Source organism: Oryza sativa, chromosome 11 (assembly GCF_034140825.1).
Source record: "Oryza sativa Japonica Group chromosome 11, ASM3414082v1".
Lineage (NCBI taxonomy): Eukaryota > Viridiplantae > Streptophyta > Magnoliopsida > Poales > Poaceae > Oryza > Oryza sativa.
This window is the reverse complement of record NC_089045.1, coordinates 8607766-8679854: the sequence shown is the minus strand read 5'-3', so window position 1 is coordinate 8679854 and position 72089 is coordinate 8607766. Positions and strand designations below refer to the sequence as shown.

General features: G+C 43.7%; 4 protein-coding genes, 1 long non-coding RNA gene and 1 pseudogene across 8 annotated transcripts in view; 3 read left to right on the top strand and 3 right to left on the bottom strand.

Moving 5' to 3' along the window:
• Positions 1-2953, top strand: part of LOC107275428 (ankyrin repeat-containing protein NPR4) — a 4561-nt gene extending 1608 nt beyond the window's left edge. The window contains exon 3 of the mRNA XM_015760709.3: positions 2357-2953. Coding sequence (XP_015616195.1) covers positions 2357-2953 — 597 coding nt within the window. The remainder of the gene's footprint in view (positions 1-2356) is intronic.
• Positions 2954-8098: 5145 nt separating this feature from the next.
• On the bottom strand, positions 8099-9065 carry LOC107279471 (uncharacterized). The gene is made up of 2 exons (XM_015761254.3): positions 8730-9065; positions 8099-8650 (listed from the first exon to the last, which is right to left on the bottom strand). Exons 1-2 carry the CDS (start codon positions 9063-9065, stop codon positions 8141-8143), a joined length of 846 nt encoding a protein of 281 aa, XP_015616740.1. The 3' UTR covers positions 8099-8140.
• Positions 9066-21580: 12515 nt separating this feature from the next.
• On the bottom strand, positions 21581-22585 carry LOC9272646 (uncharacterized; annotated as a pseudogene).
• Positions 22586-37912: 15327 nt separating this feature from the next.
• On the bottom strand, positions 37913-41529 carry LOC136354137 (uncharacterized). The gene is made up of 3 exons (XM_066305818.1): positions 40030-41529; positions 38707-38805; positions 37913-37945 (listed from the first exon to the last, which is right to left on the bottom strand). The coding sequence occupies exons 1-3, from the start codon at positions 41527-41529 to the stop codon at positions 37913-37915; spliced, it is 1632 nt and encodes a 543-aa protein (XP_066161915.1).
• A 3202-nt stretch (positions 41530-44731) lies between these two features.
• Positions 44732-48355, top strand: LOC4350215 (ankyrin repeat-containing protein NPR4-like). 4 transcript variants are annotated; one of them, XM_015762537.3, is made up of 5 exons: positions 44732-45084; positions 45170-45395; positions 45549-46147; positions 46334-46878; positions 47630-48355. In XM_015762537.3, the coding sequence occupies exons 3-5, from the start codon at positions 45586-45588 to the stop codon at positions 48221-48223; spliced, it is 1701 nt and encodes a 566-aa protein (XP_015618023.1). In that variant the 5' UTR covers positions 44732-45084; positions 45170-45395; positions 45549-45585; the 3' UTR covers positions 48224-48355. The 4 variants fall into 4 exon arrangements, with proteins under 4 accessions (XP_015618023.1, XP_015618025.1, XP_015618024.1 ...); XM_015762539.3 differs by having other exon boundaries at positions 44777-45084; positions 45566-46147; XM_015762538.3 differs by having other exon boundaries at positions 44777-45084; positions 45553-46147.
• Positions 48356-59074: 10719 nt separating this feature from the next.
• On the top strand, positions 59075-61407 carry LOC136354087 (uncharacterized). The gene is made up of 3 exons (XR_010737831.1): positions 59075-59642; positions 59757-60917; positions 61033-61407. It is a non-coding gene; the product is annotated as an uncharacterized lncRNA (long non-coding RNA).
• Positions 61408-72089: the final 10682 nt, after the last annotated feature.

The following is a 72089-nucleotide window of genomic DNA, read 5'->3' as shown; positions in this document are numbered from 1 at the left end:
TGCTATACAAGATAACGATAGACTATCAACTATAAAACATCATACTAAATGATGGCTAAGTATATGATAAAGATGTGATTAGAAATTCCTACTTTAAAATGTAAAGTGGGGCACAATAAAAAAGATGCTCAAGATTGTAAGGCACATTGAACCAATGTATTTGAGAGGATACGAAACAAAAGATTGAAAAGATATGTAAAACGAGGTGAGTTATTAACATATGATTAACTGAATATTAATTATTTCAAAATGAAAATAGATTAATATGAATTTTAAAGCAGTTACATACATACATACATACATACATACATACATACATACATACATACATACATACATACATACATACATACATACATACATACATACATATATATATATATATATATATATATATATATATATATATATATATATATAAACACACCGTTTATCATTTGGAGAGCATGCGTATGAAAAACAAAGGACTTTTGTCTCCCCTACGCTTCAACTAACGCACCTAGACTAGTTAAGTGGGAGTAATATATATTGGTGTGTGATAAAATTTAAAAGTCAAGGAGCTAGTGCCATAACTCTTCAAATTAAAATATTAATACTTAGCTGTGTTTAGTTCACGCTAAAATTGAAAGTTTAGTTGAAATTGGAACGGTGTGACGAAAAAGTTGGAAGTTTATGTGTGTAAGAAAGTTTTGATGTGATGGAAAAGTTAGAAGTTTGAAGAAATATTTTGGAACTGAACACGGGTTAGGATCGATCTGGAATACTACTCCACTTTCCTAAATCCCAGCGCAACAGTATAATTATTTAAATCCTAGAAGACTATCTAGAAACATTAAAATAATAAATAAATTGAATTCTATATTTAAACTTTAAGGTTTGATGTGAATAAATCAAACAAATTAAAAAAATAAGATCAGGAAGTTATATGCCCTTGCCTATATCCAATCAACATAAGCATATACTGGCGATAGACATGATCAGTAAAACGAAAAAACAAAATAACAAAGCAGTAGGCTCGTACGACAAGTGGCCTTGTGGCCGTGCGCTTGTTGTGCCACGCTCTGGCCAGTCGTTGGGGGTGCACGAAACTGAGCTAAGGGGGGTGCACATGTAGCAAAAACAGGGCATCAGCACTAAAAACAGAAATACAGAGGGTTCCTTTGCACCCCGCGAGGCTGTGTAGCTTTGCCCCTATACAATACCAAATTAGTTTAACTTAATTTATAATTGAATATATTTTTATAGTATATTTGTCATATGTTAAATATATTACTACTTTTTACTATAAACTCAAACTTAAAAACAGTTTGACTTTGACTAAAGTCAAAACGTCTAATAATCTGAAACGAAGGGAGTACATGCTTAATTTGAATCATTAAAAACTTTGATCACATATAAAAGCTAAATTATGAGGATTTGACATAAAAGAATCGTTGTACTCGTTCAACATGAAGAATAGTAACATGTCATCGCCACATTGTAAGAAATTTATGTTACCAACCACTTCACTGTTTCAAGAGTTACCAGATAATATAATGTTCGTTTGTGGCACCTTGATGTTATATTTAGAAATTAAGGCATAGCAAATGAACACTCTCAAGTGTGGCATAGATTCTCAAGGACCATAAATTTCACAAAACTACTAATATGTGGCTGGAACTTTCATTTTGCTACAAATTTAACTAGGTATGTTTCACAACATTGAAAAATAGCAAATAATTTCATAAAAAAAAGGTGGCAACTTAACCCCACCCCCCACAGCTACCCACTCATCTCCTTGATGAAGGTGTCATCTCAGGTTTTAAATGAAAATCTAGTCATGTTTTTGCGTGACTGTGACATAAGAGGATCAGACATTTCTTAAGGCGTTTTATGGAATTGGTGCATAATGCTCTATGTGTTTTGTCGTGGTTATGTATGGGTGAGTTGATGCTAGGCAACATGATATGCTCATGTTTGCCTTAGTTTATCTGCATGCGGACAATCTTCGTAAGATCACATGCAGATTCTTGCTTAGCCTCTTCACGCTGTATTTTTCAAGCGTATGCTTGCATTTATCCGTGAGGGTACTGTACCTGCATGCAAAGATTAGCGGATCTGTATGTCTTTTGCTTTTTAGGGGAAACTGTATGTCTAATTGATGCATCGACTAACATCAATATATCAAACTTGGCACCCTATTCTCTCCATATCGATTACTTTATTCTAGAACTGCATGCTCATAATAGAATTGGTTTAGTTGTTGTCATATCTATAACTAATAACAAATTTAGCATTATTATGCATATCAATTTTTGGTTCAATAATTATTGATAAATTGATCTTAGTTGCTTTTATTATTTGAATTTCTTTGCAGAATGAAGTGGCCATGCTTATGATGGAAGCTGATCCCCGAAATGCAACCTCTCTGCATTACCTTGCTATGGACGCAAAGATAAAAGTAACTAATGATTCGAGGACGAAAGCAATGTTTCCAACTCTGACAAACACAAGGAGCACTTCATTAGTGGCTATCATCATAGCGGCAATTACATTCGTCGCTGCTTTCACCTTACCTGGAGGATACAATACTGATGTTGGAAGCAGACACCCCATTATGGCAAAAAAGTTTTCACTTCAGGCTTTCTTGATCTCAGATACCTTAGCAATGTGTTCCTCATTTGTTGTCGCATTCATATGCATCATAGCAAAGTGGGAGGATCTTCGGTTCTTGCTTTATTACAGGTCTATTACTATGAAGCTAATGTGGTTTTCATACATGGCAACCATTATAGCATTTGCAACTGGTTTGTACACAGTTTTACCTTCTCATCTTCAATGGTTGGCTATAGCGATTTGTTTTGTGCCAGCTTTACTGCCCATCCTTACCAAGCTGCTAGGTGATTGGCCTATCTTGAAGCTCAAATTTCGGCTAGGTAAAATCTATAAGTCAGGCTTCATTGACATGGTGTGACTTCAATGATTATCCTTGTTTCCATTGTACCTTGCAAAATTAATATATTAAATTTAGATACTAATATTTATTTTGGCCTGCTACATTGTTAATGTTAGTTGTGGAATATGTCAAAATTCTAGCATGTACCCTCATGCTCCGGATATGGCATTTGTAAAATCGTGAGCAAACTACGCTTATGAATTAATGAATAAAATATTATTCTTGTTGTTTGAATTACCTATTAGTTATATTGCGTCCAACGAGTGTCTAACTATTTGTCAATTTTTTTGGTATCGGATAATACATATGGGCTAATATGATCAAATGATGATAAGCACATGTATTGTTTTATGATTATGTTTCATAGATCATATATAGAGTTTCAAATCAACAACGGTGTCCACAATATATGCCATGAGGGGGTCTTAAGTCTCTAGAGTGGATATTATACACTATAGAAGTAGTCCTTATAAGTAACCTTATTATGAGCTAGCATTATGTATAAAGACCGTACGAAATAAAAAATTATCTCTGTTCTCTCCCCTGCTATTGCCTCCTCCCTCCTGCTCCTCTCCCCTTGGTGAGACCCACCTTATTTCCTACTATCATATTCATATACATTGTGTAGGGTTTGCTACAACTAATACCACATGTTGTGGGACCCATCTATATAGATCACTTGGTGTTTGTATATTGTTGGTGCCCTAAGAGCATTTCCAACAGATGTACAAAATTAGAACCCCAAAAATTCTCTATTGGGAACAGCCAAAAAGGAATTTGGCGTAAAATGCACCCCCTTCTTCAAGAGGTGCCTAAAATGTTGGTTCCCAAAATTTTAAAATTTGCCACATCATCATTAGTGGGTCCTTCTCAACTAATTTTATAACAACCAGTGATTGATTGAGTCGTCTCCATACTGTTGCTGCATGCATGCACTTCGCCAGTCCCGTCGTTGGCCGTCCATGCCTTGTGGCATGAGGTGCCATGCAAATCTTTTCCAAGATCGCAACACGCGAGGGGACTAGGCCTGGTCAATCGCGAGATTGCGACTAATCCTAGTCGTGCACGAAATCACGACTGATACGGTTCGCAAGGCTATATGAGACGCATCGATATGATAACGAACGAAGGATACAGTGCTGCAGACGCACACAGAGCTGTTCCTCTGTCAGAGCCGGCGGCGTTAGCTTTTCGGTAAGCCAGGCAACGGCTGCAAGCAGCAACGAGCGAGCAGCAACTATAGGTGACAAGCACAAGCACTTGTACGGTGCGTATAAACCATACTAGTACGGTGCGTATAAAGTTTAACATTGATAAACTTAGTGCTTTGTAGTCTTCCCCAATATATGATGCCTTTCTTAGCAATACCAAGGGGTTTACTTAAGAAACTTGATTATTCCGCTCTAAATTCTATTGGCAGTGTGATGATGAAAAGAAAAAGAACCGTTTGACGAAGTGGAGTATTATGTGCCAACCCAAAGAATGAGTTTAGGAATTAATGATATAGATATGAAAAACACCACCCTTCTTAGCAAATGGTTATTTAAGCTACTCACGACTGATGGTGTGTATGGCAACAATTGATTCGTAATTAACAAGTACTTGGGCTCAAAACCTGTGTCACAAGTCGAGTAGAAAGCTAGGGACTCACTTTTTGGCAAATTCATTATGAGAAATGGTGCGCAAATCAGGTTTTGGGAAGAAGTGGTTGGGAGAAGCACCATTGTGAGAACAATATTGTTGTCGAAATGACAATAGCTTCACGTCAAAAGACGTGGTTCTCTCGGTGGAATTATTGAATAGTAAAACAATGTATTAATTGTTGAAATTTTTTGGGATCCCCCATTACATGCCCCTAGGGGCCATTTATAGTCTTAGTACAGACTCATACCCCTCTAGGGTTTAGTATGTACTGGGGAATTTACATTGATACCCTTATGATAGGGATATTAGTGAGGGCATATAGTGTCCATCCTAGCTACGTGCCCTTAGTCGGGCTTCACAGCCCGGCCTATCAATGGTGAATGACCTTCTTCGGCCGTGCCGCCCTTTAGGCATCTTTGGCGAAGACCACCCTTATTCAGGCGAACCTCACCTTCTTCACCTCGTGGATTCGCACGAAGTGAAGATCCGACGATGAGTCACGTAGGATTGGTGGTGAACTCTCTAGACTTCGCCCTCCGGCTTCGCCTGTGTGCTTCGCCCAAGGCAAACCCCTCGAATTCCAGCTATCGCCCCGCGTATGCAATTGCCTTGATGGTTTCAGCAGGTTTGGTCGAAGGCCCTCATAACATGCCTCCAACAAATATCCTTACATATACAATATAGTTAGGAATAAACATGATACTGTAGGAAAAGTGCTACAAAACTACCTTCCGAATGTATCTTGGCGAAGGGATCTTATTGAGCCAAAATTAGTGACATGGAATAACCTTCTTTCACGAATCGCTAACCTAATGCTTACTCAGAATTCACATTATCTTGCCTTGGTACATTCGGATGTGCCCCAGCATAAACAATGTAATTTGGAAATTAAAAAATACCACTTAAAGTCAAGATTTTCCTATGGTATTTGCGTCGTGGAGTAGTTTTGACAAAGGATAACCTGACCAAGCACAATTGGCAATGAAGTAAGAATTGTTGCTTTTACCACAAAGATGAGATAATATTACATTTGTTTTATGAGTGCAGATTTGCCCCTTCTGTGTGGTGCACTATTCAAGTGGGTATGGGGCTTTTCCCGCCTCGTGGTGTATCCAATATGGTTGGTAATTGGCTACGGGAAATTAGGAAAGACTTGAAGTCGCTTATCCTGTTAGGGGTAGCCACTATTTGTTGGTCATTATGGTTTTGCAGGAATTATATTGTGTTTGACAAAAGAAAATTCTCTTCTCTTTTATTGGTTATTTTTTAACTATCCACTTCCTTTGTACCTGGGCTATCCTTCAGAAGTCTGGTTCATGGGGATTTGGTTGCAGCGGTGTGTCAACACTTGGAGCAGATTAGGGAGTTCTTTTTACCAGGAACATGGGTAGCGGTCTAGCTTGAAGATTGGTGCTCTCTAGATTTTCTTTTTTTTTCTTTACTTGTTTCAAACTATTTTATGGGTGTGTGTGTTTTGGTTGTGTGTATCCTAGTTATGCAGAGACCGGGAGTTTTCTTAGTATGGTTTTATCAACTTGATTTACCAATCTGAGATTAATAAAAGCTTTCTTTATCATTAAAAAAAAGTAGTAGCACTAAGTAATCTTGGCTTTTTTTTCATTCATCTAAGGCCTTGTTTAGTTCCTAATTTTTTTTCCCAAAAACATCACATCAAATCTTTGGACACAAGTATGGAGCATTAAATATAGATTAAAAGAAAAACTAATTGCACAGTTTGCATGAAAATCGCGAGATAAATCTTTTGAGCCTAATTAGTCCATGATTAGCCATAAGTGCTACAGTAACTCACATGTTCTAATGGCGGATTAATTAGGCTTAATAAATTCGTCTCCCGGTTTCCAGGCGAGTTATGAAATTAGTTTTTTCATTCGTGTTTGAAAACCCCTTCCGACATCAGGTAAAACATATGATGTGACATCCAAAAATTTTCTTTTCGCGAACTAAACACAGCCTAAGGATGTAACAACAAAGAGTGCTGAGCCGCTGACAAAGAAAACCTTGACAAGTTGACTTTAGCACGCTGATCGAAACATGCTTCCATGCATGTTGATTGCTCAAAACAAAAGTGTGACCAACTTAAAAATGTGGGCCTCATTTGTCAATGAGAGCAATGGCTGTTAGAGTTATAGATAATCCTGCTGTTTTTACCTCAATTTGTCAGTACTGTAGCGCATCTAGCGTTTTTTCAGTTTTTCAGTTTTTCTGTTAGAGTTCCTCTTTTCCCATTTTAGTGGAGCCGATGCCTCCCTGCTTATATGCATTATGGAGCTAAGACTCTGTCAGAAGCTCAAATATACGTGATGGCCCATATGCAAGAAATCAAATGAATAAGAAAAGAAGAGGAAATTAGATTGGGAACTTGGATATAAAACCAAAGAATAGAATTTAGCAACTACTACTATGGTCAACCGGCTTGTGTAGATGCATGCATGCGTTGAGAATTGAGCCTATATAGGACTTGGGTTTAGCCTTGTGGACCCTTGTGCAGACCTTTTTCAACGCAGGAGGCAACGGAGTAGTATTAATTATAGAGTCAACGTGTAATCAAGCGCACCAGAGGACGCACAATCGCACACGGGGGCGAAGGTAAAAGATATGTGGGGCATACTAACATATACTCCTCAGGTTTCATTTTAATTGATGTTTTGGATATTGACATGGACTACAAAATATATCTTTGACCTTATTTTTCTATTATAATATACATAATAAATAAATGTATGTTTACTTTTATTATAATGCTTTGAAAGACAAATCTATATATGTTGTTCTAGTTTCTTTAGACTAAATATTTTTAAAGTTATTAATGATCAAAGTTATAAAAGTTTGTCCACAAACTTGTTCAAAACGTCAATTATTATAGAACCGGAGAGAGTATGTATTATTAACTATCTCCTCACTTGTAGTGTTTGGTTTGGAGACGAGGTGGGATGGGTTAGGTCCATCCCTGTTTTTTGGAATGGGATGATCCTGTTTTTTTTGTTTGGTTACGAGGATAAAACAAACCATGTTTTTTGAGAGACATAATGGGATGGAATGATCCTGTACATTGTTTGGATGGAGGGATGAAGGTGGGATGCTTGATAGGGTTACCTATTGATATTAGTTGGTGAGGTTACCCTCAACTAGTCATGAACACCACACAGTGCAAAATAATACTTAGTCATGAACACCACACTATTTGAAAATGACCATTGTGAATTCCGTTTGTTCACAAACGATATAGCTCCATAAGTTATTAAAAAATATTAAAACTCCATCTATGCCCATCCTGATTGCTACAGCAGCAGAAGGTTCACAGTGCACATAATACAAGTCAAACATAATAATAGCAAATTTTAGTCTTACATATAATAGCAACTTAAGGGCTTACACATGATAGCATATTTAATTCTTGCGCATGATAGAAATTTTAAGTCTTACTCGTACTAGTAAGTTCGATGCCTCAAACATATTGGCAATTTAAGTCTTACATAATAGGTAAATAAGCCAACCAACAACACATAACACCAAAAGAACTATCCAACTCATCCAAGAAACCTATGTTGATCCAGGGAACTTTTCACTAATGAACATAGCAAACCAATGCATCTTGTTTTCAAATGGAAGTCCATTGAAAGCTCTAGCAATGTGATGGTTGGCAACCAAATGAGCATAATAAAATAATCTGTGGACCTCCTCAAAACCAGGAAGGGTTTTCAATGTGTCAAATAAACCTTCTGGAAGCTTATTGTCCGGCTCGGTGACCTTTAGTATAGCAAAGGCAAGCTTGTCACCAACACTAGTGAATGCACTAATCAGCCCGTCATCTTCATTCTCTTGCGTTTTGGATTTTTTTGGCTTACTTGCAGATGACGCCTCCGCACGATCATCAGTAGTTGCAGGACCATCATTTTCTTCATCATTGTCAACTTGGACATCCTCTATTCCTAGGACTGAACTTGAGTCCTTTGCATACATTCCTGTAGCCATGGTGCTACCAAATATTGTAAGCATCTCACCATAGTGTGCAAGAGGTTTGTTAAAATAATCCGCATCGGCCTTGTGATCCTTCATGAAACAAAAGTTATTGTATAAGCAAATGGAATAAAAGTTATAAAAATAAAACAAAGATCCCACAAGGTAAGACATATACCTCAATATAACCATTATAGTGCTCATCATCAAGAGTAATAATAAATTTTTTCTCATCCCAACTAGCAGAACTCACTTTCCTGAGCCTATTTTTCTTCGTAAACTTTCTTTGCCATGTCTTCAAATGGTTCTTAATTTGCTCACCTGTGAGAGTACTATTGAACCTTTCATTGATTGCCCTAGCACATGCGTTGAGATGGACTGCCTTGAAGCCAGATGAGGTCCTTGTGCCACCAGCAACAACATTAGCTAGGTGAGAAAGCATGAAAGAGGATATAGCTGAGGTCCATGAAGCATGGGTGCTTACTCCCTTGCTACTGTTGCTGTCCATTTCCTACCTATCATAAAATGAAACAAAAATGTTCATTCAGTAATATAAATATATATATATATATATATATATATATATATATATATATATATATATATAAACTATGCATGCAACAATATATCAACCCAAAAAATTACCATTCAGCAATATATCTGATCCAAAATTCAGAATTCAGCAACATATCAACCCAGAAATTCAGAATTCAGCAACATATCAACCCAGAAATTCAGTATTCAGCAACACATCAACCCAGAAATTCAGTATTCAACATGTCAACCCAAAAAATGACCATTCATGTCACGCCCGGAATTTCTATCCAAAATTCCAAACGCTTATATGTGTGTGAACCCTCATCCAGGAATCAGCCGAGGCACACAATAACAAATTGATAATAGAGTACAATTATTACTCTAATTAATAAGCGAATAAAATGTCATTACAGAGGTAGATAGTTCCTCCCAATCAATAAAGATCTAAGCAGCGGAAAATAAGATAAATGGCGCAGACGACTCCACTCCACAGGCAGCTTGACCAGGGCTACACCTAATCCTCCACACCATCAGCATCACTGTAGAACTCTTCCTCTGATGAATGATTGCAAGGTGAGTATATGACATACTCAGCAAGCCACGCAGCAAATATGCAAGTGCACAGGATAACAAAGGATGGCATAGTAGGGTTTCATTTGCATAAACAGCATTTAATAAACATTTCAGAATTTAATAAAACAGTTAAGTAATAATTAAACAATATTAATCCAACACTATACAACATACCCTGTTGCATAGGCCCAACCATTCTGAATAACCATCCCGGCTGCACAGTTCTATCTCCAAACCAGGAATATACTATTCCAAACCAGGAGCTAAACAAATTATTACCAGTTAAAGCATCTTTTATTATGATGAGAAGTGTGAGACTAATCACGAAAGACATTGTTAGACCCGCCCATAACCGCGGGCACGGCTATTCGAATAGTTTTACTCTGGCCAGAGGTGTACCACTGTACCCACAAGACACAGCCCCACATCATGTCACCATGTGCCTCAATACCACCACGGTACCTCGGAAAGGAGCTGTGACAGTACCCCTCGCACAACACAATCCACCACAGCGCACCTGTCCTGGATCATAATCACCCCCTTATAAACAAGGCATGGACTCCCCAGCGACCCCCGTGGGCTTATCTCCGCCACTTCTCAGTCTAGTGCTCCGCAATGAACCATGCTATACAAAAGGTAAAGCCGTTGCCCACGCTGGCTTGTGGTTGGCACAGTTAATGTTTCACAACCGAAACTCGTGAACCGGTCCTTAATTGTCATGAGCACGACCATCAAAACCATGTGCTCACAACCCACCATTATCAAGTTTTAGTTGGCAAGTAATTAATTAACCAATCACGATTGACCATCGTGAACTATCATTAAGCCATCCTTAAATAATAGTGAGTCATAAGTTATCCCAATAGTGCGCTAATGTTTCTAAGCATGGCTAAGCAATCATATCTAATATCTAGCTGAACCAATATATACAGCTCAACTAGTCAGGTTTTAATAACCCCAGGGTATCAAGGAATAAAGTAATCAAGAACAAAAATGGCTATAACAAACAATAGGTTAATTCCACCCAATGACATTCGAAAATAAATGCAATAGTTGAATAGAAACAGTAGCTTTAAACGGGATCAACATGCTCAAAGGGTTGTTTGGGATCTGTGTGACTTGCCTTGCTGGCCTTGGAACTCTTCAAATTCTTCTCCTGCGAAAACGGACTCTCCGGAAACGTCGGAATCTAAGCAGAAAAGAGCAAAAACACCAAAATAGCACATAAACAATCATGAACAGTACATGTGGATATTTTTAACATGTAGATCTCAATTTTAGAAAAAATTAGAGACTTGAACCAACTAAATCTGAGCTAAGATAAATTAGTTATGAATTTTTGAAGTTTAAATCGGATTAAAACACTTATATGGATTTTAATTGAATTATGACGCAATAATGAATTATTTTTGAAAAGGAAAAAGGGTTTATTGCGTCATCGGCTAGGGTTTGCGGTGGACCGGGTGCACGGCGACGGCTCACGGAAACGAACGGCCTAGATCGATCCTATCCAACACGGACGGCCGAGATCGAACGGTCCATGACCGGGCCACGGCGGACGGTCTCGATGACGTCAGCGGTGACGTCACCTCCGGCGGCGGCTCGGGAGCACAAGCTCGCCGGCGAACGACGGCGCTACGGCACAAACGGAGGGCACCAGGACGATGCGGGCATTGCGGCGAACTCACCGGTGACCAAAGCAACGGCGGAGGAGCAACGGACGACGTCGGCGACGAGGTCGAAGCGGCGGAGACCTTCGGCTTGACGACGACGGCGGTGCTCCGGCGGTCTACAGCGACGGCGAAGGGGCGGACGAGGACGGCGGCGACTTGGCGACCACGATGGTGACCTCCCCGAGCGACGACGACGACCGGAACAGCGGCGACGCACGGCTGGAGCGGCGGCGACGACTGCGGCACGAGATCCACGGCGCTAGGGCTCTTCCGACGGTGAGAGACGAAGGCGAGGGTGGCGGCGGGTAGAGGAGACACCGGGGATCCTTTTAAAGGGGCAAGAAGGCAGCGGCGAAGGCCCACGGCGACCGGCGACACGAAGAAAAGGTTAGGGTTCGGAGAGAGGGAGACCGATCCGAATCGACCTCGAATCCACGGATTTCCAAAGCGATTTAGACGATGATTCCAAAAGAGAAAAGGTAGAGGAGATCCCGAAGATCATTTCCCCTCTATTGATTTCACCGGAGAAGGAAAGGGGCGGCCGAATTTGGAAAGCGGCGGCGGCGGCTCGGCGCTAGGGTTTCGGCCGGAGGAAGACGATGACTCCGACAGGCAGGACCCACCTGTCAGCGGCAGCGAGCTCGCGCGGGCGGCTGCGGCTGCGGACTGGGCCGACTTGGGCCGGGGAGAGAGAGAGAAAAGGTTTTGGGCCGACTTTCGGCCCAAAGCCAAAAGAGACTTTTAAAAACCTTTTTCAATTTAAATTATTCATGAAATGCAATTCCATTTATTAAAAATACTTTCTTAGCTCAAATAAATCCCCCATTTTATATTGGAATTTATTAATTAAAATTAGATCTTCTCTTCTAGGCTTTTAAAATAAATTCTAATAATTCCATTTAAACAACAATTTATATATTTAGGATTTTTAGGGTGTGACAAACCTACCCCCTTAAACAGAATCTCGTCCTCGAGATTCGGAAGAACTGGCAAACAGATGCGGATGGGCTGACTTCAATTCATCTTCTCGTTCCCAAGTTGATTCTTCTTCCGAGTGATTACTCCATTGGACTTTGCAAAAACGGATAACTCGATTTCTGGTTCTTCTCTCATCTATTTCCAAGATACGGATTGGTTTCTCAACATAGGTCAGATCCTCTTGGACTTCTATCTGTTCAAGATTAGCTTCTTCGGTAGGTATCCTTAAACACTTCTTCAATTGCGACACATGGAACACATTATGGACTCCTGCCAAAGATTGAGGTAACTCCAACTGATAAGCAACCTCTCCTCTTCTACTGACAATCTTATAAGGTCCCACAAAACGCGGTGCCAATTTTCCTTTGGTGTGAAAACGATGAACTCCTCGAAGAGGCGTGACACGAAGGTACACATAATCTCCTTCGTCAAAACTTAGATCCCTACGACAATTGTCGGCATAACTCTTATGACGAGACTGGGCCACACGCAATCTTTCTTGAATGATTTTCACCTTTTCTTCTGCTGCCCTCAGGATATCCGTCCCGAAAACCTAACGTTCTCCCGTTTGATCCCACAAAAGCGGAGTGCGACACTTACGACCATACAGTGCTTCGTAAGGAGCCATCTGAAGACTAGCTTGATAACTGTTGTTGTACGAAAATTCTGCATAAGGTAGATTCTTATCCCAACTTCCACCGAAGTCTAAAGCACAAGCTCTCAACATGTCTTCCAAAATCTAATTTACCCTTTCGGTTTGTCCGTCTGTCTGTGGATGATAAGCAGTACTAAAGTTCAGCTTAGAACCCATCTCTTCCTGAAGCTTCTTCCAAAAATTTGAAGTAAACTGACTGCCTCGATCAGACACTATTTTCTTAGGGACGCCATGCAAACACACAATCCTTGCCATATACAATTCCGCCAACCGACTTCCAGAATATGTAGTCTTTATTGGGATGAAATGAGCCACTTTGGTAAGTCTATCGACTATCACCCAAATAGAGTCATGGCCAGATGACGTTCTGGGTAGACCAGTGATGAAATCCATTCCGAGTTCCTCCCATTTCCATTCAGGAATCTTCAAAGGCTGTAGCAAACCTACGGGTTTCTGATGTTCTGCCTTGACTCGCTGACAAACAACACATACTGCTACGTATTCTGCGATTTCACGCTTCATACTTGCCCACCAAAATCTTTCCTTGAGATCCTGGTACATCTTGGTACTACCAGGGTGAATGGAGTATAAAGTATCATGGGCTTCCTTTAGAATTGCGTCTTTTAAGTCTTTGTTGTCTGGGACGCAGATTCTCTCACCCAACCATACAGTTCCTTGCTCATCTTCCAAGAAACCGATAGCTTTTCCTCTTCTCATATTCTTCTTGATTTCTTGAATATCAGGATCATTAATTTGGGCTTCTCTAACTTGATCAATTAGAGTGGGCTTTGCTTCTAAGGCTGCAACGAAACCTCTACTGACAATTCCCAAATTTAATCTTTCAAATTCCTTACATAACTCCAATGGCAACTGTCGTCCTTCCGTAGCATTGCAATAGCCTTTCCTGCTAAGAGCATCTGCTACAACATTAGCCTTTCCCGGGTGATAATGAATTCCCATGTCATAATCCTTAATTAATTCCAACCATCTCCGTTGTCTCATGTTCAGATCTGGCTGAGTAAAGATATACTTTAAACTCTTGTGATCGGTATACACCTCTGTACGAGTACCGAAAAGATAATGACGCCAAATCTTCAACGCATGAACCATTGCAGCTAACTCAAGATCATGAGTAGGATAGTTCTTCTCATGTGGACGTAACTGACGAGATGCATAGGCAACCACCTTCCCATCTTGCATCAGAACACAACCTAACCCAAGCTTGGATGCATCACAATACACTTGAAAACCCTTCTTTGGGTCAGGCAAAATTAAAATAGGAGCTGATATTAAGCGATTCTTCAACTCTTGAAAACTCTGCTCACATTCTTCTGACCACTTGTACTTCACATCCTTTTGAAGTAATCGTGTCATGGGCTTAGCAATCTTGGAAAAATTCTCTATAAATCTCCGATAATATCCTGCGAGGCCTAGGAAACTGCGAATCTCTGAAACTGTCTTTGGTTGTTTCCAGTTGGTTACAGATTCCACATTACTAGGATCAACGGCAACTCCTCCAGCTAAGATGACATGACCAAGGAACTTCACTTCAGACAACCAAAATTCACACTTGCTAAACTTGGCATACAATTGATGCTCTCGTAGCTTCTCCAATGCAAGGCGAAGGTGTTCTTCATGTTCTTCTTTGGTTCGAGAGTAGATAAGAATGTCATCAATAAAGACTACCACAAACTTGTCTAGGTATTCCATAAACGCCTTATTCATCAAGTTCATGAAGAAAGCGGGGGCATTGGTAAGTCCGAAAGACATAACAGTACATTCAAACAACCCATACCTAGTGGTGAAAGCCGTCTTAGGTATGTCTTCCTCTTTAATCCTCAACTGGTGATACCCTGATCGAAGATCGATCTTGGAGAAAACAGTGGCACCTTTAAGCTGATCAAACAAATCATCAATTCTGGGTAGCGGGTACTTATTCTTGATAGTCACGTCATTTAGTGCACGATAGTCCACACACATCCTCTGGGTATGATCTTTCTTTTCCACAAAAATAACTGGAGCTCCCCATGGAGATGAACTCGGTCTGATGTATCCTTTCTGAAGCAAATCGTCTACTTGCCTCTTGACTTCTGCCAACTCATTGGCTGCCATTCTATAAGGTCTCTTATGGATCGGAGTTGTTCCTGGTACCAAATCTATTCTGAACTCTATGTCCCTTTTAGGCGGCATACCAGGTAAATCATCCGGGAACACATCGGGATACTCCCGGACTATAGGAATCTCTTCCAAAGTTATTTGGTTCAGACTTGGCCTTAAAGACTCAGAAGACAATGCATGAACAGTTACAACTCGACCATCATTGCTGGTGAGAGTTACGTTTCTGTTGGCACAGTCTATCACACCCTTATATCTGGCTAACCAGTCCATCCCTAGGATGACATCAAGGTCTTTGGATTCTAACAGGATAAGATTGGCCAGAAATGGTACTTCTTGAATTTCTATTCTGACCGAGGGGCTACGTTGCAAAGAGAGTGCTTGATTACTTGGGGTACTAACCATCAAAGGACGTCTAAGATCTTCTACTTCCATCCCATGATTTCCCACAAAACTCATAGATAAAAATGAATGTGTAGCACCAGAATCGAAAAGCACTGTTGCAGGAACTGAGTTGACAAGGAACGTACCCAAAATCACATCTGGAGCACCTTGAGCTTCTGCAGCAGTAACATGGTTGACACGAGCCTTTGATGCTGATGCGGTAGAGTTGCTCTGGGCAGGGACAACCTTCACGCGTCGGGGCTTCGGACACTTGTCAGAGTAATGGCCTGGATCTCCACAGTTGAAGCACACCCCGGGCTTGCTGCCTTGCTCCCTCTTGGCAGGCTGTTGCTGTGTTGGAGCTGCAACAGGGCGTGGAGCTTGATTGCGGCTGTTGTTGCCAGCATTGTTGTTGAAGAACTGACGCTGCGGACGAACAACAGACGAAGAACCTCCCCGTGGCATGGACTGGGGTCCTAAAGTAAGACGCGGCCTCTGACTATTCCCCTGTTGTGCCTTGAAGTGAGCAATCCGGCGTTTCTTCTGCTCCATGCGGTTGTACTTGTCCTCCTGACGAATAGCCTTATCTACTAACTTCTGGAAATCATGATAATCCCCAGTCATGAGTGGGTAAGAAAGCTCATCATTAAGTCCTTCCAAGAACCTCTCCTGGCGCTCTTCATCAGTGCGCACATCTTCCGGAGCATAACGAGCCAAACGATTGAACTCGTGCAGATACTCGGTGACAAAGCGAGATCCCTGGGTGAGCGACCTGAATTCCTTCTTCTTGAGAGACACCACTCCCGATGGTATATGCGTCTTCCGGAAAGCAGCGGTGAATTCAAGCCAAGTGATAGGTTCAGCAGTAGTCCTGTTAAGACGGAAGTGATCCCACCATTCAGAGGCAGGGCCATGCAGCTGGTGTGATGCAAATGAGACCTTCTCCTGATCGGTGCACTGAAGCAAATCCAACTTCTTCTCTATGGCATGCAACCAATCACCAGCTTCAACAGGATTAGTGGTGCTAGAGAAAGTGGGCGGCCTCACACTAAGAAATTCTGCTAACTTGTTCTGGGGAGGTGCATGGTTATTTCCCTGGTTCTGCTGGTTCTGGAGTTGCTGCATCATCATGTTCATAAGCTGTGCCTGTTGAGCCAGGACTTGGGCAAGTGTGGGATTCTCTCCATTGTTGTTGTTATTATTGTTGTTGGGGCCATTCCCGTTGCTGCGAGTGAGCACCATCTGGCATGGACAGGAGCACAACAAGAGAAACCGGGGAAAACTACTTAGGACAGAGAATTAATTTGATTTTTATTGTTCTTAAGTGAGTTTCATTATTACAAAACTGAAGACTCTCACACCTCTAAACTCACCAACTACCTAACACTTGAAAGTAAACAAACGCATGCACTTACATCCCATCACTGATGTAAATCACATGCGAGACACACACAACCAAACTTAAAACAAGCAAACTAACACAACGATCTAAGGCAACGGTTCGACAAGACATTCTAGGTCTTCCGGGCATCGGAGTTGATTGAAGGCTCATTCGGCTCGTCTTCATCATCTTGAGTGGCTTCCCACTCGATCTTGGAATGGGTGCGCTTGGATTCTTCTCCTTCATCATCACTTACGTTGACGACCGAAGGATCCGCTAGGGCTGGGGTAACTTCTTTCTCCACTACACGGACCTTTGGCGCCAATTGGTAGCGAGGGACAAATAGAGCTCTCTTCCTTGCGGTAAGACGAATCCTGGCCTTCTGCGGTAGTGCTTCTCCCTTCAATGCGGCTAGTTCCTTCTCCAAACGATCCACTTTGTCCTCTAGCTTGCAAATCTTACCACGATTCCGGTCTTCACGATCTTGAGCTGCTAACACAGTCTCCGCACGGGTTTCATCCATAGCCCACAGCATCTCAACCAAATGCCTTGTGGTAGCATCATTCTCAATTCCCTCAGTCTCAAGGTAGCTGCCACGATCACTTCCCTGTGGTTGGCGACGATGGTAGCGATACTCAGTGTCGGCCAACTGATCACTGTAGCTATCGCGGAGCTCTCCTATGGCGATCCTTGCCATCTCCTGACATGCATGGATGTAGCTTCTTCCTCCAGCTTCGAACATCACTGATGGGATATCTTCACTATTACTGTTCAAGGTGACTTTGACTCGGCACTTCTCTTCGTGACGATCATGAGGAATCTGGGCATAAAAAGGGGCAGTCCCAAATCCTATGACAAAGGACATCGTACGCAACTCCTGGACAAATCCGTCAACACCAAACAAGTACTCAGGCTTGTAGCGCGGCATCTAAAGACAAGTGAAAGGAGGGAGTTAAGACATTTATCCAATTAATAGCACAAGTTTTTGGATTAATTTGAATAAAGTTAGAAAATCAAATTAAAAGGTAAGTAAATAAAGTAAACCAAGCTTGCAAGATAAGTTGAAACAGTTGGAAACAAGATCACAAATTTTGCACTTTTGAACAACAGGTTCCAAAAGAAATAAAAGAAAGTTATAAAATCAACATGCGAAATTTATTTTATTGCAGCAAAATAAAACAATGTTATAAAACATTTGCTGATAAACGAGCCATTAGTATAGTAATAGATGTACAGTACTAACAATACTGGAATAAATTTTGAATGAGAACCGCTAAAAGAGATTATGAAGTGCATGTGCCATTAGTTTGGCTTAATTAAAAGAGAAAGGGAGGAGAATAGTTCTACTTTTTCATTATTTTTAGAGGGCTTCTATGGGTAACCATTTGGCATATCCTAGGGTCAAGGAGGCTCTGATACCAACTTGTCACGCCCGGAATTTCTATCCAAAATTCCAAACGCTTACATGTGTGTGAACCCTCGTCCAGGAATCAGCCGAGGCACACCATAACAAATTGATAATAGAGTACAATTATTACTCTAATTAATAAGCGAATAAAATGTCATTACAGAGGTAGATAGTTCCTCCCAATCAATAAAGATCTAAGCAGCGAAAAATAAAATAAATGGCACAGACGACTCCACTCCACAGGCAGCTTGACCAGGGCTACACCTAATCCTCCACACCATCAGCATCACTGTAGAACTCTTCCTCTGATGAATGATTGCAAGGTGAGTATATGACATACTCAGCAAGCCACGCAGCAAATATGCAAGTGCACAGGATAACAAAGGATGGCATAGTAGGGTTTCATTTGCATAAACAGCATTTAATAAACATTTCAGAATTTAATAAAACAGTTAAGTAATAATTAAACAATATTAATCTAACACTATACAACATACCCTGTTGCATAGGCCCAACCATTCTGAACAACCATCCTGGCTGCACAGTTCTATCTCCAAACCAGGAATATACCATTCCAAACCAGGAGCTAATCAAATTATTACCAGTTAAAGCATCTTTTATTATGATGAGAAGTGTGAGACTAATCACGAAAGACATTGTTAGACCCGCCCATAACCGCGGGCACGGCTATTCGAAAAGTTTTACTCTGGCCAGAGGTGTACCACTGTACCCACAAGATACAGCCCCACATCATGTCACCATGTGCCTCAATACCACCACGATACCTCGGAAAGGAGCTGTGACAGTACCCCCGCACAACACAATCCACCACAGCGCACCTTTCCTGGATCATAATAACCCCCTTATAAACAAGGCATGGACTCCCCAGCGACCCCCGTGGGCTTATCTCCGCCACTTCTCAGTCTGGTGCTCCGCAATGAACCATGCTATACAAAAGGTAAAGCCGTTGCCCACGCTGGCTTGTGGTTGACACGGTTAATGTTTCACAACCGAAATTCGTGAACCGGTCCTTAATTGTCATGAGCACGACCATCAAAACCATGTGCTCACAACCCACCATTATCAAGTTTTAGTTAGCAAGTAATTAATTAACCAATCACGATTGACCATCGTGAGCTATCATTAAGCCATCCTTAAATAATAGTGAGTCATAAGTTATCCTAATAGTGCGCTAATGTTTCTAAGCATGGCTACACAATCATATCTAATATCTAGCTGAACCAATATATACAGCCCAACTAGTCAGGTTTTAATAACCCCAGGGTATCAAGGAATAAAGTAATCAAGAACAAAAAGGGCTATAACAAACAATAGGTTAATTCCACCCAATGACATTCGAAAATAAATGCAATAGTTGAATAGAAACAGTAGCTTTAAACGGGATCAACATGCTCAAAGGGTTGTTTGGGATCTGTGTGACTTGCCTTGCTGGCCTTGGAACTCTTCAAATTCTTCTCCTGCGAAAACGGACTCTCCAGAAACGTCTTAACCTAAGTAGAAAAGAGCAAAATCACCAAAACAGCACATAAACAAGCATGAACAGTACATGTGGATATTTTTAACATGTAGATCTCAATTTTAGAAAAATTTAGAGACTTGAACCAACTAAATCCGAGCTAAGATGAATTAGTTATGAATTTTTGAAGTTTAAATCGGATTAAAACACTTATATGGATTTTAATTGAATTATGACGCAATAATGAATTATTTTTGAAAAGGAAAAAGGGTTTATTGCGTCATCGGCTAGGGTTTGTGGTGGACCGGGTGCACGGCGGCGGCTCACGGAAACGAACGGCCGAGATCGATCCTATCCAACACGGATGGCCGAGATCGAACGGTCCATGACCGGGCCACGGCGGACGGTCCCGATGACGTCAGCGGCGACGTCACCTCCGGCGGCGGCTCGGGAGCACAAGCTCGCCGGCGAACGACGGCGCTACGGCACAAACGGAGGGCACCAGGACGATGCGGGCATCGCGGCGAACTCACCGGTGACCAAAGCAACGGCGGAGGAGCAACGGACGACGTCGGCGATGAGGTCGAAGCGGCGGAGACCTTCGGCTTGACGACGACGGCGGTGCTCCGGCGGTCTACAGCGACGGCGAAGGGGCGGACGAGGACGGCGGCGACTTGGCGACCACGATGGCGACCTCCCCGAGCGACGACGACGACCGGAAAGGCGGCGACGCACGGCTGGAGCGGCGGCGACGACTGCGGCACGAGATCCACGGCGCTAGGGCTCTTCCGACGGCGAGAGACGAAGGCGAGGGTGGCGGCGGGTAGAGGAGACACCGAGGATCCTTTTAAAGGGGCAAGAAGGCAGCGGCGAAGGCCCACGGTGACCGGCGACACGAAGGAAAGGTTAGGGTCGGTGAGAGGGAGACCGATCTGAATCGACCTCGAATCCACGGATTTCCAAAGCGATTTAGACGATGATTCCAAAAGAGAAAAGGTAGAGGAGATCCCGAAGATCATTTCCCCTCTATTGATTTCACCGGAGAAGGAAAGGGGTGGCCGAATTTGGAAAGCGGCGGCGGCGGCGCGGCGCTAGGGTTTCAGCCGGAGGAAGACGACGACTCCGACAGGCGGGACCCACCTGTCAACGGCAGCGAGCTCGCGCGGGCGGCTGCGGCTACGGAATGGGCCGACTTGGGCCGGGGAGAGAGAGAGAGAAGGTTTTGGCCCGACTTTCGGCCCAAAGCCAAAAGAGACTTTTAAAAACCTTTTTCAATTTAAATTATTCATGAAATGCAATTCCATTTATTAAAAATACTTCCTTAGCTCAAATAAATCCCAGAAAAATCTAGAAATTATAGAATTAAGCAAAGTATTTAATGAAATTTTATCTGGCCCCATTTTATATTGGAATTTATTAATTAAAATTAGATCTTCTCTTTTAGGCTTTTAAAATAAATTCTAATAATTCCATTTAAACAACAATTTATATATTTAGGATTTTTAGGGTGTGACAATTCAGCAATATATCAACTCAAAAAATTGCCATTCACAAACATATCAACCCAGAATTTTAGCATCCAGCAACATATTAACCCAGAAATTCAACATTCATCAATTCATCAAACCAGAAATTCAGCATACAACAATACTTTTATTCATACAACTAAGATTTGGCAAATGGACTACAACAAGCTGTCCACACGAATTAAATAAATAAAAGAGTTCATAGTACAAATGAAATGTAGCAAATAAGGTAGAAATACAGGTTGCATAGCTACATATTACACTCCATGATGGTTATTACGGCAACCCACATCTGATCAGCTAAACCCTGCCTGAATTAAACCATCAATGCATGGTCATTCGCTTGGCCGGTTGACGATTCATCAATGTCCTCACTTCACCAATCAGATGGAGCTATCATCTCATCAATTCCATCATTTATGACCTAGTTATGAATAATACAACAGGCTACAATAATATCTACTTGAATTTGAAATGGGAAGAATGGAGTGGCATCATCTAGAACTTTGAACCTCCTCTTTAGTGACCCAAATGCATGTTCAACCGTTATACGGAGGGATGAGTGTCTAAGGTTGAACAACTCTTTCTCATTTTGCACCGGATTATTCCCCCACTCATTCAAGTGGTACCGGACAGCACGAAAAGGAGGCAAGAATCCTTTTTAGGCTTCATATCCAGCATCAACTAGATAGAATTTTCCTATTATATGATTGATAAGTTGGTCACATTCCTAAATATCAACATTTGTCATGAAGAATTTGATAAACTATAGTAATCTATTACCTTGTGGGACATGAAGGCCATTTTCACGTTCCAAAGCATCTCTTAAAACTACAGCATCATGTGTTGTCCCCTCCCAACTAGCCAGGACAAAAGTAAACCGAAGATCAAAATCTACGGCCACCATTAAAATTTGAGTGGCATGGGACTTCCTACCACGGAATGAAGATTCAACATTCTTACGAACAGAGGCTCTAATATGTGTGCCATCAATAGCTTCAATGCAATCCTATTTTGTGTTCAACAACATTAAAAATTAGGGACAATATATCAATGTTCACATAAATATAAAATGAGATAGGGATGAATCTCACACCTTAAAGTAAGGATCCCATCTAGGATTTCCTGCTATTTTAGTTGGAGTGTCCAATGAGGGGGGTCTGATAAGTTCATCTCGTAGCTCACCAATTGCATTAAGGACTTTGTTAAAATAACGACTTACTGTTTCTCCAGACCTATCATAATTAGTGTGAACTAATCTATTTCTAAGGTTATATCCCACCGTATGCAGAAACGTAGCCACTTGTTCCTCAATACACATGTGGATGGTATCTTCAAGTAAACCACGATCCCTAAACAACTTACAAAAACGAAAAAAACTTCCTCTTCAAAGTCTAAACATGTTGATACAAGTTGTATCATTCCTCCAAATTTTCGTTTCTAGGTACTCAATTCTTATCCTATCCCTTTCAACCATTGGGCCATATCTAATACCTTCTCTCCTTGAACCTCTCGTTCTTTTTCTAGACCGAATAATCATGGCCATCATTGATAACAATAAATTTGTAGCAGCAATACAACCTAAAAGGTTGGTCTCTTATCCATCTACAATACAACAATAAAAATAACACATTACCATCATCTACTGTTAAGAAATTTACCCAAAAAAATAACACATTGTTGAACTAATTATACTACAACATTCTTGAACAAAAACAGACATGCACAGATCTATAAACGAAATCCCCATTCAGTGTTTAGGGTATTTTTACCTTGAACAATGGAAACCGAGCTCTGTAGTTTGTGGGTAGGGATGGAGAGGATGAGGATGAGTAGCAACTGGCAATGGAGGAGGCACCACCAGCTTAGCGCGCCGTCGGCTCGCCCCAACTCCCACAACTACCTCGCCCTGCTCGCACCGCCACCTCGCTCTTTTTGCGCCGCCGCCTTGCCTCAGCTCGCGCCGCTGTCTCGTCCCTGCTCGCACGCCGCCGCCGCCTCACCTTGCTCACGCCGCCGCCTTGCCTCAGCTCGTGCCGCCGCCTCACCCTTCTCGCGCCACTACCTCTCCCTTCTCGTGCACCGCCGCCTAGCCCTGCTCGCGCCGCTGCCTCGCCTCAGCTCACACCGCTGCCTCGTGCGCTTCCGCCGTCGCCATTAACCCTAACCCTAGAAACGGACTTGTGAGGAGGAGAAAAGAGCGAAGGGAAAAAGAGAAGCGGTGGAAATATGCGGTGGGACGCGAGGTTTACTGCGCGAGACGTGTGAAATCACGGGCGCGGAAATCGGATGGTGCGGTCCGCTACTTTTTCCCGGACGAAGCGGTCCCGAATATTGAAGGAATATTCCCTTTTTGAACCATCCCATCCCTTCTAGCCTCTCAACCAAACACATCTAAAAATGGGATGATCCCATCCCATCCCGGGATATCCCTCCAACCAAACACTACCTAACAGGATCCCGTACTCCAGCTACCCTCATATCTATATGAGATTCTTTGGTGATTGATGATTTTTATGCTACAATAAAAAATCATCTAAAGGTGAAGATTGTTAAATATATGATCTGAATTTCAACCCTCAGTATATTTGGATTAATTTTCGAGGACTCCAGATCTTTTCATATTAGGATTCTTAAATTTTCCCCTTTATATCTCTTGTTAGCTGTATGGAAAGAGTGCAGCAACCCATTGCTATTCTTTGCATTGTAATCAATCCTAAACAACAATCATTGTTAGTCGGCGTCTTGTTGACGAAAAATCCACGCCCGGCCGGTGGTGCCGCAACTGTGTTGGTGCGAACTAGGTCAACGAACACAACGGCCTGGGATATCTGCTTAACTCCAGTGCAGGTCCTATAATTGATGAGATACGGGCATGCTAGTCAGTTTGGTTCTATAACTGAAAAGCTAGATAAATAGTAGATCAAATAGCCGATCGGCTGACCAGCTGATGGAGCGATATTAACCGATGTCGATAGGGTATTGAGCAATCGTCTATATGTTCAATGTAGATTCTGACACTTGAGTGAATAATGATACATAGTCAATCGGTTGATAATAATGTAATTAAGCAATAATATAATCTAATAGAAACCAATCGGCTAACAATGATACGATAGAACAAACACTTATTCGAAGGTTAAAGCATACATCGGCTGAAAGTCTGATGTCATTAAATCCAAACGATTAGATAAACAATAAAACCATTGCTGCAATCAGCTAAATCCAACTTGTATGCAATCTTATAAGCCGATGCAACGTCCAAATAACTCATCGGCTAAAACTCCGATGAAACCCCTATTAGCAATCAAAGGCAGATTAGTTTTTATGTTTCTAAGCACGGCTAAGGTTGATGCAACTCGAAGTATACAAAGAAACATAAAGTCTAAACAGTCAAGCCTTTGACTGATTTTAAGAGTGGTGGATACCTTAGCTAATCTAATCTAACAAAGCAATTTTCCTGATACTGGCAAAAAACCCTAAAGTAGATCCCAACCGATACAAGTAAATTGAGCAACCAAACTAGGTTAACTAAGATATATGTTAAATAGGTAGACAAATATATCAACCGAACTAGAGCGATCAACTGAAATTTTTACATTTTGGTCCTTTTTGAAAACTTATTTTACAAATACATTTTGGTCCTTTTTGAAAACTTATTTTACAAATAGACCCCTGGGAAAACTAAAACCGGAAATGGTCCTTTTTGGGGCGCCAGAGTGGCTGGTGCCGTACCCCAACATTGGCGCCGTGCCCATGCCATCGTGGCACTAGGGCCGTCGTGGCGGTGCTGACTGGGCAAAGTGGGGCACCAGCCACACTAGCGCCGCCCCTCATACCACGGCGCCAGCATGACTGGCGCGCCCCTCCTCTGCAGGCCCCACCAACTTTCTCGCCCCCCCAAATGTTCGCCAAGTCTGTTCTGCCTCCGGGCAAAGGCTGGCGCCCCCCCCCCAGACAGCGGCACCAGGGTGGCTGGCGCCGCCCTTCTCCCCGCCCGACACTCTTCTGCCTCCGGGCCATGGCTGGCGCCGCCCTCATGGACCACGGCGCCAGGGTGGCTGGCGCCGCCCTCCTCCCCCACCAAAACCCTTCTGCCTCCGGGCCTCGGCTGGCGCCGCCCTCATGGACCACGGCGCCAGTGTAGCTGGCGCCGCCCTCCCCCCACACCGAAACCCTTCTGCCTCGCGGCAGTGGCTGGCGCCGCCCTCCCCAACCGCGGCGCCAGGGTGATTGGCGCCGCCCTCCGCCTCACTGCAAATTGAAGATCCATATTGCACAAATGTACCAATTCACAGTTCGCAATTCAAATCACAATTCACAGTTTCATACAGAATAAAACAAGTTCCAATTGCACAAATCACAATGCCAAAAGTCCATCACATAGTCCATCACATATTCCACACATCAAACAATGCCAAAAGTCCATCACATATTCGACACATCAAACAATGCCAAAAGTCCATCCTATATTCCACACATGAAACAATGTTCAAAAGTCCATCACATAGTCCTCACATAGTTCATCACACAAAGTCCTCACATAGTCCATCACATAGTCCTCACATAGTCCATCACATTTTATATCACATAGTGCACCACATATGTCATACTACCAACAAATAGATTAACTTCATACAAATCACTTCTTCCGTTGGCGCCGAATAGCTTGCGAGCCCGGAGTGTATCTACATTTGAAAATCCAATGTTTAAAACATTTTAAAAACAAAATGAGGGAAATCAAATAACATTTGAGAATGGTAAGCTCATTTTACCTCTTTTTCGCTGCCCGAGTGGATCGCAAGTTGTATTGCGTGGGTTGCGTCCCCTGAGGCGCGTCGGGAAGCTGCGACATGTCTATCTCCTCAGCGTCTGGTGCGATGTAGTCCTCATCCTCCTCGTTGTCGTCGTCATCGTCGTCGCTAGGTGGAGCCGGCGCCTTCCCCTTTCCCCTCCCTTGCGGAATGTGTGACGACGACGAGCCACCAACTTCTTCACGCTCTTCTATCCTGATGGAGTGTCGAGCGGTACTTGGACGCGCGGATTGAGGTAGTGGTGGTAGTAGTCTCCGCGGTTGGTACACGTCGTCCAATCCAACCGACCTGCAACCTAATCTTGCTGCAAGTTTCCGGCACCTTTGACGAACTTTCTGCATTTCAAAAAAAAAAGAAGTTTGTTAGGCATAACTCAAGTAATGCAAAGTGCTAAATAAATTTTACCTCTAAAACATTGCAGAGTGTGTTCTCTGTGTCCTCACCACCCCTCGGAGCTTGGAGGGCATGCCCCATTTCATTCACACTCCTGAGGAGCTCTCTCGACTGAAAGCGTGAGAAGATATATGTTAGGGTCTAGGGTGCGAATGGAAATAACTTTGACAAATGCAAGAAAACTTACGACTCTGTCTCTAAGTGGGGCGTGCTCCATTTGATATCCAACTCTGGTCCGGACATCATAGGGATTCCGCCCCTCATCGGAGTCGCGGTCATCCTCTATGTCGGCTTCCGTCCAAGTAGGGCGGAGGAACAGTCTATATGTCCTATGCAGCCAACGAAGGTACTCTGAGAAAAGATGATTTTGGTGTATAGTCTCGATGTACCTGTCGTTCCTTCCAGCTGTCCTCCATTCATCAATGTATCTGTTATTCTCTAGCCCCCAATCTTTCACCTTCTTTGTTTTCACCCTGTCATACCTAGACAAGTGGAAGGTGATGAAACAATAGTGAGCATCGACAAGGGTTAAATGGTACAAAATTGAACATTGACAATGAAAGCAAACAAAGATAAGAAATATTTACTTGTGTAATTCAACTCCAGTTGAGATGTCCTCAACCGGCCAGTCTTGTTTCTTCCCGAACTGTCGCATGACATGGTGCGGAAGGTGGTACTCAACTGCCCAGAAACAAATCAATGGGCACTGGTACATGAAGTAGTCAGAGTCTCGATTGCATATCGAGTTCAGGGTCAGGCTTGAAGCCTCATTTGTGTGGTATGGTAACCACTCAATCTGCAAAAGTTGAAGAGATGTCATTGGTTAGTATCTCAATTAAAGAAGTAAATGTCTAACTAGAAGTGATATTGGAAGTACTTACATGTTGAGGCTGTAAGCAGTCCATCTCATTGACATAATGCTTGTATGCCACATCCCGGTGAGCATGTGCAGTGGCAGTACTCTCAAAAAGGTAGGCCACTGTCTTCTCCATGTCTGGCTCATTGTAGGGCCAAGGAGTGAAGCTTTGCCTCCACTTAGGCCTTCCAACCGGTAGTCTTAACCACATCCACAGCTGAATCAATAGCACATAACCACTCATGTTGGATGATGGTGCCTGACGACAACAGGCCTCACAGAGCTGTTTATATGTCCACGCCAACACTGCTGAGCATCAACTGAAACGGCCCAGATCACCAATGTTGGCGACCAAAGGAATCCATATCCAAAGGAATCCTATTTGCGGCAGAATTGACAACACGGTATGGACGATGGTGCACGATGGCGTACTCCTGGAGCCATAGCTTCAATGCGACCATGGATGGGAACTCTAAACCCTTTCTGAGACCATCCACCTGGAATGGTTCTGGCAACTGATCTAGGGTGATGCCGCCATCTAGTATTGCACCATGGGCATGTGTTAGGTCCCTAAACTTAGGAATGTCCGGCTTCCTCCCAAACACCTTCTGAAACGCACGACATTCCTCTAATGCTAACTTGTCATTGTTAGTTAGTGGAGGGAATGGACGGTCATCATCAGAGTCTTCAGCAAAACATCATATTGCTCAACACTTGCCTCCTCGTCAACCTCCTCTCTATTGACTTCTACTGAGACAGAATCGTGACCACCACTCAATTCGACATCAAAGTAATCATCTGGATTCACATATTGGCCTTCTACTTCCATCGGGTATTCAGGGTTGCCTCCGTACAATGACCAATGCACACTCTCCGACAAATGTTCACTTAGATCAAGCCCCTCTTGTACTAACTCCCTTTTCATCTCCCTCGCTGCATTCACATCATCACTACCGCAATGTCTCTTTGATGGTCCTGCCTCCCCTAAATCATTTCCAAGCAAAGGTCTCTTCTTATCTCCTTCCCCCTCCAAGTCTCCTCGTACCAACTCAGTATTACTTGCACCCCCTCCACGACGAGAAGAATATGTCACAAAATTCTTCTCAACGTAATGATAAGAAGGAGATTTATTTAGATCCAAATTTTCTACGGTACGTACCAACTTTGATGCAAACACCTCTAGAGCTCTAAACTGAGACTCTTTTACCAAATCAAAATAAACTTCCCATTCCAACTAACCTATCACATTTAATATATACTTATGCCCTTGACCAACATCGTATCTCCCATAAAAACAAATCTCCACATTATCCTCAGTTCATCCAAGAACTTCTTTCACTCGTGACCTTAGTTTATCTAGAGTTGGGTGGGTGGGAAACAAAATGGTCTTAAATGACATATCCTCAAACTCAACATGTGCACCAACATAAGGTTCCACCACTCTACCACCGTAGTAAACACGAACAATTCTATCCATCTACACCAAAAAATCAAATGTAACTTTGCAACAAAAATTAAATCTTCATTCCTAAACGTAGTCCAAACCGACATATTATAACCAATGCATAACTTAATTTGTCCCAAAGCTACTACTCCAAAAAAAAATTTAATCCACCTACAACTATCAACAAGTTTACTAGTGCATTACACATCGAAATATTACAAATACTCCGTCATACAACCCAACCTAGTTCTAATTAACTATAATCAATTTCTATAATGCAACCAAAATTTTCTCCCCTTCATATAATTAATGGTTAATAGTTTAACCTATAGGCTATAGCATCAAGTCCATCAAATTAAAATTACTTTCATGCCTCAACCCTAATTTTTCATCCATCCATCCAACCAAACCATCCAAAAATTAACATTACCACATATATGGTTAAAAAAATCGTGACACCAATGAGTACATTGCAAACATATAGCACTACAACAAGCCAATCTCAAGAACAAATGCTAAAAATCACAAATTTGGGCAAAAAAGGGGTTCTAGGGTTACCCTCCGATCTACAAATTCAACAAATAAAAACGAAAAAAAAGAGGGGGGAATGGAGGAGTCTACCTTTCTCTTCGATTTCCACAAAAAATCCCGTGAAAAACAGCTTCAAATTGAGTGGATTTGTGGTGGAGAGGTGAGGGGGAGAGAGAGGGGAAGAGTTGCTGCGCTGCTGCTCGGGCTGCTGCTTGGGCGAAAATAGGAGTGGGGAGGAGAAAGGTGGTGGGGCCCACGGGGTTTAAGGGCGCGGCCCACAGAGGAGGGTCGCGCCAGCCATGCTGGCGTCGTGGTATGAGGGGCGGCGCCAGTGTGGCTGGCGCCCCCCTTCTGCCCAGTCAGCACCGCCACGACAGCCCTAGTGCCACGCTGGCACGGGCACAGCGCTAGTGTGGCTGGCGCCGCCATGTTGGGGTACGGCGCCAGCCACTCTAGCGCCCCAAAAAGGACCATTTCCGGTTTTAGTTTTCCCAGGGGTCTATTTGTAAAATAAGTTTTCAAAAAGGACCAAAATGTAAAAATTTTAGAGCGATCAAAGAGATCGAAGTGATGCAGCCTTGAACAACACCAACGTAGCTGATACAATTGCTTGGGCCGCTAGAATGTAGGACTTACCCCTTCGTTGGAGATCAAAAGCCGATGCAGCCCCGCGTCAGGTACCAAGTTCCGATGGATAATGCATAAAACCTCGGAAAAGAGGGGGGTGATGCGCCGAGAGTAGTTGTATTGATCTGTGAGATAATTTACAATCACCCTGGGTGTACATATTTATACCCATGGATAGATACTCGTACTTATTGGACAAGAATGAAATTTTCTTAAAAATAAAAGGAAAATATAAAGTCCTTATCTGTAACATCCTGAAAATTCCCAACAATAAAAATCACTAAAATTTCGAACTTTTTAAAATTTTTTGCATCATGCTGGATGTTATGGTTATTATTGCTTGCCAAACCATAAATCGACATAGTGGAAAAATCAATTTAAAGATCTACACCTGAGCAATAATTAATAATTACGATTTACAATGATACGATATTTATTATCAATCCCATAAATGTTTATGCACATGAAAGCAAAGCCAAATAAAGTACAAGTTAATTATTAAACCCTGAAGTATAAATCACAAATCAAATATTAAATAATCGAACCATGTTGATAGCCTGATTTCATATTTAACAAAAGGAAACAACAAGGTTAAATCTAATTCATTTGGATCCATTCTCACATGAAATTAATAAGTACACATGAAATAATGGTCGCCACCATAATGACCCTATTTATGTTTCACTCAAATATTTACATTAATATTTAAAACACTTGATCAAGCCTCTGATGGCATAAAATCAACTCATGTAAAATAATTGGTCACACAAATAAATTGAGCAAATACATCACTATATTTATAATGGGCTCATTAGGATAATTTTAGGATAATCTAATTAAAAGCAAATTCATTTGGAGAGAAACAAACAAATTTGAGTTCCCAAAACCAAAATGTATAGTTTGCATCTCAAATCAAATTCCAATCCCAGCCATTTTTCAGTTTGGCCCCTCCATCCATCCCTTTTTCCCTGTTCTTCTTTTCTCTCATTTTCCCAGTCGGCTACTGTTCATGGGCCGCCAGGTGCTCGACCAGAGCCCAAGCCGAACACCCAGCGACCCGCGTCGCATCACTCCCATGTGCCGCGCCGATCTCGCGCATGCATGCGCCGCGTGAGTATCCCATCGCCGCCCTCCCCCTGCCGCGCCGTGCCTAGCCCTGCGCGCTCCGCGCGCGTCGCGCCCCGTGCCGCTGCCGCGCGTGCCGTCGCGTCGCGTCGTCATCATCGCCGCGCCGCGCGCCGTCGCCACCGCCGTCGCGTCGGCTTCGCTGCCGCGCCGCGCGCCGTCTCGTCACGCCTCGCACCACGTGCCGCCAAGCCATGTGCCGCTGCCGCACCTCGAGCCCCGCGCTGCTGCATGTCGCCGCGTCCCGTCGCTGCCACACGCCGCCGTCGCCCTCGCGTCGCCGCTCCTACCGCACCGAGCCCCGTGCCGAGCCACACTGAGCCCCACGCCATCTCTCCCCGCGCCGCGCAGTCTTGTCGCCGTCGCTGCCGCGCCATCGCGTCGCCGTGTGTCGCTGTCGCCGCTTTGAGCCCCGCGCCGCCGCACGCCATCACGTCGCCGCACGTCGCCCTCACCCTCGAGCCCCGTGCGCCGTCCGTCGCGTCGACCATTAAGTCAGCCACCCTTCCTGCACCCTATAAATACCCCCTCCCATCTCCCTTCCTCCCCACACCATCTTGGCTACCATCACAAAGCCCCAAGAGCCCCCACGAGCTCGTCCTCCCCTCTCTGCCTCTTCTTCTCCCTTGTATGCATTTTCTCAAACACCTTGTGTGCATGCCGGCAGCTTCTTCTCCGCTCCACCAACGCCGCGGAGCTTCGTCGTTCCTCCATCCCGAGGTAAGTCCTCGCCCCTATAGCCTCTCCTAGTTCCGTAGAAACTAGAGCCCCTTTAATTTCGCCAATTAGCAACCGTAGCCGTGCCAGTCCGGCCACTGTTTTGCTGCCGGTGAGCTCGCCGTGGACATGCCATCCCAGAGCTCCTCCTCTCCATCTAGTGAGCAAAATAGAACCCTCACACGCCGTAGATGCTCACGCACTCGTCGAATCGGTTGTAGACCATCCAGTTCACCCTAGCCGCTTGCAACCCAAGGCTTGGCCATGGCGGCCATGCCGCGCCGTTCGTCCCCGCGCCACCGTGTGCCTTGGCCGCCTGCCGGGGTACGCCGGAGCTCCTCCAAGTCGCCCCTAGCCGTCGCTGAGTCGCCCTCGCCCGGGCCTAGCCGCGCCGTGCTCTTCTCGGCCGATGGCTGGAGGAAGAAGACGACGGGAAAAGAAAGAACGAGAGAGTGAGAGGCCGGGCCCTCCTGTGCAATTTTGCATTGAAAAATAATTCAGTAGGAAAAAGGAATAAACCCAGGGTCCCACTTGTCAGTTGGTACAAGGCTGTGGATATGTCTTGGATTAAAAATAAATCGTTTATGAACAGTATCTTTTCGCAATTTCTCGGATTAATTCAAATTTGAATCTTTACACTAGCATAACTTACTCATTTTAACTCGAATTTGAGTGAACCTTGAACCTAAATTCATCTAAATTCATAAACTTTCCAATGGTATATAATTCACTATTTAATAAAATATATTTATAATTATAAATTAATTAATATCAAATGATTAGATAACAGTTAACCTAAATAGTGTGCCAATAAATAATAAAAAATGGATATTGTACAGTAGCATAATTATCTTTAATATGTTTTGTCGCTGTAGCAACCACATAAATTAGTTATAATATATCCTTCAAATTAATGGGTGTATAGGAAAATATTAGTGCCATTTACTAGTCTATGTCCAAATATAACTAAATCCATGACTTATAAATTATTTACATAAAATTTAGCCTCATATTTTGTAACTAAAATATAAACACACATAGATGAATCTTTAACTTGTTTAGGAGAATAATCACAGAGCTAGTTGTATTTGGACCACTTAAAAGTTAGTCCATACAATGTCATGTGAAGTAGAATATATATATATATAGTTCGGTTGACATCCATTAGTTAACCAAACAGAGCCATCTTAAAATCAACATGTATTGTATAGCTTACAGTAAAAAGCAACTACTCAAATATATGATCCAATAATAAGATATTGTTGCTTACACATATACTATACATTCCATTATAGTTGTACGGTATAGTATTAATTTGCGTGTTGCATATATTAAATTAGAGGGAGTATATGACAAACATGTATATTAGATAAATACTAGTTATAAATCTTGACCTCATATAATTATAATTATAATTCAACTGTAAATTAGGATTGTTCATTAAGAGATAATCTACAACCACAATATAATCTAACCTAAACAACTCTAACATTCAAAGCGTAGATAATTATTATCCTTTTATAATTTATTGTGGTAAGTAAAATATGTTCATAATTAAAGTAAAGCCCCCATCAATAGAATAATAATAATAATACAAATGATTCACTGTAATTATTTGATTGATCCTAAATCCATCCAACAACAGAACCTCTAGTATATGACCATTTTATTTAGATAGATGCATGTGTAGCCATAATCCTTCCATAGCCATTTGCTAGATTAAACCACATATTAGCCCAATATGTATCCCATAAATGCTATGTTGGTTAACTCCTAAATAGACCATGATGACAACAGAGAGGCTAAGAAGCCTTAGCCACTAGCATGATTGGAATCCATTAGCAAACACGAATAGTACGAGCAACCCTAGGTTTGACCTCAACAAATATATTTTGTTTGTGCATATTTGATTGTTGCTTGAATATTGATTTTTCTCACGTATTATAGAAATTGTGTATCGGTTAGTCGTGAGGCAACGTCTGCAACTTCCAGGAGGTGAAGGTTGATCAAGATTATATCGAGAATAAGGACTATCCTGAGCAGGCAAGCCATCACTATTCCTTGAACATGTTGATCCCAATTGCGAAATTATTTTGTTTACAAATAAAATTGCATGCAATGATAAACATCCTACTTGTGATTATGCTATGCCTTGATTATTGTTTACCCCTTATTCCTTCGTAACCATGTTTACGTATATGAGTCCCTAGTCAATTATGACAATTGCTTAGAAATGCTATTCTAGAATCATGCATACTCATATTTATCAAATGCTATATACTTGGGCAATTACCTTTGGGAAGGTAATTGAGATACGGCATGTGGAGACATGAGCGCCACATTGCCATGATATTGATGACATGATTTGTGAAAGGAAAATAAAATGAAACAACTGCTTTCGACTGGGGCGGCTAGAGGATTTGGGTGGTGTCCGGAAAAGGCTAGTGCCGTCCTGTCACGCCCAGAAATTCACGAACCAGAATTTCTAAGCTGAATGTGTATTAAACCCCTGTCCAGGACCAGCCAGGGTACACAAACGACAATTGTTGACATACGGATCCACGTCTTACAAAAATATAAAAGATTACAAATGCAGCGAAAAAGGTAAAAGCGAGCTGTCCATTCCACAGCGGGCGATTCCATTCCACAGGCAACCCTTGACGGCAGCGACGAAACCAACCTCTTCAAGACATCTCCAACTGAGAAGAACTTCAACTCTGATGTGGGGGAAAAGAGCAAGACTGAGTACTACCCACTGTACTCAGCAAGTCATACCGGAAGAGGAGGTATGATGCAGGATATAACCAAAGGAGGCTACGGGGTTCATTTGCATAAAGCAGGCATTTAAAACCAGTAGTTGAAAACAGTAAAAATAGTTGTAGTAATTAAGGAATATTAACCAGTCACTGTCCAACGCTACGCCACATTGCAATAGGCCCAACCAACCACCTGAACTACACCAGTTCATTAAGCTAAACTAGGGGTGAGACTAATCATGGTGAATCTGGTCGACCGCCCATAACCGCGGGCACGGTTATTCGAATAGTTTTACTCTGATTAGAGGTGTACAACTGTACCCACAAGACACAGCCCCACGACACGTTCCTGTGCGCCGACATGCCACCACGACATACCAGAAAGAGGCCGTGACAGGACCCTTCGCATAACCCTCTCTAACCGATCGCACCACACCTTAGGGTTCGCCCCCGTCCCCAGCAGGCAACGGGCAGCCCCCCTTTCATGCCGCGGTGAATCCGGAAGCCGATCAACCGGACACCCCGGCCGACCCAACTCCATCATGCCACCCTCGCCTGGGTACGTCGGCTAGAGAAAAGCTACACTACAAGCCCAGCCGTTGCCCACGCTGGCTTGTGGTAAGTACGATAAGTTCTTCCAGGGCATCCCGCGAACCGGTCCTTAATCGCCATGGGCACGACTAGCAAAACCATGCACCCACAGCCCACCATGTAATGTATTTTAATTAACCAACACCATTGCGGTGACACTAATCCAAAGCTATTGCCAATAATCAAAGTCTATGCTTTAATGTGATCCCCTTTTGTGCACTAGTTGAACTAAGCATGGATAAGCATCTCCTAAACCAACATCTAGTCATTTTAATACCCAAGTTATCAATGGCGTAAGGGAAACAACATATAGCTGAGTAATAGGACCCATCCCACATGATATTGTAAAACAATGCAATATTTAATAGAAATGCGGGACATTTGTAAATTGGGTACAATATGATCAATTGCAATGTATGACTTGCCTTGCTCTCGCACTGATGGAACCACAGCAACGTCTTCGAGAAACCACGAATCGACGAAACGGGCAAAATCTACGCGACAAACAAAGCACACAAGCAAAACATGCTATAAGATTACTGAAACAGGAAACAAAACCATTTTTAATGGATTCTATATATTTTTATGAATTTACTGAGACTTGAATGGACTTAATCGGAGCTCGGATGAATTAGTTATGATTTTTAGAAGATTATCTGTGTTTTTACTAATAAAGAAAAAGCCTTAATGTATTTATTGCGCAATAATTCATCCCAGGACTGACGTCAGCAAGGGGTGGGGCGGCGCCGACATGCGGGCCCCACTAGTCAGCGGCTCAAGGGGGAGGGAGGGGTACTGGCAGGCGGGGCCCACCGGGCGGCGACTCATGGGGAAAGGAGGAAGGCGGCCTGGCTCGGCTCGGCTTCAAGCCGGCCGGCCAGTTAAGGCGAGGGCGGCGGCGGCAAGCGGCCACCGACGGCGGCGGCCGGCGAGAGGACGGCGGCGGCCGGCGACGCGGGCGACGGTGCATCGCGGCGACGCGCATGCGGGGAGCGGCGGCGCTCGCTGGAGGAAGAGAGAGGGAGTTCTCACCGGGGTTCGGCCGGCGCGGGAGGAGACGACGGCAAACGGCGACGGTGAGCGACCGGAGGGCGGCGGCGAACAGCGGCCGAGCTCCGGGACACCCTAAGAGAGGAAGTGTGAGAGGTTAGAGGGAGAGAGGGTGCCCACGACGAGCGAGAGCCATGGCCGACGGCGGCGGCTATGGTGGTACTCACCGGCGTGCGAGGAGAAGCGGGCCCCGACGGCGGGATTGGATGGGGATGCGGCGGCCGGGGTAGCTTTGGTAGCGGCGAAGCTAATGGCGGCGGCAGATTGGCTCGGCGCCGGCTCCAGCGGCGGCGAGCAGCGACCGGAGGAGTGGAAAAGGCGGCGGCGGCGGGAGCGATAGAGGGCACGGGAGGGAGCGGTGGAAAGAGGAAAAGGTAGAGGGGAGTGGTGGGATGGTTTATATGGGCTCGGGAGGGGCGGACGAGGCCGGGAGGCGGCCGGATTTCTCGCCGACGTGGGGAATGGAGAGAAAGAGAGAGAGAGAGAGAGATATTCGAATTCGAATCCCTCCGTTGAGGGGTGCACGCGCGAGTAGGAGGAGTGGGGATAGTGGGCGGCGACGTGGGCGCGGGGCGCGGAGTGGGGCGCGGAAGGCGGGGGAGGCGGGCGGCGTGGGCGGCTCGGTGGTTGCTGGCTTGGGGAGCGGCGGCGGGAGGTGGAAGAAGGGGCCGATAGGTGGGCCCCACCTGTCGGTGACCCGGAGGGGTTAGGGAGGAGGGATGAGCCGGCTTGGGCCGGCCCAGCCGAGGGAAGGCCGGCGCGGGAGGCGAATGGACTGGGCCGACGGCCCAAGAATAGAGGAAAAAGGAGGAAAAAGAAAAAGAAAAAGAAGAAAGGATTTTTCCAGGGATTTAATATTGCCCTTTGCTCATTTTAATTGGTTAAAATTATTTCTAGGGCTCTGAAAATTCCACTAAAAATCTTGTTAGCATATTTTGACATGTAGAATCCAAGAAAAATTCCACATGTCGATTCCGATTATTATTTGCATTTATTAATTAGGGATTCATCTCTAGGTTAAATTAAACAATTACTTCGGACGATTTATTTTATGAATTTAGAGCAAGGGAGGGGAACTTCAGGGCGTGACAAACCTACCCCCCCTTAAACGGAATCTCGACCCCGAGATTCGGAAGAGCTGGCGAAGAGGTGCGGATGAGCGGCCTTCAATTCATCTTCTCTTTCCCAGGTGGCCTCTTCTTCTGAGTGGTGGCTCCACTGAACTTTGCAAAACCTGATCACCTTGTTTCTGGTCCTTCTCTCACTGGTCTCAAGGATACAAATCGGCTTCTCCACATAAGTCAGATCTTCCTAGATGTCAATGTGCTCTGAGCTAGCTTGTTCCTCAGGTACCCTCAAACACTTCTTCAATTGAGATACATGAAACACATCGTGGATACCAAGCATATTAGATGGGAGCTCAAGCTGGTAAGCGACTTCACCTCTGCATTCCAAGATCCTGTATGGTCCCACAAAGCGTGGTGCCAACTTGCCTTTAGTTTGGAAGCGGTGTACTCCCCGAAGCGGAGTGACACGAAGGTACACATAATCCCCTGCTTCGAAAGTAAGCTCTCTTCGGCGGTTGTCAGCATAACTCTTCTGTCGAGATTGCGCAATTCTTAGCCTTTCTCTGACGGTTCTGACTTTCTCCTCTGCTTCAGTTAATACTTCCGTCCCAAACAATTGGTGTTCTCCAGTTTGATCCCAGAAGAGCGGAGTGCGGCATTTTCGTCTGTACAACGCTTCAAACGGTGCCATTTGCAAACTGGCTTGATAACTGTTGTTGTAAGAGAATTCCGCATAAGGCAGACTTTTATCCCATGCTCCACCAAAATCGAGCGCACACGCTCGCAGCATATCTTCCAAGATCTGATTGACCCTTTCGGTCTGACCATCAGTTTGCGGATGATAAGCCGTGCTGAAATTCAAACGAGTCCCCAATTCTTCTTGCAGTTTCTGCCAAAATTTTGAAGTGAACTGACTCCCTCGATCAGATACTATCTTCTTAGGTACCCCATGCAGACACATGATCCTTGCTAAGTACAGCTCTGCCAACCTTTTCCCCGTATAGGTAGTGTGCACCGGAATGAAATGAGCAACTTTCGTGAGGCGATCCACGACTACCCAAATTGAATCATGCCCTGACGATGTCCTGGGCAAACCAGTGATGAAATCCATTCCGATTTCTTCCCATTTCCATTCCGGGATCTGAAGGGGTTGTAGCAGTCCTGCGGGCCTCTGATGTTCTGCTTTGACTCGCTGACAAACATCGCAGAGTGCGACGAATCCGGCTATCTCTCTTCTCATGCTGGCCCACCAGAATTTCTCTTTTAGGTCCTGGTACATTTTAGTACTGCCGGGATGAATTGAATACTGAGTTTGATGAGCTTCTGTGAGTATGAGATCCTTCAGTTCTTTGTCGTCAGGCACACACAATCTTTCTCCCAACCAGATTGTGCCATGCTCATCCTCATGGAAATCTCGGGCTTTTCCGACCCTCGTATTCTTTTTTAGCTCAGCTATTTCAGGATCATTTACCTGAGCTGCTCTGACTTGATCCACGAGCGTAGGCCGTGCCTCTAGGGCAGCTACGTACCCGTGTTCCACGATGCCCAAATTTAGGTGCTCAAGATCTTGCTGCAATTTGCCACACATGTCTTCAGTGCATAAGGCATTGCAATAGCTTTTTCTGCTCAAAGCATCTGCTACCACATTTGCTTTGCCTAGATGATAATGTATCCCCATGTCATAATCTTTAATTAACTCCAGCCATCTTCGCTGTCGGAGATTCAAGTCAGGCTGAGTGAAGATGTACTTCAGACTCTTATGATCAGTGTATACTTCACGGCGGTTGCCAATAAGATAGTGCCGCCAGATTTTCAGAGCATGAACCACTACTGCCAACTCAAGGTCATGAGTGGGATAATTGGTCTCGTGTGGACGCAACTGTCGCGAAGCGTATGCGACCACTCTGTCTTCTTGCATTAACACACATCCCAACCCTTGGCGAGATGCATCACAGTAGACTTGGAAGTCTTTTGTCTGATCTGGCAGAATTAGAATTGGTGCAGAGACTAACCTCTTCTTGAGTTCTTCAAAACTTTGGTTGCACTCAGCTGACCACTTGAATTTTTCATCTTTCTTTAGCAACTGTGTCATGGGCCTGGCAATCTTGGAGAAATTTTCGATGAACCGACGGTAATAGCCCGCAAGTCCAAGAAAACTCCGGATCTGAGAAACTGTCTTTGGTGGGGTCCACTTTGTAACTGACTCCACATTTGATGGATCCACTGCCACGCCTTGAGCAGAAATGATGTGACCCAGAAATTTGACCTCCGATAACCAGAAGTCACACTTGCTAAACTTGGCATATAGCTGGTGCTCCTTCAATTTCTCGAGTACCAGACGGAGATGCTGCTCATGTTCCTCTTCTGATTTTGAATAAATAAGTATGTCGTCAATGAATACCACGACAAACTTGTCAAGAAACTCCATAAACACTTTGTTCATCAAGTTCATGAAGAAAGCCGGTGCATTGGTGAGTCCAAAGGACATAACCGTGCACTCAAACAACCTATACCGAGTGGTGAAGGCTGTCTTGGGAATATCCTCTTCCCGAATTCTCAACTGATGATAGCCTGATCACAGGTCTATCTTGGAAAACACCTTAGCTCCTTTTAGCTAATCAAACAGGTCATCAATTCTGGGCAACGGATATTTGTTCTTGATTGTGACCTCATTAAGGGCACGATAATCAACGCACATCCTCTTGGTCTTGTATTTCTTCTCCACAAAGATAACCGGAGCACCCCAAGGTGAAGTACTCGGTCGGATGTACCCTTTCTGCAGCTGTTCGTCAACCTGCTTCTTGACCTCTGCTAGCTCATTAGCTGCCATTCTGTACGGCCTCTTGTAAATTGGAGCAGTCCCGGGTGCCAAATCGATCCGGAACTCGATTTCTCTCTTCGGTGGCATTGTAGTGAGGTCTTCTAGGAACACCTCAGGATACTCTTGTACTATAGGAATATCCTCCAACTTCCTGGGACTTTTCTCCACTGTTTCTGTCTGACCCACAATAGCAGCCTGATTAAGACTCGCTACGGACTTCTGCGATGCTGGGGAAAGGAAGGTGATCTTCTCCCCTCTGTCGTTGGTTAGGGTGATGGTGCGGCTTGCGCAGTCAATCACTCCCTTGTTTCTGGTCAACCAATCCATTCCGAGAATGACATCTAGGTCTTTAGATTCGAGAAGGACGAGGTTGGATAGAAACGGTGATCTTTTGATCTCTATAGTCACCGAGGGGCAGTAGTGTGCTGTCCTCATATCATTTCCAGGGGTATGAACCTGCATCGGTATTTTAAGTTCCACTACCGATAATCCATGTGTCCTAGCAAATCTTTTGGAAATGAAAGAATGCGAGGCACCCGAATCAAAGAGAACTGTTGCTGGATATGAGTTCACTGGAAACGTGCCCAACACAACCTTTGGTGCTGCCTGTGCTTCCTCTGCAGACACATGATTGGCGCGGGCCTGGATGAACCTGGGTCCAGTGCGATTCAGCTTCGGACACTTGCCAGCAAAGTGGTCGTGCTTGCCACAGTTGAAGCAGGGTCCTGGCTTTCCTACAGCCCCCTTCTTGGGTTGTTCTGACTGAGCTGACACAGCTGGCGGATCTGACTGAGCTGGTGCCATTAGTGGGGGTGGAGTCGAGTTGTGGTTGTGTTGCTTACTGTTGTTGTGACTGCCACCGTTGTAATCGTTGTTGAAGTTACTCGGGTGATAGGGACGGTGCTGACAGACGATCGGGGTGGAAGGCCCACCTAGCTGTCCCGTCATGAAGCGAGGCTTCTGATTGTTCCCCTGAGGAAAGCTGATCTGAGCTGCCTTTCTTTTTCGGTCCATTTTGTTGCGTTGCTCTTCCTGGCGGATAGCCTTGTCCACAAGCTTCTCAAAGTTCTCATAGACTCCGGAGATTAGCTGGTTGGTCAATTCATCATCGAGCCCAAACAAAAACTTCTCCTGCTTCTCAGCATCGGTGCGCACGTCCTCAGGAGCGTAGAGCACGAGGCGGTTGAACTCGTGCAGGTACTCTGTAACCGTTCTGGTTCCTTGTTGCAATGCATGGAACTCTCTCTTCTGTTGTGCCATAATCCCTTCAGGAATCTGTGGCTTCCTAAAGTTTTGACAAAACTCTACCCAAGTACCCTTCGTTGCATCTGGACGGGTCACCACGTAGTTATCCCACCAGGCAGAAGCGGGACCTTGCAACTGGTGTGTAGCAAAAGCAACTTTCTCTTGGTCGTTGCATTGCAGTAGGTTCAGCTTCTTCTCAATAGCACGGAGCCAGTCGTTGGCCTCCATTGGGTTAGTGGTGCTTGAGAAAGTGGATGGCTGGATACGAAAAAAGTCTAACAGTTTGGACACGTGTGATCGTGGAGGACCAAACTGCTGGTTCTGTTGCGCCTGCTGCAACATCTAATGGTAATGTTGCTGCATCTGTTGCATCATCATTGTCATCATCTGAGTGACTGTTGGGTTCTCGGGCGGCGGAGATGAACTGATGCCAGGTGCACCACTGGTATGAGCTTCATCTGTCTGCTCTTCGCTGCCACTGGGGTCGTTGGAGTCACGGGGATCATTCCTTGTCTTCACCATCTGGATGAGGATAGGTAGAAATAAGAGAAAGGAAGAAAACAGATGGCTCGGAAACTAATCTTTCTTATAAAATTAAGTGCAATTATCTTAATCTTGATTAAAACACTGAAAAAGAGGCACGCAATTCCTAATTAAGGCTGTCATACCACTCACACATGATATCGACCGCCGACTAACCCACAAGCAACAAACCTAAACACAAAAACTAGCACGCAAACAGACTAAGAAGACGATAAAGCTAAGGGCGGCGACTCTGAAGCTCGGAGCGGCGCTTGCGATCGAAGAACAGGTCTGACTTCTAAGGTAGACAAGGGATAGGAATCAATGCATGCTCAAATCCAAATTTAAACAAGGCAACAAATGGCCCAAACAACTAGCCAAGCATGATGATTTTTATGCATGGAACATTTTTCATGAACCCAGACAAAAGACACTAATGCAACTGACTAAACAATAACTTAATGCATGAAATAAATGCATGATAATAATGATTCGCATAAAGACTGCATCCCATCGAATCTAGACACAACTTAATGCATACCACCTAACAATTCCCGACTGACTGCCAAATAAATTCCAAATAAAGTTTTGCTAAAACCCTGGACTATCCCTAGTCAAGAGATCCGATTAAATAGGCGACCAAGATTTTCTCCCAAAATCAAAAGATCAAACCCCAAAGTTTCCCGAAACAAATCCAAGTGAAAAAGGCATGTGCATATGAAAAGGGGTTCAGAGGGCTCTTAGGTTTTCCAGTTGGCTTGTCCTACGGTCAAGGTCGGCTCTGATACCAACTTGTCACGCTTAGAAATTCTGGTTCGTGAATTTCTGGGCGTGACACGTCCCTGGTCAATTAAGGACCGAGCCATGAAGTTAAGCATGAAACGACCCCAATACAACCGTACTTCTCGAATGGGTAGTGGAGTAAATAGTTGAGCGAAGGCAGTATCCATGCATAGTGGTTTCTTTTAGGTGTGTGAATCGACAAGCAGTCTGCTGGCGGATGCCTTGTTAGGAGGTGGCCAGAGGCTGACTTGCAGTCTACTGGCGGTACGCCCTGTCAGGAGGGCCAGAGATTGACTTGTAGTCTACTGGCGGATGCCCGGAACGGATGGCCAATTTGCTGGCGGATGCCCGTTACGGATGGCCAGAGACTGACTTGATAAGACTACGAGAAGGAACCCAAAAGAGGACAGCTGAAATGGATTGGGTTCAACTACCGGATGCAATGTTAGGAATGCATGTGTGAGTTTTCCCTCCCCGGGAGCGCCAGAACTCCTCTCACTGCTAGAAATCGTATTACGCCTAGAGTGCATGAGGATTTAAAGTTCATGGAGCGGGTACTGCCAATGCGAGGTTATCGAAAGGCTTTGCCGTGACGCGTCTCATGTGTTGGGGTGAAGCTCATGTGTTGGGCAGTCGCGGAGTACGGGTAAAGTGTACATCCACTGCAGTGTGAGTAAACCAAATCTATTCGAATAGCCGTGCTCGCGGTTATTGAGAACCGGGACATGTATTATACTTGGCTAGACTCTAAATTCTTAACTTGTGTGGGATGGTATATTGCATGATGATTTTTATGCTGATGGAGCCACTTCCTGAGAGGAGGGAAGGTGGACGTCCTTAGAAAACCATGACGACTCAATGGCGGGAAGCTATCGTTGGGATCACAATGGATGGTGGACAGAACCGTCGTTGTTTAATGTGAACACTGGTATTAAAATTTGATCAGTCTATGCTAGGTCTTAGGCTTGTGAAAAGATTTGCAAAACCTGCTTTACGCAAAAGAACTTGAAGCCATTCCTTGAAATACCCTCTCTCATACGCATTGTTGTTGTAGTGGCTTGCTGAGTACGGTTGGTACTCACCCATGCTATTTATATATCTTTTAGGAGTGTGTTGAAGAAAAGCCCTTGTTAGTACGCTTGCGTACCTAACAAGATGATCGGAGTGTGGTCTTGTTCTAGGTCTCGTTCCCCAGTCGACTGCCTGTGGCATGTTAACCGGGCCCTTATATTATTATTGTCTTCCGCTGTTATTCTCTGATAGTTGTTGGCCTACCTAGCCCTAATGTAAGTATTTAACTCTTTTAGCCTGAATTTATTCGTGATATGTTGTGATCCAACTATGTATGTGTGTACCAACTACTGATCTAGGGATTGGTACGAATAAACACAGAAGATTTCCGATTTCCAAAATCGGGGGTCTACATTATCGGACACTAAATACACTTTCCTAAAGATAAAAGAAATTAATAAACGCTTCCTAATTAATAGATAAAATGTCATGCCATATCCTCCTTAAACTCGGCCTCTTCTAAATAAACTTCCTTTATTCAGTTAATTTCCTTAACCGAACCCATCAAGAATCTGACTACTGATGACTGATAGTGCCCATCGGCCGATTCCAGAACTCTGAAGCCGATACTGACTCTAGGCCAATAATGACTTCGGAGCTTACTAAATTTTGGCGTTAACACATGTTCCCTAATTTTAAAGCATGAGAACTCATGCTTCAAAATTATCTTCTTTCAGATCTTGATAACTCCAAAATTAATCCTCTGTTGCTTCTTGCCATCGGCTTTCATGAGGCGATACCGTTTTTGTTAGATCAGTTAGGCTGTCAAACTCGTGGAAAAAGAATTTGTCCTTGATAGCTCCTTGATATGGAGCTGTGCCAAACAAGATTAAATGAGATTAGAAAGATGTAGCTTGAAATTCATGTGGATTTATTTTTTATGAGATATGATGTATTCATTTTTTTCTCTATTCAACGTTTTCTGAATTGTCCTTTCCATAAAGCGGAAATGTTGCTTTCCACGAAGCCGTAAAGTTGCTATCCAATATGTGGCATTTGGTTCTGATTAAGATGGAGATGGAGTAATGACACGAAAAGAAAAAAAAAAAAAGACACCACAACGTACTACTCCTACCTGCTACTGTACTGTCGCCATCTCGTTCACAGCGGCACCGATGCTTTCACCTCCCAATTTAATCAGCTCGGCCGACCACCGGCAACCACGAGCCGCCTCCGCGCCTCCCCTCGGCGCACACAGCAGATCGGCGAGGTCTGAGCGCATCGTCCTCAACACCGAGTAGACCGGCCGGCCGCGGCGGCCATCATCGCTCCTACCATGGCCAAGGAGCTCCTCGCCTTCCCCGGTGTCGCCGTACCGTACGTGCAGCAGTTTCTTGACAAGAACGATGGCATACTGAAGTGATGCCAAATTGCCAACTGCCAAGTTTTCTTGTGCTTCTTTTCCAGGTTAATTTCACAATATCTCTGCATCTTTATTTAGGTTCCCAGTCTTGCGCATCAACCAAGAAAAGAATCAATGGACGTTTTGCAGGTGCCTTAGCTCCGGGAGCACGATCCATTCTCGATGCTAGGCAGTTAGCTTTTTCTCCCCTTTAGCTCCTTTTTGCTTTGTCAGGCAGGGGAGGCAGTTTTGCTTTGCCTCTATAAGAGACAGTGCGATTATTAGGCTGGGCAAGTGTTAAACCGTTGCTGGGATTTGTTGGATCTATCAAAGTTGGTCGGGTGGTATCTCTTGGGTGAAATAGTACTACTGCCAGGTACTACTCTAATTCTTAATTATTCAGTGAATAGATGATATCCTTGTTTTCTTTTTTGCAGCAAATAGTTGGGAATTGTGTATTGCAAAACTAGTGGATCATTTGTAAAAACTATACTTTTTTTTTCATTTTGTTTTAATATATGGATGTCAGCCAGTATAGCTATACAGCTAGTTTGCCAGGAGCTCAGATGGAGAGGCGGCTCCTGGAGGCAGCCATGGTTGGCAGTGCCACATCAATGAAGGAGATGGCTGCACAGGATCCAAGCCTGCTGCTTGGAACAACTCCTCAAGGGAACACCTGCCTCCACATCTCCTCCATCCATGGCCATGAGGGATTTTGCAAGGATGTGCTGACGCTAAACAATTCTCTTCTCACTGTCGCAAACATGGATGGTGAGACACCACTGCTCACTGCCGTGACAAATGGACACATGTCTTTGGCCTCTATTCTACTTGAATGCTGCTGCACACTAGGGTTCAGTGAGGCAATCTTGCAACAAGACAGAAATGGTTGTAATGCACTGCACCATGCCATTCATTGTGGTCACAAGGACCTTGCACTGGAATTGATATTAAAAGAGCCTGCCCTATCAAAAGCTGTGAACAAATACAGTGAGTCACCAATGTTCATCGCGGTAATGAGAGATTTTACAGATGTTTCTGAGAAACTGTTGGGAATTCCTGGATCTAGCCATGTTGGAACATATGGCCACAATGCCTTGCATGCTACTGTGAGAAATGGAAATGCAGGTGAGAATTATATGGACTATGGACTAAATTGGGCGTATTATTTATTTATTATTTCAGAAAAACTGGCAACACTATTTTTACAACTCAATCTTGTGCAGGAAATTAGATTCTTTACTATGTGCCCAATATTATTCGTCATTCCTTTGGTTTGTTAACAAGCAAATTGCTGCCTCGATTTGTTTTCAGTTATGGCTAAAAAAATTTTGGAGGGTCGTCCTTGGCTGGGGAAAGAACGAACCAGAGAGAGGAAGACCCCAATCCTGATGACGGTAATTTGGGACAAGATAGACGTGCTTCGTGTGTTGTTGGAACATGATGTGCTTTTAGGGTATGAATGCTATGATGATGGTGGTAATCTGAGCCCTCTTCTTGTTGCTGCTGCATATCGAGGTCATGTTGATGTTGCTCAAGAGCTTCTTAACCACTGTCCAGATGCTCCCTATTGCGACAGAAATGGTTGGACATGCCTTCATGAAGCTGTAAAGGAAGGTCAGACAGAGTTTGTGGAATTTATCCTAAGGACACCACAACTTCGTAAGCTCATCAACATGCGAAATAACAAGGACGGACAAACTGCTCTGCATCAAGCTGTCCGGATGTGCAATCCTAAAATTGTTGCCTCGTTGTTGTCTCATAAAGACACAGACTTCACACTGAATGATCACAAAACTGGCCAGTCAGTAATTTGGCAATTATGTTTGGGTTCAGAGCGTGCCAAGACTTTAAACTGGGTATGTTGCAACTAGCTACCTTCATAACGCTTCGTGTATACACCTACGTATAGACCTTTTGAAGAAGAAATACATAAAGTGAATGCAGCTAATTCAGGATAAAAAAAATGAGAATTGAAGGAAAGCAATAAAATGAAAAAAAAATCTAGTTGAGTGTTATGGAAGGCATGCTGCCCCCACAATTTCATTTTTTTTTGTTTTCATTCAGTTTTATGACCTGTATCACTTTGCCCTCATGAACATGCAAATCACTAGAACACAAATCTCATGTAGAGGCACGCTATTAGAGGCATTTTGCACAAGGCATATCAAACGGTCGTGGGATGGGAGATGTTTTTTAGGTATTGTATAAGCAGTTTCCCAAACAAAAATCGTGTAGTCGATTTTTTTTGACAAACAATTTTAAAAACCAAGGTATTGATTACTATTTACCGAAGTTTAAATAACATCTTTCTTTGGATTGGAAATTGCATGTATTCCCCTATTATATTGAAAATATGTCTACTTTACAATCCTGAACTTTCATAAACTTCAAACAAGATACTAGTCAATCTTACGCCATTTAGATGCATGGAATGGGTATGTATAGTAGTGGCATATTTCAAATAAATGAAAAAATATTTTTTTTGGAATAATATAACTGAAAAATTATAATTACATGATTCTAAATATGTGAATAGTAATAACATATTTTCAAACCAAAGAATTTGTAATGGTATGGATCTAATTAACCCTTACTTTTATACTGCAGAATGAAGTGTCCATGCTTATGACTAAAGCTGATCCTGAAGCTGCAACCACGCTTCACCGTCAGTTCGCAAGGAAACGACTAACTGATGAATTAGCAAGGAATGTTAAGTCACTCACTCAAACATACACAAGCAACACTTCGCTAGTGGCTATTCTCATGGCGACGATAACCTTTGCCGCAGCCTTCACCCTGCCTGGGGGATACAGCAACGATTCTGGAAGCGAGGGACTTCCTGTCATGGCAAAGAAGTTAGCGTTTCAAGCATTCTTGATCTCTGACACCGTAGCAATGTGCTCCTCGCTTGCCGTCGCATTCATATGCATCCTAGCAAGGTGGGAGGATCTTGAATTCTTGCTTTACTACAGATCCTTTACGAAGAAGCTTATGTGGTTTGCATACATGGCGACCACTATAGCGTTTGCAACGGGTTTATACACCGTGTTGGCCCCACGAATGCTGTGGTTAGCTGTTGGAATTTGTTTCCTTTCGGTTTTACTGCCCATTCTCACTAAGCTGCTAGGTGAGTGGCCTGTCGTGAAGCTCAGATTTCGTTTGGGTAAGACTTTCAAGACTGATCTCCTTGATATGGTATGACGTCATCAAATTTATATTATTTGTTCTGCTTTCCAACACTACATATAAGTTCATGCAAAATGTATGTTGTAATATATACATTTTATTTTGGTGATATGTCTAGAAGATATCATGGAGAGTTGGAGACGATTATACCAGAGACAATATTTATGAGTTACTCCCTCTATCTCAAAATATAAGACATAATTATTTTTTTCACATGTCTCATAATATAAGGCAGGCATGCATGCATACATTAACTATAATACCTCTTGGTTATTTAAATTTGGCTTATTTTAAATCATCTACCATTAAGCTCCCCAATCACATTGCTTGCATGTATTGATGTGATTTAATCAAGGGGGTGGTCTTTGTGTTAGGAGTGGTTGACCTTTATATTTTTGGGATGGAGGAGTAATGAACAAAGTGTTACTCTATCTCTTGAATAATATATCATTTACAAATCTGGAGAAACTTTCATTCAAAATCTAATGTTAGAGTGCTAGATTACACACACATATTTATGTTTGGGCCTAGAAATCCCAGCACATCCTTGTAAGTGGACCTAGACTTTAGTTAAATTCTGAACGGTGTACAGGGATGACCTGGTGAGTAGGGCTGTCAACGAGGAGAGCTTGAGCGAGCTCGCCTGCCTAGGCTCGAGCTCGATACAAGCTCGAGCAAAGCTTATAAAATATTCGAGCTCTCAAGCAGGCTCGGCTCGAGCTCGACTACCACTACTACAAAAAACCGTTTTTGCAAACGGGCCGGAGCGATCATCACATGCGGTTGCGCCAACCGCATGCGCCAAATCGTCTGCAAAAATGCAAATCTTTGCATGCGGCCAGGGCACCCGCATGCAAAAATGGGATTTTTGCATGCGGTCGCTTATACCGGCCGCATGCGAAAATAAATTCAGCAAACAAAAAAAATCCAAAACCCCAAAAAAAAATAAAAATCCAAAAAATCCCAAACCCTAGCCCGCCGTCCACGCCGCACGCCGTCGTCGCCCCCGCCGGATCCGTCTACGCCAACATCGGATCCGTCGCCCCAGCCGCCCGCCGTCGTCGCCGCCGCCGCTTCCGTCTCCCCCGCCCCCGCCATCGTCGCCCCCGCCGGATCCGTCTCCCCCGCCGCCCGCCGTTGTCGCCCCTGCCGGATCCGTCGGCGGCAGCACCGGATGCGTCGCCCCAGCCGCCTGGCGTCGTCGCCGGCGGCGGATCCGTCACCCCTGGCGCCCGCCATCGTCGACGGCACCGGATCTGCGCAGTGCGGCGGCGCCACCCGAGGCGGCCAAGCCGCCCCTACCGCAGCGGCGTTGAGGAAGAGGGAGGGTCGCCTCATCGTCGTCGGTGAGGAGGGGATCACGGGCTGCCGAACCGAGGCTGCCAAGCTGCCGCCCGCCGCCGCCGTAGCCGCGCCGCCCGCCGCCGCCGCTGTAGCCGCTCCCTATGGTGGCGGATCCGGCCCTCCCAAGGGCGGCGCTGCCGGATCCGCCACCTGCGCCGACGCCATTACCATCCGCCGCCCAGCCGCTCTAAGAGAGGGAGAGGGAGAGAGGGAGAGAGAGGAGAGAAAGAGAGAGGGAGAGAGAGGGGAGAGTAATAAATTAATAGAGGGAGAGAGAGGAGATGAGGTAGAAAAATTTTGAAGTGATGGGATGGAAAAAAGAGTGGAGAGAGATGAAAAAATTGGGGGGTATTTTTGCATGCGAACCACTTAAGGAGCCGCATGCGAAAATAGTTATTAAAAAATAATTTAAAAATATGAGAACTTGTAATCAATTTTTTTAATACTAAATGAACTCAAATGAAAAGGTTGCCAAAAACAAAGTTGTAGAACTCGTTGAGATCTACCAATTTTCTTTTGGTCATTTCTCCATCCGAGTTTGATTGAACTATACAAAATTTGAACTTTATAATATAAGAAATTTAAATATTTTTTTTACATAGTAAATGATTTCAAATAGAAAAGTTGTCAACAACAAAGTTGTATAACTTATCAAGATCTGCAACTTTTGTATTGGTCATTTTTCCATATGACTTTGTTTGAACAGTTTAAATTTGAATTTCAAAATATGACAACTTCAAACAACATTTTCAAATACAAAATGATTTCAACTGAAAAAGTCATCAATAACGAAGTTGTATAACTCATCAAGATCTATAACTTCTATTTTGGTCATTTCTTTATCCGATAAAGTGATTTGTAATATTGTTCACAAAATGTACATCTCTTATAAAGTTGTATAACTCATCAAGATCTATAACTTCTATTTTGGTCATTTCTTCATCCGATAAAGTGATTTATAATATTGTTCACAAAATGTACATCTCTTATATAGTTTTTAAAAAAACTATATAAGAGATGTACATTTTGTGAACAATATTATAAATCACTTTATCGGATGAAGAAATGACCAAAATAAAAGTTATAGATCTTGATGAGTTATTGTAACGACCCGCCTCTCCCAGGCCGGGCCCGCTTACATCTGATAGCTCTACACCAGCCATGCGCACCATGCCTGCGCAACTGCGACATACGCGCCCGTGAAACCGCGAGAGTCGGCTCTGATACCATTTTGTAACGAACCGCCTCTCACTGTTTCTAGCAGTGAGAGGAGTTCTGGCGCTCCCGGGAAAGAGAAGTCTCACACACATATTAAATTATGGCTCAAGTTAAGTTCTCCCTCTTACACACTTATGGCAGTCCTACTAATGGCGACACCGATGTAGGGCACGCCTCTCGGCCCTACCTCAACGGCTGTCCCACCGTAGCGCACCTGCCTCACTCAGGGGTGAACCATCTATGCAGGGATACTGCCTCCGCTCGGCTATCTACTCCGCAAGGTCTATACCCATACGAGAAGTGCGGTTGTACGAGGGTCGTTTCATGCTTAACTTCATGGCTCGGTCCTTAATTGACCGGGGACGGTACTAGCCTTTTCCAGATACCACCCAAATCCTCCGTCCGCCCCAGTCGAAAACAGTTATTTAGTTTATTTCTCCTTTCACAAATCATGTCCTCGATATCATGGCAATGTGGCGCTCATGTCTCCACATGCCGCATCTCAATTACCTTCCCAAAGATAATTGCCCAAGCATATAGCATTTGACAAATATGAGTATGCATGATTCTAGAATAGCATTTCTAAGCATTTATCATAGTTGACTAGGGACTCATACGTAAACATGGTTACGAAGGAATAAGGGGCAACCAATAATCAAGGCATGGCATAATCACAAGTAGGATGTTCATCATTGCATGCAATTTTATTTGTAAACAAAATAATTTCGCAATTGGGATCAACATGTTCAAGGAATAGTGATGACTTGCCTTGCTCAATGTCTTGCGGGTCTTGACCTTCGCTTGGATCCGCAACTCCCTCGGGCTCTATAGTTACGTGCGAAAATTGATTTGAATTCGGTTAGAATTCAAATAAAAATCCAAATGAATCCAAATGAAAGTCGAATGCGAAAGTCGATTTCTTTATATTTACTTTATTATTCGCGAACTAAGGCAAACCCAATTTCGATTCAAACTATTTTGCGGGTATAAATATTTTGTTGTCATAAGTTTTTAATTTAATCTACCCGAGCATTATATCCATATAATAGGTTAGAAATTTCTATCGTGAGCTAAATATCGGACGGAATCCTAGAAATATTATACGATTTAATTTAGTCTATGACTAAATGATTAAATATAATACACGGGTAAAATCCCTAGTAGTTAAATCCGAATTTCTACCGTGAATCGATTACTTATAGGGATTACCCATAAATAATCTATAATAATCCATAAGAATTCATCTATTCGTTTAGTTATTAACTACATCTAAATTATTATCGCGAATTGATTTCTTATAGAAATTGCCAAGAATAATCCATAATTTATATTAAATTTTGCAATTCTATGACTATAATTAATCTATAATTAAATTCCAATTATTTTAAATTTTCTAAACTTCCCTAATCTCCCTCTAATTTCCTGTTTATTTCCTTTTTCTTTTTCTCCCTTTCTTTTTCTTTTCTTTTTCTCTTTTACTTTCTCCTTTCTTTTCTTTCTTCTCTCCCGGCTCCTTCCTCCTTTCCTCTCTTTTCTTTTTTCTCTCCTCCCTCCCGGCTTCTTTCTATCTCTCTCTCTCTCGGCTCTTTGCTTCCCCGGGCGGCGACGGCGGTGGGCGCGAGGTGGAGGGGGGGGGGGAGACGGCTCACCGGCGGTGGCAGTGGCGGCGACGACGGCGACGGCGGCGCAAGGCGGCGACGCACGGCGCGGCGGCTCCGGGGCGACGGCGCGGCGGCTTCGAAGGTGGCGGCGCGGCGGCGCGACGAAGGCGGCGCGTGGAGAAGGGGAAGAGGGAGAGGAGGAGGGAATGGAGTGGGGTGGAGAAGGAGGATTGGGCCGGGGTTTTTATAGGGGAGAGGGGAAGAAAGAGAGGGGAAGGAGGAGGAAGGGTGAAACGACGGCGGCGCGGCGGCGCGGGGCGCGAGGCGGCGGGCTCGCGGCGCGAGGCGACGAGACGGCGCGCGGCGCGGCAGCGGCGATGGGACGCACGTAGCGACGGGACGTCGATGGCGACGGCGACAGCGGTGGCGCGCGGCTCGGGGCGGGATGCGATGGGCGGCGACACGACGACACGGCGCGACAGCGACAATAGGACGGCACGGCACGGCACGGCGCGGGCTTGATCGCGACAGGCGGCGACGCGGCGAAGGGACGGCTGCGCGGGGCTCGAGGCGATGCGGCAACGGGACGGCAGCACGCGCGGCACGGGGGTGGCGAAGTCGGCACGGGCTCGGGGCGGCTCGGCGACGTCGGCGCAGCGGCAGGAGGCGATGGCGACGGGCGGGCGGCTCGGCGATGGCGGCACGCGCGGTGATAGCGACGGCGACGGCAGAGGGGAGGCGGAGCGGCGCACGGCGCGCGGGGCGCGAGGGCAACGCGGCAAAGGAGGGGCTAGGGCTAGGGAACGCGATCGAACACCTGGGGGGCAATGAATAGTGACTTTTCCTATTTATCCCGATTTTAGTGTATTTCCCATATAAATTTGATTCCACAATTCCTAATTTTTGCATATATGCATTTTACTCAATATTTGTGTTATCTCAACTAATGAATTCACCCTAGATTAATATTACTCATATTTATTTTTATATAATTTATTTGAATTTTTAATTAGGGTTAATTCTTATTCCATCGTATTTAAATTTAATTGATCCAAATATGGTCGCGATAATATTTTATTTATTCCTATCCACAACTAATATTTATTTTAATTTATATTTATTTTACCAATTTGTTTTTTTTAAGGTTTATTCCTAATTAACTATTCTTTACTCACGATTAATAAACTTCGAGATCAAATCCAAATAAAATAGGCGAATAAGATCGGCATGATGCAATTAATTTAAAAAGTTTTTGAAAAATCCGTATTTTTAGAGTTTAGATTTTTTTTTTGTCGTCGAATTTTCAGGGTGTTACAGTTATACAACTTTGTTATTGATGACTTTTTCAGATGAAATTATTTACTGCTTCAAAATATTATTTGAAGTTTTGAAATTCAAAATTTTAATTGATAAAACAAATTCACAAGAAAAAATAGCCAATATAATACCAGTAAGAACATAATAACATGATAGAGCATGATTTTAGAAACATTTAGGAAAAAAATCATCCAATTTGGAGTTCATATGAGTGAGATACACTAGTTTCAAATTTTTCAATTTTTATTTTCACATACGGCTTCTTAAGTGGCCCGTATGGAAAAATCGATTTTTCCATGCGGTCGCTTAAGTGAGCCGCATGCAAAAATGAGCTCATTTTTGCATGCGGCCCTCTTAAGAGACCCGTATGGGAAAATCGATTTTTCCATACGGGCCACTTAAGCAGCCGTATGGGAAAATGACCCTCGATTTTTACACACGCCACTAGTTATGGTCCGCATGGAAAAATGATGGGGCCTCGTATAGAAAAATCACTTTTGTAGTAGTGTACCGAGCTCAATTTTTAAATAAAATAATATATATCAAAGATAATCATTAAAAGAATAATTAATTTCTAGTTAACTATGTTAATGTAAGAGGAAAAAGAATAAAATAAATATATGATGCCAATACAAGACATAACATATATAACCTCCTAATTTATTAAATAACAACAAACATTATATATTATTAGGCTCGTTGGAAGCTCGAGCTCGACGCGACAGAGCTCGCGAGCTTTGGGAGAGGCTCGGGCTCGGCTCGTCTGGAGCTCAAGCCAAGCTCGAATCAAGCCTAGGACGAGTCAAGCTCGAGCAGCTCGCGAGCCTCGAGGTTTTTTTACAGTCCTACTGGTGAGCCCCCTCCCCCCCCCCCCCCAAAAAAAAGAAAAAAGTCACAGGCAGAGAAAAATGAGAAATGCCTACTTTGAGTTTACCATGGTAGGAGATATCAAGAGCTGTCTGTGTAAACTGAATACCACGGGCGGCTGCCTTAAGAGCAAGTTTAATAGTATAGCCAACTATTAGCTCCAATTCATCTATAGTCAATCTAATAGTTCATTCATATAATAGTTACATACTACACTATTAATACATGGTCCCACCTGTCATACACACATAGTGTCTTAGAGTCCGTGCTATAGCTGGCTACAAATTTGTATGCATGTGCGGACGACCACATGTGTCCATAGCATTTTCCAAGGCATGCTCTTAAATGCCCACCTGTGTGTTGTCTGTTCATTTTCCTCACATCACTACTTCAACTACCTACACTAACATCAGTTCACACGAACTCCTGGAAGACGAATTGCCGAACGGTGGTCACGTCTTCCATTACCACTCCGCGTCTTCTCACTTGCCACGTCGCATCAATTTTCCAACAAATAGAGGGAAATGGAGGTTTTCTCGCCACACTCTCCTCTTTTTTTTGTCACACCCTGATCTAATAACACCTTAAAAGACGATGTCAGATGGAGTGTGCCATAGGATAGCGAGCCATTGGCCATCGCATACGGAACCGTGTTCGCCGGTACCAGTCACAGGGTTCTAAGTTGGTACCCATGGTAACAAAATAAGAATCATTGCAACATTTAACTAAACTCGTAATATAAATTATACCTTGTTTCAACATCAGGTAGACCCGGATAGACAACCTTCAATCAAAAACTGCAATGGCGAAACTTAGCATGGCTAGCACATCAATCCAAAGGCAATGGCTTTGGTCTATGGACAAAATGGTGACCTTCAACATCTTCAGCCTGAACTCGATGGAGAAGAAAAACAACAACAAAAGGAGAGTGGGTACTTCCGTCCTCGCAAGACACACTAAATGTGATTATGTAAGCTTCAATGGAAGGTTGGGTTTATTTCAAAAGGCTTTCTTTTAAAAACATTTCTCGAAACTTCTAAGTGTGGATTTCTACAAAACTAACATTTCTCGAAACTTCTAAGTGTGGGTTTCTACAAAACTAATTGGAAGGAAACTCTCATCTTTTGATCCATCTATGAATTGCTTTGCAACAACCCAAGTAGACAGCGAGAGAGAGAGAGAGAGATCAAACTTTTAGTGCTTATTAGCTTCTTTTCACTTTCCAACTCTACATGGCATCATCTCCTCATCTAGTCAAACCATATCATGCATGTCATCTCATTTCCCTTTCGGGAAACCTAGCGCTTCTCGCAACAACACTTAATCTTCGGCTTCTCGCCATCCATAGCCCTACAACACTTCGCTTTAACTCGGAAAGCCTACTCTATGATACTATCTCGGCATCCCGGTCACGCAGGCCCGTTTCAAACCACCCAGGTCGTTCGTCAGTCACCAAGACTGGCTCCGGCAACCACAAACATTTTTCACAAAAGCAATAGCAAATAAATCTATGCTAACAGAATCACCTTACATTTGCCCTTGATTGTGGGCATGGCTATTCAAATCTTGGAAATCTTCTCCGTCAACCAAAATCTAAAACAGTGCTACGCAATCAACAAAACAATCCTAACAAGAATCCTACAAATAAACAGTATCTCTTATAAATTAATAGTTGAATTAGATAGAACTCATTTTTAGAAAAATTTAAGAAGTTGAACGGGGTTGATCGGAGTTACGGTTTGACAGGTATGAAGTTTGGAAGATTATATGGATTTTCTGGATTTCTAGAAAAGGATCCTAACTGAAAAATGGAGGGAATATTCCCTGGTGGGGTAAGGTTGTCAGTGAGAGGTGGAGACTGAAGAGAGATGAGTCTCCAGTCCATGGTGGACTGAGTCCATCAAGACAGGTTAAGGGTGTGGACCGGTAGGGTTCACATGTCACGGACTCATTATTTAAAATCAGGTTTAGTTAAACTAAATGGTCGTGGGCCCATGTCACGACCGGAATTTCTATCCAAAATTCCAAACGCTTACATGTGCGTTAAATCCTCGTCCAGGAATCAGCCGAGGCACACAATAACAAATTGATAATAGAGTACTATCAAACAGCTAATTAATATTCACAAAATAATAAACTATTACAGAGGTAGATAATTCCTCTCAAAAGAATAAAATTCTACACAGTGGAAAAAAATAAACAAGAGACTAAACAGCTATAGTGACTCCACTCCACAAACAACTTGACCCAAACAAAACCTAACCCTCCTGATCATCACCTTCACTGAAATACTCCTTCTCTGATGAATGAATATTGCAAGAATGAGCATATGACATACTCAACAAGCCACACAGCAAATATGCAAGTGCACAGGATAACAAAGGATAGCATAATATAACTTATTTGCATAAATAGCATTTAATAAACATTTGAGAAAATAGTAAAACAGTTGAATAATTAAACAATATTAAGTAAACACTATACAACACACCCATGTTGCATAGGCCCAACCACATCTGAACAACCAACCCCGGTTGTACAAATCAAACCTCCATACCAGGAATATACCATTCCAAACCAGGAGTCAACTTAATTATCACAGGTTAACACCAACAATGAGTAGTGTGAGACTAATCACGAAAAACATTGTTAAACCCACCCATAACCGTGGGCACGGCTATCTGAATAGTTTTACTCTGGCCAGAGATGTACCACTGTACCCACAAGACACAGCTCCACGACATGTCACCATGTGCCTCGATACCACCACGGTACCTTGGAAAGGAACTGTGACAATACATCTCACACAACACAACTCACCACAGTGCACCGTTCCTGAATCATAATCTCCCCCTCAAAAACCAGAGGCATGGACTCCCCAGCGACCCCCACGTACTTCTTGCCGCTTCTTAGTCTGGCACCCCATAACGAATCATGCTATACAAAAGGTAAAGCCATTGCCCACGCTGGCTTGTGGTTGGCACGGTAAATGTTTCACAACAGTAGCTCGCGAACCGGTCCTTAATTGTCATGAGCACGACCATCAAAACCATGTGCTCACAACCCACCTTTAATCAGGTTTTAATTATCAATTAATTATCGTAACACGATTAACCATCGTGAGCTACCATTAAATATAATCATAAATAATAATGTAGTATGATTCATCTCATTAATAAGCTAAGGTTTCTAAGCATGGCTAAGCAATTATATACATAGCATTTAGCTGAACCAAACCAATATATAAGGTCCAAGCTAATCAATTTATTACCTATAGGAAAATAAAGTCATCTTCAGCCATTAATTAATTGGGAAAGGCTCACCACCCGATGACATTCAAAAATAATGCATAAGTTGAAATAACACATTAGCTTTAAACGGGTTCAACATGCTCAAAGAGTTGTTTGGGATCTGTGTGACTTGTCTTGAGCTTCTTCAAACGCTTCTGAACCTTCCTCAACGAAAACGCTCTCCTCTGGAACGTTGGAAACTAAAGCAAATAAACAAAATCAACAAAATAGTACAAAAACAAGCATCAACAGTAATGTGGATATTTTTAATATGTAGATCTCAATTTTAGATAAATTTAGCTACTTGAACCACCTGAATCCAAGTTACGATGATTTAGTTATGAACTTTCTAAGTTTAATCGATTTTCATCTAATACAGAAAAACTAACAAAAAGGAAAAAAAATGACATCATCATGACATCATCGCCGGCGTAGGCTCGGCTCCACGCGACCACCGGCGATAGAGGGCTCGGCCAGGCTATCCGAGGACACCTATGCGAAGAGGACGGTGACGCGAACTCACCGACACAAAGAACAACGACGGACGACGACGGACGACGGCCGGCAACGAGGTCCGGCGGCGACTCGGCTCGGCTCAACGTTGGCGACAGCGCTCCGGCGGTCTTCGGCAGCTGCGAAGGGGCGGACGGGGCGCTCCTCCACCTCACGAACCTGACGGTGGCGACGGAAGGCGGCGGCGACGACCACAGCAGCGGCGCGGTGCGGCTGAAGCGGCGACGGCGGCGGCGGCGCTAGGGCTAGCGTGGCGCCGGCGCTACGGGCAATGGCGGCGGCTTGGACTTGGGGCAAACGGAAGAGGACGACTAGGGGATGCTATTTATAGGCTCGGATTAAAGAGATCGAACTCCAAACGAGAGGAATCAAAGCCAGAAAATCCTAGGGTTAGTTTGGAGAGATAAAATCAAAACGAGTTTAATTCGGTTTATTCGGGCAAAATTGATCTCCGAAACTTTAGGGGAAAGGAAGAGGATAAAGAGGAGATAATTTCCCCACAATCAATTGGACTCGGGGATGGCCGGTTGGGGCAGATTCGAACGGGAGGCGGCGGCGCTCGGGCTCGGCTGTCGGCCGGAGGTTGAAGAAGGCCCCGACATGTGGGCCCCACATGTCGGCGGCTGACAGGAGGGAGGGGCGGCGGCTCGGCTTGGGCCGGCTTGGGCCACACGGCCGCGCAAGGGGGGAAAAAGGGTTGGGCTGGAATCAGACCAACGGCTTAGAAGAAGTTTTTTTAAACTTTCTCAATTAAAATAATTCGTGAAATGATGTTTCATTTATTAAAAATACTTCCGTTGCTCAAATAATTCCCAGAAAAATCTAGAAAATAGATAAACAAGCAAAGTATTTAATGAAACTTTATCCAACTCAGTTTTATGTTGTGATTTTTCCTAGATTATTAGAGTTTAACTTGTAAGCTTTTAAAATAATTTCTAAAAATGCATTAAAGAATGAATTATTAAATTAGGCGATTTTCAGGGCGTGACAGCCCACATGGCAGTGAGAGGGATTACTGAGGGCTTACTGTTGAGTGCGGATTAAGGAGAGGTGGGACCAAGTCAGGCCCACATGTCATTGACTCTGTATCTCTTCTTCCTCCTCGCACAAGGAAGTAGGGGTGACTCAGGGTCGGGCGGTTGCCTACGGTGGATAGCGGACGAGGGGTGGTTGGCGGTGAACTCCGGCGAGCCTCCGTCTTCAGCGGCGAGGAGCAGCGGCACTGGGAGAGGCGGCGGCAAGGCACCGGCTCCGTGAGGAGAAAGGGAGACAAGATAGAGCGAGGTAGGCCAGGGAGTGGGTGTTAGAATAAATGGTTTGTCCCGATTTTTCTATTAAAATCTCAACAGCCCATAATAAGTGGTCGTCCATTTGTTTGCATCACCATGTCTTCCGGAGATGGCGCACCCGGAGCAGGAGCTGGCGCACCGATCGACAACACCAACGGAGGCAGTTCTGCCTCACAATCCAGCGGAGGGACTTTCACAGGGTATAACATTCTACCGCTATCTCTGTTTTTGTTACTTCTATTAGTCGCAATGTTATTGCGTTTTCTACATGATGATGATGCTTATTCTATCTTAAGCATGCTCCTGGTTATGTTTAATTTTATCACTAGATCACCTCACATTATTCATGTCATGATTATTGTCTTAATATTTTGGATTAAAATATGCTGATATATGACTATATTTTCAACAATCCAAAAACCTGATAGGTCATTTTCGATAGTTGGCTTTGTTGTTGCACTGAAACCATATGCTTTTGATGGTTCTAATTATATGAGATGGAAAGCATGTGCACTACTATGGTTGACAGCAATGCAATGTTTCTATGTTTCATGGGGTAAACGAAGTGAACCACCTCTCTCTCCTGAGGAGAAGGTTAAGTTCGAGGCTTCAGATTGCCTGTTCCGTGGAGCATTGATCAGTGTACTCGCTGACAATATAGTGGACGTGTATATGCACATGCCTTCAGGGAAGGACATGTGGGATGTACTTTAGGCCAAGTTCGGAGTTCTCGACGCTGGCAGTGAGCTGTATGTCATGGAGCAGTTCTATGACTACAAGATGGTCGATGACCGTTCTGTAGTGGAACAAGCTCATGAGATTCAGATACTGGCTAAGGAACTTGAGAACAACTGTGAGTTGCCGGACAAATTTGTGGCGGGGGCATTATTGCCAAATTGCCACCTTCTTGGTCGGACTTTGCCACTTCTCTAAAGCACAAGAGACAAGAGTTCAGTGTTTCTGATCTCATTGGCTCTTTGGGTGTTGAGGAGAAGGCAAGGGCAAAGGACAACCGGAGCAAAAAGGTCGAGGGAGGTTCTAGTGCCAATATGGTACAGAAGAAGAACCCTCATGCATCCCACAACAACAAGAAAGTCAAGCCTGATGTCAAACCCAAGGCTACAACCAATTTCAAGAAGAAAGGCAAGGGAAAGGCAAAGGGAGACTGCTTTGTATGTGGCAAGTCTAGGCATTGGGCCAAGGTCTATCCTAAGCGCAAAGACAGGAAGTCTGCCAACATGGTCATTAGCGAGGGCGGATGAACATCGGGGTACGGTAAAATTTTACCTACAGTTCTCTCTGTTTTTCATTCACCTGATTGGTGGGTTGATACTGGTGCTAATATTCATGTATGTGCTGATATTTCCCTGTTTTCTTCTTATCAGGTCGGGAGAGGTTCCTCCTTGTTGATGGGAAATGGGTCACTTGCGGCTATTCATGGTGTTGGTACGGTCCATCTGAAGTTTACTTTGGGAAAGACCGTGCAGCTGAAGAACGTGCAGCATGTCCCTTCAATAAAGAAGAATCTAGTTAGCGACTCTCTACTGTGTAGAGAAGACTTTAGACTTGTGTTTGAATCCAATAAATGTGTCGTATCTAAATATGAAAATTTTATTGGAAAAGGTTATGACAGCGGAGGCTTGTTCCGCTTTTCTTTCGATGACATGTGTAATAATAATAATGTTGTGAACCATATTAGTGAGAATGATGAGTCCAATGTGTGGCATTCGTGACTTTGTCATGTGAATTTCGGTTGTATGACGCGCTTGGCTAACATGAGTTTAATTCCAAAATTCACTTTGGTCAAAGGTTCCAAGTGCCATACTTGTGTTCAATCGAAATAACCTCGCAAGCCTCACAAGGCATCTGAGGCAAGGGATTTGGTACCTCTACAACTTGTTCATTCCGATCTGTGCGAAATGAACAGCGTGTTGACTAAAGAGGGAAAGAAATATTTCATGACACTGATAGATGATTGCACTAGATTTTGTTATGTGTATCTATTGAAAACAAAGGATGAAGCATTGCATTACTTTAAGACCTATAAAGCTGAGGTAGAAAACCAACTTGAAAGGAAAATCAAATGGTTGAGGTCTGATAGGGGTGGAGAGTATTTTTCCAATGAGTTTATATCCTTTTGCGAAGAGTTTGGAATTATTCATGAGAGGACGCCTCCCTATTCACCCCAATCAAATGGGGTAGCCAAACAAAGAACCGTACTCAAACTGAGATTGTGAATGTCATGTTAGACACTGCGGGACTTTCCAAGGAATGGTGGGGTGAGGCAACTTTGACTGCTTGTCATGTCCTGAATAAAATTCCAATGAAGCATAAGGAAGTAACACCATTCGAGGAATGAGAAAGGAAGAAATTAAATCTCTCATACCTACGAACATGGGGCTGTTTGGTCAAGGTAAATGTACCTATAGCCAAAAAGCGTAAACTTGGACCGAATACTGTTGATTGTGTGTTCCTTGGTTATGCTATTCATAGCGTGGGTTATAGATTCTTAATAGTAAACTCTGGAGTACCCAACATGCAAGTTGGTACAATTATTGAGTCAAGAGATGCCACATTCTTTGAGAATGAATTTCCCATGAAAAATACACCTAGCACTTCTAGTCAAGAAACTGTCATACCCCATGAGCACTTTGCACCGATAGAACACAATGATCAAACGCCTGAGGGAAATCCTGAGGAGGATAACATTGTAGATACTCGTAATAGTAAGAGACAAAGGGTTGCAAAATCCTTTGGAGATGACTATATTGTATACCTCGTGGATGACACTCCAAGAAGAGGCATATTCATCTCCTGACGCTGACTACTAGAAGGAAGCAGTACGCAGTGAGATGGACTCAATTATTTCTAATGGTACTTGGGAAGTCGTTGAGCGTCCATATGGGTGCAAGCTTGTAGGATGCAAATGGGTTTTCAAGAAAAAGCTTGGGCCTGATGGTACAATTAAAAAATACAAGGCAGGGCTTGTGGCCAAGGGTTATACCCAAAAAGAAGGCGAGGATTTTTTTCGACACCTACTCACCAGTTGACCGTTTGATCACGATTCGAGTACTACTTGCTCTGGTAGCCTCTCATGGTTTTCTCGTCCATCAGATGGACGTTAAGACAGTTTTCCTAAACGGAGAGCTAGAGGAGGAGATCTATATGGATCAACCAGACGGGTATGTACTAGAAGGTCAGGAGGGAATTGTGTGTAAACTGTTGAAATCCTTGTGTGGCCTTAAGTAAGCACCTAAGCAATGGCATGAGAAGTTTGACACCGCACTTACATTTGTTGGCTTTGTTGTGAACGAAGCTGACAAATGTGTGCGCTATCGCTATGGTAGGGGAGAAGGAGTGATCTTGTGTTTATATATCGATGACATATTGATCTTTGGGACTAGCCTCAATGTGATTGAGGAGGTCAAGGACTTTCTGTCCAAGAGCTTTGAAATGAAGGATTTGGGAGAGGCTGATGTTATTCTTAACATTAAGCTGCTGAGAGGAGATGAAGGTGGGATTACACTTGTGCAATCCCACTATGTGGACAAGGTTTTAAGTCGCTTTGGCTACAGTGACTGCAAGCTAGCTCCTACTCCTTATGATCCCAGCGTGCTATTAAGGAAAAACCGAAGAATAGCAAGGGATCAACTGAGATACTCCCAAATCATTGGTTCATTGATGTACTTGGCTAGTGCAACGAGGCCTGACATCTCATTTGCTGTAAGCAAGCTGAGCCGGTTTGTCTCAAATCCGGGAGATGATCATTGGCAGGCTCTGGAAAGAGTAATGCGCTATCTAAAGGGCACTATGAGCTATGGAATTCACTATACCGGTTACCCAAAAGTACTGGAAGGGTATAGTGACTCAAACTGGATATCTGATGCTGATAAGATAAAGGCCACAAGTGGATATGTGTTCACACTTGTAGGTGGCGCTGTTTCCTAGAAGTCTTGAAAGCAAACCATCTTAATGAGGTCAACAATGGAAGCAAAACTTACAGCACTAGATACTGCGACAGTTGAGGCCGAGTGGCTTCATGAACTCCTGATGGATTTGCCGGTGGTTGAAAAACCAGTGCCAGCTATCCTAATGAACTGTGATAATCAAACAGTGATTATTAAAGTGAACAGTTCAAAGGACAACATGAAGTCATCTAGGCATATCAAAAGAAGACTGAAATCTGTCAGAAAGCAAAAAAACCCCGGAGTGATAGCATTGGACTATGTCCAGACGGCTAAACATCTGGCAGATCAGCTTACCACGTAATGTGATAAACAGTGCATCGAGGGAAATGGGCTTGATACCCACCTAAGGTTGCACAATAGTGGAAACCTGTCCATTGTGATCGGAGATCCCGTGAATTTGGATAGCGAAACAAACTATTGTGTGGCTGAGAGAAGAGACCCTTGAAAAGGGCTCATTTTCATGATGTACTTTACTTCTATTCTGCATGGTAGGATGGCTTATGCCTTAATGTGGTCTAAGTGGCTTTTCTAAGCAGAGATGTTGAACTGCAGAACATTTCAGAAGGAGCACACCTATATGAGTTCGACTGCTAGTCACAGTCTATGAGATTTGGGCAATTTCTAGATACTCATGGAAGGGCCTGGAGTTTGACTTATATGCTCCAAATAGAGGAGATGCAAGGGTTTGAGTGAAACCTGATCACACAAGACTGACAATTCAAGGCATAGTCCATTGTTCAGTTGTGGTCTGATGTAGCTCTTTTCCTAGGTGGAAGTTCAACTTAACAGTCTCCACCAAAAAACTGGTATATCAAACAGATCGGAACGAGAGATCGGAACGAGCAGGGCCTCCGGAATCACACCTTCGCCTGAGATCTACACCGGGTAGGCGGGTGATCAGGTTTTTAGGGAGTGCTTCCGCACGACTGCTCTTTTTCTTCTGTTCGTCGTCCATTTGTATGCATCACCATGTCTTCTGGAGATGGTGCACCCGGAGCAGGAGTTGGCGCACCGATCGACAACACCAACGGAGGCAGTTCTACCTCACAATCCAGCGGAGGGACTTTCACAGGGTATAACATTCTACCGCTATCTCTGTTTTTGTTACTTCTGTTAGTCGCAATGTTATTGCGTTCTCTACATGATGATGATGCTTATTCTATCTTAAGCATGTTCCTGGTTATGTTTAATTTTATCACTAGATCACCTCGCATTATTCATGTCATGATTATTATCTTAATATTTTAAATTAAAATATGCCGATATATGACTATATTTCCAACAGTGGGGCGGCGAGGAATGGAGCGAGGGAGGTCAGGGATGCCTGATGGTATGACGGGCCCCTGCCGAAGAACTCTAACAAGGACTCACCGTTGGAGGACACCAATAATGACGATAACAGTGAAAACAAGAGCAGAGAGAAGGCTGATGACAAGGATGAGGGCGGGAAAGGCGAGCGGAAGAGGTGACCGAGAAAGGCGTGGAGCCGGAGGCCAAGTCGGTCATTGTGGTCTACGAAATATTTGGGAACATATTTTGCAGAGAAACTTGCTGCTGACCCAAGGGATCGAAGACGCAATTCAAATAGGACTGGAGCTATGGAATAAACGCAACAAGTGGGTTTTCAAGAGCGACAAATCCTCTATGAAATACTCCTAGTTGATGTTAAACCAGATAACAAGGGAGAAATTTGATGTACAAGAGCGAGTAAGGTCGCCTCTAATAGAATCTACCTATACAATAGTGCGAAAATAATCGCGCAATAATGTTCCACATAAAGCGATATCTGACTCAGCAACAAAACAGAGGACTCGAAACAAGAACAACATTTGACCCTCTACAAGTAGAACTTACTTAAAGGAATAAGTCCACTTTAACTCTCTCAATATGTGTTCATCTAATTTGTATCCCTAAATCACAATATTTTGAACCCTCAACTATTAAAACTGGTGCAAAATGATTCCCTCGGTGGTTTTGAGAGTGGTTTTCGCTGACGTGGCTCGTTGGAACATGAGTAACATAAATGTTCATGCTTAAACATAAACTCGATGATGACGGCTGGATGTACGTAGGTAGCCTTTTGGTGAAGATGTGAGAACACGAACTCATGCAAAGCATGAATTGCGTTCTCGGATAAATTAAAAATCGATCTCGATATGCTTGATGCGTTGGTGCCACACCAGAATCATGGATAATTGAGACACTAATTAACATTCTCACAGTAGACCTAGCTGGACAAACAGTGCCTGAAGAAGCTGGCGCTGCGCAGCCTCTGATCTGCTTCACCAACAGCATTAGCATTATTCGATCGACCGGGTGCAGCCGAAATATTGAAATCCCTGCCCACTGTCCAAATAGCACATCACAAGTCCTCTTTTTCTTCTTCTTTTTTTCTTCTTTGTTCTTTAGTAGTGCACATCACAACTTCACAAGTAAGAGCTGAAACATTGAAGGGAATATAAATAAAGTAAGCTAGCTAGCTTGTTTCTCAGCTCAAAACCGTCAAATGCCGCCTGTTTCATTTGGATCAGGGTTTCCTTATTTGCTACTGACGATATGTTTACCATTAGTGTTATCATTATCCTCGTCATAGTCTTAGTGCTGCTCACTCCGTGTGCACTGGTGGAGAAACCATCTTTCGTCGGTCGGCCGATTTCCACAATAGTCCCGGATGCAATAAAACCGGGGCTAAAGATGATCTTTAGTCCCGGTTCAAAAGGGTAACGGGCATATTTGATCTTTAGTCCTGGTTGGTGACTAAAGATCATCTTTAGTCCCGGTTCGAATGCTGTCAGGGCATGTCAGGCCCCCCCAGGATCTTTACCAACCGGGACTAAAGATCGTAACTTTAGTCCCGGTTGGTATTACCAACCGGGGCTAAAGATCGTGGTGATCTTTAGCCCGGGTTGGTGCTACCAACCGAGACTAAAGTCCCACCCCTATATATATATATATGTCTTCTTCCTCCTCCAGCTGCCCGAGCAAGCTTCAAAATTTCTTCAAAAAAGTGGGGAGGTCATGCCAAAATTTCTATTGAATTTATTTTGGTGATTACATACAAATCGGAGGTGTCTAAAAGGTTTGCAACTTCATCCTCCAATGTTTTTTTTGTCATACTACATTTGCACCTATGTTTTGCACACTTTTTTTGTCTCCAAAATTTAGTTGTAAGTTGATGAGAGAGAAAATGTGTGTGGGGAAGAAAGAATATATATAAATTTAGTTCATTTGCTAAACAAGGTTTTATAAAATGGTTGAGAAGGAAAACTCTAGTGAAAGTTAATCTTAAATAATAGAAAACAAACTAAAATGAAAATTAAAAGAAGTAAAACACATTAAAATTAATTTAAAACTTTACAAATAGTTTTTAAGAATTATTTGGTGTAATATTTTATGATTTTTGTATGAATAAAGATATCTTATAATTATTGTATGACTGTTATTATTGTAAGAATAATTATTTGTGTACGGTTTTTTTTTGACTCATGTAGATGGATCGGCAATGGATGTACGCTGACCGGCGGTCTAAAGAGTTTATTGATGGCGTGCACTATTTTTTGAGAGTGGCCGAAGCTAACAGACAAAGGGGTTTTATTTGTTGTCCATGCAATAAGTGTAAGAATCAGAAGGAGTATTCTGCATCCAGGACTATTCATTTCCACTTGTTTGAGTCGGGGTTCATGCCAAGCTATAATTGTTGGATATCCCACGGAGAGCAAGGTGTTGAAATGGAAGAAAATGAAGTGGAAGACGACAATATTCCGGACTTTGCTCAGTATGTTGGATTTGAAGAAAATCAAACGGGCGAGGAGGAAATAGCTGCTGATGGTAACGACGTTGCGGATGATCTTGGTCAGATGTTGCAGGACGCCAGGGAGGACTGCGAAAGTGAAAAGGAGGCCCATAAATTGGACAAGATGTTGGAGGACCACAGAACTTCGTTGTACCCAGGTTGCGAGCAGGGGCACAAAAAGTTGGATACCACTCTGGAGTTCTTGCAATGGAAGGCAAAAAATGGGGTTAGTGACAAGGCATTTGGCGATTTATTGAAACTCGTAAGAACATTCTTCCGGGGGGAAACAAATTGCCCGAGACAACGTACGAGGCTAAGAACATAGTTTGCCCGTTAGGACTGGAAGTTCATAAGATTCACGCATGTCCGTACGATTGTATCCTATATCGCGGTGAGGAGTATGAGAACCTAGAAGCATGCCATGTTTGCAAAGCACTACAATACAAGAATAGACGAGACGATCCAGGAGAAGTTGACGGGCAGCTAACAAACAAGAGAATTCCTGCTAAGGTGATGTGGTATTTCCCTATAATACCACGGCTAAGGCGTTTGTTCAGGAACAAGGGGAATGCTAGAATGTTGCGATGGCACGCTGAAGAGCGTCAACAGGACGGGATGCTGTGACACCCCGCCGATGGTTCGCAGTGGCGAAACATCGACAGAAAATTTAAAGAATTTGGAAAGGACGCACGAAACATACAGTTTGGTTTGAGTACGGATGGCATGAATCCTTTTGGAGAGATGAGCAGCGGCCATAGCACTTGGCCCGTTACGATGTGTATCTACAACCTCCCCCCCTGGCTATGCATGAAGAGGAAGTACATAATGATGTCGATTATTATTCAAGGCCCCAAGCAACCTGGTAACGACATCGATGTGTACCTAAGACCACTGGTCGAAGATCTTAAACAGTTGTGGAAGAAGGAAGGTGTTCCCGTGTGGGACGAGGACAAACAGGAGTTTAACCTACGAGCGCTGCTGTTCGTAACCATCAACGATTGGCCTGCACTTAGCAACCTATCCGGACAGTCCAACAAGGGGTACAAGGCTTGCACTCACTGTATGGATGAAACAGAAAGTACGTATCTTAAGCACTGTAGGAATGTTGTATACATGGGTCATCGTCGATTCCTTGCAGCAAACCACCCGGTACGGAAGAAAGGCAAGCACTTCGAACATAAGGGCGACCACCGTACGAAGCCTAAACATCGCAGCGGGAAAACAATGTTTGCTATGGTTAAAGATCTTAAAGTAGTGTTCGGAAAGGGGCCTGGAAGCCAGCCTATAGAGAGCAAAGATGGTCACGCGGCGATGTGGAAAAAGAACTCTATATTTTGGGAGTTACCATATTGGGAATTCTTGGACGTACGCCACGTAATCGACGTGATGCACCTCACTAAGAACCTTTGCGTAAACCTTCTTGGCTTCCTAGGTGTATACGGAAAGTCGAAAGATACACTGGAAGCACGTAATGATCTGAAGCATATGGAACAACGCGGCGACCTTCACCCGAAACCAAAGGAGAAAGGAAGCCATTACTTGAGTCCAGCCAGCTACACTCTTAGCAAGGCAGAGAAGGAAAGTATGTTTGAATGCTTGGAGAGCATAAAGGTACCGTCTGGATACTCCACGAATATCAAACGAATAATAAGGACGAAGGAGAAGAAGTTCACAAACCTAAAGTCTCATGACTGTCACATGTTGATGACACAACTGCTACCAGTTGTAATAAGGGGTATCCTTCCAGACAATGTCCGGGCAACAATAACAAAGCTATGTGCATTCATGAACACAATTTCGCAGAAGGTCATCGATCCGGATAGATTAGAAGCCCTTCAGAATGAAGTGGTGCAATGTCTCGTCAGTTTTGAGTTGATATTTCCACCTTCATTTTTCAATATAATGACGCATCTGCTTTGTCACCTTGTGAAAGAGATCCGTATTCTCGGGCCTGTGTACCTACACAACATGTTTCCTTTCGAGAGGTACATGGGCATTCTGAAGAAGTATGTTCGTAACCGTGCTCGTCCAGAGGCAAGCATCGCCAAGGGTTATGGAACAGAGGAGGTCATCGAATTTTGCGTAGAATTTATCAAAGACCTTCGTCCAATCGGGGTACCTGAATTACGCCATGAAGGGAGACTACGGGGAAAGGGAACTCTCGGAAGGAAAGAAATAATGACGGTAGACAACAATTTATTCCGTAAAGCCCATTTCACTGTTCTGCAACACTCTTCATTGGTAGCTCCTTACATCGAGGAGCACTTGGCTCTAGTTTGTGCCAGGAACATCGGTAAGTCCGATGCATGGATTACACGGCATCACATTGATACTTTCCCCACGTGGCTACGACAACATCTCATGGGTAACGAGTCGATCAACCAACAACTTGCCTTCCTGGCGAGGGGACCGTCTGGGTCAATCGCGACATTCCAGGGATATGAGATCAATGGGTACACATTTTACACGAGAGCCCAAGACATGAAGAGCACGAACCAAAACAGCGTTGTTCGTGTCGATGCCATGGGACACGATGGAACAACTGCCACGTATTATGGTGCCATCGAGGATATATGGGAACTTGACTATGGTCCTCTCAAGGTTCCTCTGTTCCGGTGCCAATGGGTTAGGTTGACTGGTGGAGGCGTAATGATTGATGGCAGTGGTATGACAACTGTTGACCTTAACAAGGTTGGATACTCGGACGAACCTTTTGTCCTTGCCAATGATGTAACGCAAGTCTTTTTCGTGAAGGACATGTCTAGCAAAGGAAAGAAGGGCAGAGGGCCTGACGAGCCTAAGCGTCAAGTGGTTCTCCCAGGCAAAAGAAAAATCATCGGAGTTGAGGACAAGACTGACGAGGATTACGATCAGTTGGATGGGCAACCCCCTTTCAAGGTGACGATTGACCCTAGCATCCTCCTATCAAACGAAGACACCCCTTACTCACGCAGCGATCACAATGAGGGAACAATAGTGAGGAGAAAGTACGTGCAGTCAACCGTCACCGCCGATGTAATGCCGTAATTATTGTGTACACGATGTAAACTATTTTGGATGTATTGATTATCCATATAAATCAATTGATGTATGGCATAATTTACTATCATTCATATGCTACATTTAATTGACTATCATTCATATGCTAATTATAATTGACTAGAGAATTTTTAAAAGTATTAAATCATTCATGTGGCATTTACAGATGTTAATTAGAGTTTTTCACAATTTAATTTACTATCTTTCATATGCTACTTATATATGACTATTTGAATTTTTAAAAGGTTTAAATCATGCATGTGGCATTTACATATGTTAATTAGAGTTTTTAACATTTAATTTAATATAATTCCTACGCTAAGTATATATGATAATTACAATTTTTATTAATTTTAAATCATGCAGTATGTACATACATATCTTAATTAGAGTTTTTACCAATTTAATAATATCATTCATATGCTAAGTATATATGATTATTGGAATTTTTATTAATTTTAAGTCATATATTTGCTTATTACGATTTATCCACTTAATTTATTACAGACAAAAATATTTTTTTGAAGTAATTGTCATTAATCTTTGTACTTTAAATAATGTTAATGCATTAACTTCTATTTTAGAAACACATATGTAAGCGAAAAAAATATGCAGTGCTATAATCTTTAGTCCCGGTTCTTAACCCTAACCGGGTTTAAAAAGAATTTGGAAATAGCGGGAAAAGATATTTACTCACTCCCGGTTGATGAGAACAACCGAGAATAAAGATCTTTTCTTTAGTCCCGGTTGTTCATCAACCGGGAGTAAAGATCGAGGGCTATATATATTCCCGATGCGCGCCCTCGTCTTCTCCACCAACACTTAACGTTTTCGGCCGATCGATCTCTCTCGGCCTCTCTCCTTCGCCGCCACTGCCTAGGGCAAATCCCCGCGCCGACGCCGCCGTATCTCGCCGTCGTCTCGAGCTCGTCGTCCTCGCTGCCGCCTCTGCCTCCTCCGCCGCCGCCGCATCTCTGGGCTGAGAGCCGCCGCCACCTCTCCCTTCATTGATCTCCGATCTCGATCTCTCTCTCCGTCGCGCCGCCCGCCACGAGACGCCGCGCCACGACGACGCCGCGCCACGCCGCCGCCGGCACGCCACGCCGCCGCCTTCGCCGCCGCGCGCGCAACGCCGCCGCCGCCACGCCACGCCGCCGCCGCACGCGCAACGCCGCCGCCGCATGCAACGCCACGCCGCCGCCGCCGCCACGCCGCCGCGCCAAGCGCCGGCCCGATGCCGCCACACCGCCGTTAACTAACACGTGAACGAGAACGAACACGTCAACGTACGTTGCCGCGAGAACGTGAACGAGAACGAGAACGATCGAACGAACGAGAGCGAGAACGAGAACGATCGAACGAATTAACGTGAACGAGAACGACAACGAACGTGAACGAGAACGAACGTGAATGAGAACGAGCGAACGAACGTGAACGAACGTGAACGTGAAATGCAATATATATATATGTTACTTCGCATTATCCTAATACATATTTTTTGTATCTTGCAGAAAAGACGTGTTGTCGGAGTCGTCCCTCAAGCCGGAGTGGAAGAGCTAGCCCTAGAAGGAATTCGTGCAGGCAAGTGACGTAATAATATAAATGATTGTTATATTTGTAATGCAATTAAGAATATTAGACT

Excerpts from the sequence above, each read along its gene's own strand:
- LOC107279471 (XM_015761254.3), bottom strand. The coding sequence starts at position 9,065 with ATGGACAGCAACAGTAGCAAGGGAGTAAGCACCCATGCTTCATGGACC. Across the intron at positions 8,651-8,729 it reads ATGGTTATATTGAGGTATAT|GATCACAAGGCCGATGCGGA; the intron begins GTCTTACCTTGT and ends TGTTTCATGAAG.
- LOC136354137 (XM_066305818.1), bottom strand. The coding sequence starts at position 41,529 with ATGGAGGCCAACGACTGGCTCCGTGCTATTGAGAAGAAGCTGAACCTA. Across the intron at positions 38,806-40,029 it reads TAGCAGAGGTCAAGAAGCAG|CAAGATCTTGAGCACCTAAA; the intron begins GTTGACGAACAG and ends GGCAAATTGCAG. Across the intron at positions 37,946-38,706 it reads ATCAAGTCAGAGCAGCTCAG|TTATCAAGCCAGTTTGCAAA; the intron begins GTAAATGATCCT and ends TTACAACAACAG.
- LOC4350215 (XM_066305723.1), top strand. The coding sequence starts at position 45,538 with ATGGATGTCAGCCAGTATAGCTATACAGCTAGTTTGCCAGGAGCTCAG. Across the intron at positions 46,148-46,333 it reads TGTGAGAAATGGAAATGCAG|TTATGGCTAAAAAAATTTTG; the intron begins GTGAGAATTATA and ends ATTTGTTTTCAG. Across the intron at positions 46,879-47,629 it reads GTGCCAAGACTTTAAACTGG|AATGAAGTGTCCATGCTTAT; the intron begins GTATGTTGCAAC and ends TTTATACTGCAG.